This window comes from Triticum urartu, chromosome 7, assembly GCF_003073215.2.
Source record: "Triticum urartu cultivar G1812 chromosome 7, Tu2.1, whole genome shotgun sequence".
Classification (NCBI taxonomy): domain Eukaryota; kingdom Viridiplantae; phylum Streptophyta; class Magnoliopsida; order Poales; family Poaceae; genus Triticum; species Triticum urartu.
Genome location: NC_053028.1, coordinates 143,805,989 through 143,878,077, shown reverse-complemented (window position 1 = coordinate 143,878,077; position 72,089 = coordinate 143,805,989). Strand labels below are relative to the sequence as shown.

Here is a 72,089-nt window from a genome sequence, read left to right as displayed (position 1 = left end):
CTCTAGTAGCGCTTTTCTTGTAGAGTTCTCATCCGTGGACCTTATAGGCTTTCGAACACCAAACAATGCAGTGAGCCTCATTCTGATCCTCAGGGAGCTCTCGCCTGTTGAGGTAGGCCAAGAAGGGTTCGGTCCATGGGGCAATGACTGCCATGATAAGATGGGCCGACGGTGTTATTTTGGTGGCTGAGCCTCTGATGATATCGGTATGTTTGGAACCTGGGGTTATGGTCAGATCCGGACTAACATTACCGCTCTCCCCTTGCCACACCACGGATGGCTTGAAAAGCCTTTCCAAAAAGATGTTAGGTGGGACAGGGTCGCGCTTGGCGCCGATGCGAGCAAGGACATCCACCGCTTAATTACTTTCTCGAGCCACATGTTGAAACTTGAGCCCCTCGAACCGAGCCGACATTTTGAGAACGATGTTACGGTAAGCCACTATCTTCGGATCCTTGGCATCGAAATCTCCATTTATTTGAGATATCGCGAGGTTCGAGTCCCCGCGCACTTCCAGGCGTTGTATGCCCATGGAGACAACCATCCGAAGACCATGCAATAAGGCCTCGTATTCGGCTGCATTGTTGGAGTCTGTGTATAATATTTGGAGTACGTACTGAACTGTATCTCCAGTGGGGGATGTTAAGACAACGCCCGCCCCTAAGCCCGCCAGCATTTTGGAACCATCGATGTGCATGACCCAGTTGGAATATGTGTCGTACTCTTTAGGGAGTTCGGCTTCTGTCCATTCGGCGACGAAGTCTGCCAGTACTTGGGATTTGATGGCCCGGCGCGACTTATATGTTATATTGAATGGAAGGAGCTCAATGGCCCACTTGGCAATCCGGCATGTGGCATCGCGATTGTTTATTATGTCGTTCAGTGGAACTTCGGAAGCCACTGTGATCGAGCACTCTTGGAAATAGTGTCATAGCTTTCGGGATGCCATGAAGACCGCGTATGCTATCTTTTGATAATGAGGATACTGGGATTTGGATGGAGTTAGGATAGTGGATACGTAGAATACCGACTTCTGGAGCGGGAATTTGTGTCCGTCCTCCTCTCGTTCGACGACGAGTACTGCGCTCACCACCTGGTGTGTTGTAGATATGTATAATAACATTGGTTTGCTGACGCTTGGCGCGGCTAGGATTGGGTTGCTTGCTAAAAGAGCCTTTATTTCTTACAATCCGTCCGTTGTTGCATCTGTCCACTCGAAGTGGTCGGTGCGTCGGAGAAGTCGATAAAGTGGCAATGCTTTTTCTCCTAGTCTGGAGATAAAGCGGCTTAAAGCTGCCACGCATCCAGCTAGTTTTTGGACCTGTTTAAGGTCTGTTGGTGTAGCCAATTGTAATAAAGCTCGGATTTTGGCTGGATTTACCTCGATTCCCCTACTGGAAACAATGAAGCCCAGTAGTTTTCGAGAGGGGACGCCAAAAACACATTTTTCCGGATTGAGCTTAATGTCATATGTCCGGAGATTGTCAAATTTGAGACGTAAGTCATCTATTAATGACTCGGTGCGCTTAGTCTTGATGACGATGTCGTCCACACATGCTTCAACTGTCTTGCTGATTTGTTTCTCCAGGCATGTTTGAACCATGCGTTGGTAGGTGGCGCCGGCGTTTTTGAGCCCAAAGGGCATAGTGTTGAAGCAGAAAGGCCCGTATGGGGTAATAATGGTTGTTGCGGCTTGGTCGGATTCCTTCATTTTAATTTGATGGTATCAGGAATACGCGTCGAGGAAACACAGTGAGTCGTGTCCTACAGTAGCATCAATAATTTCATCGATGCGGGGGAGGGGGAATGGATCCTTAGGTCAAGCTTTGTTGAGGTCTTTGAAATCGACGCATAAGCGCCAAGATTTATCCTTCTTTGGCACCATCACCAGGTTTGCTAGCCAGTCCAGATGTTTTATTTCTCTAATGAATCCGGCCTCAATTAGCTTGGCTAGCTCCTCCCCCATAGCTTGTCGTTTGGGTTCGGAAAAGCGCCGCAGTGTTTGCTTAACCGGCTTGTATCCCTTCAATATATTGAGGTTGTGCTCAGCCAACCTACGTGGGATTCCTGGCATATCAGAAGGGTGCTAGGCGAATATGTCCCAGTTCTCACGTAGGAACGCTCGTAGTGTGGCGTCCACCATTGGGTCTAGCTGTGCACCGATGGAGGTTGTCTTCTTTGGGTCCATCAGGTGGACTTGAAATTTGACTATTTCATCTGCTGGTTTGAAGGAGGTGGATTTGGAGCGCTTGTCAAGGATTACATCGTCCATATCCACCGTTGAGCGCAGCGCAGTTAACTCTTCGGCCACAAGGGCCTCGGATAGTGCCTCAAGGGCCAGGGAGGCTGTTTTGTTTTCGGCGCGGAGGGCTATATTCGGATCACTAGCGAGAGTGATAATACCGTTGGGCCCGGGCATCTTGAGCTTCATATACCCATAATGAGGTATGGCTTGAAAGCGTGTGAATGCATCTTGCCCCAATAGGGCGTGGTATCCACTATTGAAAGGGGCCACTTGGAAGGTTATCTCTTCGGACCAATAGTTCTCCGGCGTGCCGAATACCACGTCAAGTGTGATTTTTCCCGTGCATCGTGCCTCCCGACTGGGAATAATTCCTCGGAAGGTCGTTCTACTTTGCTCGATACGGCTCCTGCCTATTTCCATTTTACTGAGTGTATCCTCGTAGATGAGGTTTAATCCGCTGCCGCCATCCATGAGCACTTTGGTGAGTCGAAAGTCGTCCACAATTGGATTGAGGACCAAGGCAGCTGGGATCCGGAGTTTGAGAACATAAAGAGTTGTTTGATCCGGACTCCCACAGTGACCGAAGTTTGTTCGGAGTCCCGGATGAGATCACAAACATGACGACGAGTCTCGAAATGGTCGAGAGGTAAAGATTGATATATTGGACAATGATATTCAGACATCAGAATGGTTTCGGAATGGTTTTGGTATATTTCGGAGTACTAAGGGGTTACCGAAACCCCCCGGGGAAGTATTAGGCCCACATGGGCCTTAGGGGAGAGAGAGAGAGAGGGTAGCCCGCAAGGGGTGGCGCGCGCCCTCCTCCAAGGGAGTCCGAATAGGACAAGGAGGAGGGGGTGCAGCCCCCTTTCCCTCTCCCACTCCTTCTCCTTCCTTTTCCCCTCTGATGAGAAAGGAAAAAGAGGGGAGGGGCGAATCCTACTAGCAGTGGAGTCCTAGTAGGACTCCCCCCCTTGGCGCGCCCCCTTGGTGGCCGGCCTCCTCATCCCCTCCTTTATATACGGGGGCAGGGGCACCCCATTAAACACATTAAGGTATGCGGCATGGGCGCTAGCTCGCTGCATCCACGTCGGACTAGCTAGGCGACAAAAAAACAGTCGAAGGGACAAAATGAGTGGAAGGGTTCGCCCAGCTTCAGCCCTTGATTCGTCTCCCTCTCCCTTGTCTGCAGCCACCGCGACCATCCGTATCCAGCCCCCGTAGCTAGCGCCCCAATCTCTTCTCTCCTTCCTTCAGCATCTCCCCACCACCGACGAGCTCCTCCCCTCTTCCTTGCCCCAGATCGACCAGTAGGGCCGGATCCTCCCGCCATTTGCATATTGCCCTTGTCACCAGCTGCCGCTGAGGTGCGGATGGAGGCTTTGGGCCAGGGCGACGAGATGCAGAGAAGCCCTAGGTATAGGTGACAGGAGGCGATGGGTGGCGGGTCGAGCCACGATGATGGGACGACTATGTGAAGAAGAGAGATAGGTTGTCCCTCCAACTATCTGTGTGATGGGGGCTTCTACCTCTTGAGCATGCGTTCGTTTTCCCTTGAAGAGGAAAGGGTGATGCAGCAAAGTAGCGTAAGTATTTCCCTCAGTTTTTGAGAACCAAGGTATCAGTCCAGTAGGAGATTACAGGCAAGTCCCTCGTACCTGCACAAACAAACAAGAACCTCGCAACCAACGCGATAAAGGGGTTGTCAATCCCTTCACGGTCACTTACAAAAGTGAGATCTGATAGAGATAATAAGATAAATATTTTTGGTATTTTTATTGTATAGATTGGAAAATAAAGATTGCAAAATAAACAACGATAGAAATAGCAAGTGAATAGGAAAATAATATGATGGAAGATAGACCCGGGGTCATAGGTTTCACTAGTGGCTTCTCTCAAGATAGCAAATTCTACGGTGGGTGAACAAATTACTGTCGAGCAATTGATAGAAAAGCGCATAGTTATGAGAATATCTAGGCATGATCATGTATATAGGCATCACGTCCGCGACAAGTAGACCGAAACGATTCTACATCTACTACTATTACTCCACACATCGACCGCTATCCAACATGCATCTAGAGTATTAATTTCATAAGAACAGAGTAACGCATTAGGCAAGATGACATGATGTATAGGGATAAACTCAAGCAATATGATATAAACCCCATCTTTTTATACTTGATGGCAACAATACAATATGTGCCTTGCTGCCCCTGCTATCACTGGGAAAGGACACCGCAAGATTGAACCCAAAGCTAAGCACTTCTCCCATTGCAAGAAAGATCAATCTAGTAGACCAAACCAAACTGATAATTCGAAGAGACTTGCAAAGATATTAAATCATGCATAAAAGAATTCAGAGAAGAATCAAATATTGTTCATAGATAATCTTGATCAGAAACCCACAATTCATCGCATCTCGACAAACACACCGCAAAAAGAATTACATCGAATAGATCTCCAAGAGAATCGAGGAGAACTTTGTATTGAGATCCAAAGAGAGAGAAGAAGCCATCTAGCTAATAACTATGGACCCAAAGGTCTGTGGTAAACTACTCACACATCATCAGAGAGGCTATGGTGTTGATATAGAAGCCCTCCGTGATCGATTCACCCTCCGGCAGAGTGCCGGAAAAGGCCCCAAGATGGGATCTCACGGGAACATAAGGTTGAGGCGGTGGAAATAGGGTTTCGTTGTGCTCCTGGATGTTTTCAGGGTATATGGGTTTATATATAAGAGGAAGAAGTAGGTCGGTGGAGCTGTGAGGGGCCCACGAGGGTGGGGGCGCGCCTACCCCCCTGGGCGCGCCCTCCTGCCTCGTGGCCTCCTCGCTTATTTCTTGACGTCCACTCCAAGTCTCCTGGATCACGTTTGTTCCAAAAATAACACTCCCGAAGGTTTCATTCCGTTTGGATTCCGTTTGATATTCCTTTTCTGCGAAACACTGAAATAGGCAAAAAACAGCAATTTGCACTGGGCCTTTGGTTAGTAGGTTAGTCCCAAAAATAATATAGAAAGGTATATTAAAGCCCATTAAACATCCAAAACAGATAATATAATAGCTTGGAGCAATCAAAAATTATAGATACATTGGAGACGTATCAAGCATCCCCAAGCTTAATTCCTGCTCGTCCTCGAGTAGGTAAATGATGAAAACAGAATTTTTGATGTGGAATGCTACCTAGCATAATTCTCAATGTAATTTTCTTTATTGTGGCATGAATGTTCAGATCTGAAAGATTCAAGACAAAAGTTTAATATTGACATGAAAATAATAATACTTCAAGCATACTAACAAAGCAATCATATCTTCTCAAAATAACATGGCCAAAGAAAGTTATCCCTACAAAATCATATAGTCTGGCTATGCTCTATCTTCATCACACAAAGTATTTAATCATGCACAACCCCGATGACAAGCCAAGAAATTGTTTCATACTTTTGATGTTCTCAAACTTTTTCAATCTTCACGCAATACATGAGCGTGAGCCATGGATATAGCACTATAGGTGGAATAGAATGGTGGTTGTGGAGAAGACAAAAAGGAGAAGATAGTCTCACATCAACTAGGCGTATCAACGGTAGATATTAGTGTGAGTGAGTAGGGATTGCCATGCAATGGATGCACTAGAGCTATAAGTGTATGAAATCTCAACAAAGGAAACTAAGTGGGTGTGCATCCAACTTGCTTGCTCACGAAGACCTAGGGCATTTTGAGGAAGCCCATCATTGGAATATACAAGCCAAGTTCTATAATGTAAAATTCCCACTAGCATATGAAAGTGACAAATAGGATACTCTCTATCATGAAGATCATGGTGCTACTTTGAAGCACAAGTGTTCTAAAACGATAGTAACATTGTCCCTTCTCTCTTTTTCTCTCATTTTTTTATTTGGGCCTTCTCTTTTTTATGGCCACTTTTTTCTTTTCTTTTTTTTAATTTTTCGTCCGAAGTCTCATCCCAACTTGTGGGGGAATCATAGTCTCCATCATCCTTTCCTCACTTGGGACAATGCTCTAATAATGATGATCATCACACTTTTATTTACTTACAACTCGATACTAGAACAAAATATGACTCTATGTGAATGCCTCCGGCGGTGTACCGGGATATGCAATGAATCAAGAGTGACATGTATGAAAGAATTATAAAGGTGGCTTTGCCACAAATACGATGTCAACTACATGATCATGCAAAGCAATATGACAATGATGAAACATGTCATAACAAACGGAACGTGGTAAGTTGCATGGCAATATATCTCGGAATGGCTATGGAAATGCCATAATAGGTAGGTATGGTGGCTGTTTTGAGGAAGGTATATGGTGGGTGTATGGTACCGGCGAAAGGTGCGCAGTATTAGAGAGGCTAGCAATGGTGGAAGGGTGAGAGTGCGTATAATCTATGGACACAACATTAGTCATAAAGAACTCACATACTTATTGCAAAAATATATTAGTTATCAAAAAAAAGTACTATGTTCATGCTCCTAGGGGGATAGATTGGTAGGAAAAGACCATCGCTCGTCCCTGACCGCCACTCATAAGGAAGACAATCAATAAATAAATCATGCTCCGACTTCATCACATAACGGTTCACCATACGTGCATGCTACGGGAATCACAAACTTTAGAAAAAGTATTTATCAAACCCAAAACTACTCAACTAGCATGACTCTAATATCACCATCTTCATATCTCAAACCAATCATCAAGTATCAAACTTCTCATAGTATTCAATGCACTTTTTATGAAACTTTGTATTATACCCATCTTGGATGCCTATCATATTAGGACTAATTTTATAGACAAAGAAAATTACCAAGCTGTTCTAAAAGACTCTCAAAATAATATAAGTGAAGCATGAGAGATCAATAATTTCTATAAAATAAAACCACCACCGTGCTCTTAAAGATATAAGTGAAGCACTAGAGCAAAATTATCTAGCTGAAAAGATATAAGTGAAGCACATAGAGTATTCTAATAAATTCCGATTCATGCATGTCTCTCCAAAAGGTGTGTACAGCAAGGATGATTGTGGTAAACTAAAAGGCAAAGACTCAAATCATACAAGACGCTCCAAGCAAAACACATATCATATGGTGAATAAAAATATAGCCTCAAGTAAAGTTACCGATGGACGAAGACGAAAGAGGGGATGCCTTCCGGGGCATCCCCAAGCTTGAGTATTCTATAGTCTCACCTAAATAGCTTGGCGTAATCATGGTCATAGCTGTTTCCTGTGTGAAATTGTTATCCGCTCACAATTCCACACAACATACGAGCCGGAAGCATAAAGTGTAAAGCCTGGGGTGCCTAATGCAAAACTCAACAGAAAATCTCATGAGCTCCGTTAGTATAAGAAAACAAACCACCACTTCAAGGTACTATAATGAACTCATTATTTATTTATATTTGTGTTAAACCTACTGTATTCCAACTTCTCTATGGTTCATACCCCCCGATACTAGCCATAGATTCATCAAAATAAGCAAACAACACACGAAAACAGAATCTGTCAAAAACAGAACAGTCTGTAGCAATATAGACAATTCGAAAAACAGAAGCTAGATGAATTATCTAAACAGAACAGTCTGTAGCTAGGCATAAAACCATATCTAAACAGAAGCTAGATGAATTATCTATTACTAAACAGGAACAATAAACAATAAACAAAAATAAAATTGGGTTGCCTCCCAACAAGCGCTATCGTTTAACGCCCCTAGCTAGGCATAAAAACAAGAATAGATCTAGGTATTACCATCTTTGGTATGCAATACATAAGTGGATCTCATAATAGATTCATAAGGTAATTTAATTTTCTTTCTAGGAAAGTGTTCCATGCCTTTCCTTAATGGAAATTGGAATCTAATATTTCCTTCTTTCATATCAATAATTGCACCAATCATTCTAAGGAAAGCTCTACCAAGAATAATAGGACATGTAGGATTGCAATCTATATCAAGAACAATGAAATCTATGGGCACATAATTCCTATTTGCAACAATAAGAACATCATTAATCCTTCCCATAGGTTTCTTAATGGTGGAATCCGCAAGATGCAAATTTAAAGAACAATCATCAAATTCGCGGAAACCTAACATATCACACAAAGTTTTTGGAATTGTGGAAACACTAGCACCCAAATAACATAAAGCATAGCATTCATGATCTTTAATTTTAATTATAATAGTATGTTCCCACTCATCATAAAGTTTTCTAGGGATAGAGACTTCTAATTCAAGCTTTTCTTCATAGGATTGCATTAAGGCATCAATGATATGTTTGGTAAAATCTTTATTTTGATCATAAGCATGAGGAGAATTTAGCACGGATTGCAACAAGGAAATATAATCTATCAAAGAGCAATTATCATAATTAAATTCCTTGAAATCCAAAATAGTAGGCTCATTGCTATGTAAAGATTTGACCTCTTCCACTACAAAAAAATACACTTCCGTGATGATACGTGTTTGCAACAGTAGGTCGCGTTTTCTGTCATGCATGTACATCCATGAGGACTTTATGACAGAATCAAGATAGTCATACCCTGTGCTGTCGTAGAAGTGTTCCATGACATTACCAAAATTATCATCACCGAAGTGTCCACTTCCATGACGATAAATCGCGCGTCATAGAAGTGCTTTCGTCAAGGGTGACCGACACGTGGCATCCACCGTAACGGAACGCCGTTAAGCTATCGGGTCGGGTTTTGGAACCGATGACCCGTTAACAGCCCCGACTAATGGGGATTTTCCTTGTGTAAAATCATCATTGGCTGGAGGAAACACGTGTCGGCTCATCGCTGGGACAGATGTCATCCACTCATTGGACAGAAGGCGCCTATGATATGTCGACACGTGGCACGGCCCAACAGAGGCCCATTCATGTGAAAAGGCCGGCCCCTTTGACTTGGTCAAAAGGTGGCGGGCCGGCCCATGGAAAGCCTGTTAACGGCCTATTCGCATATAGCCCATTTACAGCCCGCTAACCCAAGGCATGTTATGCCCTATTCGAATTAGGCCCAGTAGCGTCATCTGGGCCATCCAATATGATTCCAGCCTGTTTTCACTTCTGGCCCATGTATGGCCCATGACGTCTTTCGGCCCATATGAGGCCCTATGTAACTCTTGGCCTATTAATGGCCCGTGGTGAAACTGGCCCGTAATGAACAGTGTATCACTTTACACCCATTAACGGCCCGTGGTGAAACTGGCCCGTAAAGAACAGTGTATCACTTTATACCCATTAACGGCCCGTTATTCCGTTGGGCCGTTTCCAGACCATGTTATCTTTCGGCCTTCTCAGAGCCCATTTATTCTTGGGCTATTTTCCAGCATTCGTTTACTTACGGCCCATTACTGTCATTTTCTGCTTATGGGCCAAATTCAGTCCGTGGTTACAATCGGCCCATTTGTGGTCTGTTAATACATTGGGCCGTTTTCATAGCGTCATCAAATATGGCCTATTAACGATGGCCCGTTATGATCGGCCCATGAACGGATGATTCCAACTCTAGCCCGTTTACGGCCAGAATGCGGTCTGTTTGGCCCATGTTTGGCCAATCGATCATACGGCCCGTATAAGGCCCATTGACGATACGGCCCATAGAAGGCCCATTGTTTCTACGGCCCGTAGAAGACCCACTGTTTCTACGGCCCGTAGAAGGCCCACTGTTTATACGTCCCGTAGAAGGCCCACTGTTTCTACGGCCCATAGGAGGCCCAGTGTCACTACAGTAAATATTAGCCCATGGTTATTGTGGCCTAGTTTTTAAAAATAGGTTATTGCAGCCACTAGCAAACCGCAGAAAAAGAACTGCACTGACTACAAGCAAACAAATAAACAAGACAACAAGGAAATAAATAAGCAAGCAACTTACACTAGGCTATCACGGCTATTACACATATTACATCCACTAGGCATCAAAGTTCGCGACCAGTGCAAATATAGGGAACACAACAGCATATAAACGCCGCGGCAAAACAAGTCCAGAAATGAAACCACTTCAGAAGAGCTCAAGAAACAATATCCTGGGTACCCATAATGTTGGCAAGATGCTTAGCAAGCTTATTAACTTTCTCTTGTTTGGCGCTTAAGTCCTCCAGCGCTTGCTGTTGCACCAGAAAGTATGCATCTGAATTCTGCAGGGACTTCCTCAGTCCTTCGGCTTCCTGTCGCATAACATCTGATCGATGTCTTTCAACTTGAAGTTGAGACTCAAGAAGCTGAACTGATTCACGCAACGAGTTCAAAGAGCTGGTGCCAGCAGTGGTAGCCAGTAACTCAAACACTACATTAAGAAAGGACTTTGGGGTTGTCTCAGTGTATTCAATATAGTTTTTATCAGCTTTCTTGGAGAACAACAGGGATGTCTCACTATCTTGAACCTTATCTGCATTATTTCCTTTACCATTGCATAACAGGGTACTCTTCTCCAATATTTTATCCTCGTTCTAAAAGAGAAACAAACAAACAAATCTCAGGTTTACAATGTAGTATATGAAACTCATTTTGGTAAACCAGTTCAGTAGTAAGGTGGACAGGATAACAGCATGAAACAAACATATATCTATGTAGTATGGTCACTGTATGGTCTATATCATTCTAGTTTATGTTGCCAAATCAAGATAGATACAATTCGAATCATATCTATTTAAGACAAAGCAGCATAGACAGAATATAAGTGTGGGAAACTACACAGCAATAACAACACTTGTAATGTGCATGGCATGAGAACATAACTGTTTATTCAATTGAAACTGAAATCAACATAGAGCAAGTTACAACAGCAAACAGCCAAACACGTTGAAGAAACAGGTTTAAAACATACCTGTTGCGCCATTGGAGTTTCAATTGCATCCTTCAAATTTGAAATTAGTTGGTATCAGTAAATACAGTGATGCAAGAGCAAAGTAGTATAAACCATAGCTACGGAACCTGACCTAAGAACAATTCTTCTTCTGCTTTAAGCGTTGACTTTGTGTTCGGAGTGGTGGTCCTCGTGATTTGGGCACTGCAGTTGCCTTACTAACTGCTCATGTTTGGGTGCTCTGTGGTGGAGACGGTGTTTTGTCAACGGGAACTGGGTGTCTATCTGCTAGGGTTGGGGTTAGAAGGGGTATAGCTGGTTCTCTGTCCAACTAGGTAGGGGTACAATCTGCATGAGTGTGGGTTATGTGTGGTGGGGCTAGTTCTTGGGCAAGTACAACCGTGGTTCTATCTGCATCGACAGGTAGCAAGATCTTTTCTGAAGACCATATTTTTACTCCCACAGATACTGCCATCACTCCCTCCAATTGAAATGGCTGATAAACAAGAAAAGTAATTGAATGTGCAGACATTGTAAGATGGACAGGTGCAATGGATAGTAGGGAAGAAAACATGGCATGAAATAATTCACATTTATGTTGTCTAAGCAAACAGAATAGCAGGACATGATTTCACATATATGATGGCTAATTAAATATGATAGCATGACACAATTTCACATGTATGATGGCTAACTAAACAGGATAGAATGACATACTTCAAAATATAATGACTATGTAAACATGATGACATGGAACTATACTATGTGTCTATTAAAGTGGTTGGCATGCCATAAATCACAAACATGTCGTCGATGGAAACATGATGGCATGATATAATTCACGGATAGAATGACATAATTTAAAATATGATGACTATGTAAACAGGATGAGATGATATAACTATATTATGTCTTTAGAAAATGGGTTGGCATGCCATAATTCAGATACATGCTGTCTATGTAAACATCATGGCATGACATAATTCAAATATATGATTTATATACTAAGGAAGTGAGCAGAGGACAATCGCATATATGATGTGTCAACTAAGGAGATGGCATTCAACATTGTGTATATGATGTAAAAACTAAGTATTGCAATACAACATATGCATTATATGAGTAATATAACCCTGCCAAGTTTGAGCATACACCTCAGGGGGATAATAGGACTGGTCATCTGCCTCTGAATCCTCCTCTGAAGAGCTATCTGTAACCAGCAAGTTATCTGCTTCAGCAGGTAGCATTGTCTACTCTGAAGACCTTATTTTCACTCCAGATTTCTCCATCACCAATTCAAATGGCTAATGCACAGGAAGAGCAGTTGAATATACAAACATTGTCGACAAAAGCAATGAGAAATACAAAAAAAGGATGGCATGATATAATTCACATATATGATGCTTGCCTAAACAGCATGGCATTGCATAATTCACATACATAATGCCTTGCAACAAGATAACATTGCATAACTCACATATATAATGTCTTGCAACAAGATGGCATTGCATAATTCACATATATGGTAATTAGACACTAAACAGGTGGCATTCACACAAAGCATGTCTAAACTAAGAAAATGGCATAGCAATGCAAGATACCATACGCATGATATGAGCAACATAACCCTGCCAAGTTAGGGTATGCACCTCGGGGGGCGGGGGGAATATGACTGGTCATCTGTCTCTGAATCCTCCTCTCAGGAGCTATCGGTAACCAGCAAGACATGCGCTTCGTCAGATAGCATTGTCTTCTCTGAAGACCTTGTTTCCACTCTAGATTTTTCCATGACCGTGCCGAATGACGGATGCACAGGAAGAGTAATTGAATGTACTAAAATTGTTGACAAATTTAACACGTAATAAAAAAATGATGGCATGATATAATTCACATATAAGATGACTGGCTAACCAGGGTGGCATTGCAAAATTCACATATATGATGCCTGGCTAGACAAGATGGCATTGCATGATTCACATATACGATAAAGAAACTAAACAGATGACATTGACACAAAGCATGTCTAAACTAAGCAGATGACATCTTTAATGTATATAGTAAGCAATGCAAGGAACCATATGCATGATATTACCAACATCAGCATGCCAAGTTAGAGAGAAGACCTCATGGGGTAAATAGGAGTGGTCTTCTCCTTCTGAATCCCCCTCAGAACAGTTATCTTCCTCTTGATTACGATCCTAAATGGGTGGAGGGGGGCTGCCTTTGCGCCCACCATGGAACGATGTCTGCATGAAATTTTATTGCCACGCAAGGCTTGTCTCTTTTGCTCTACATGATCAGTTCCATTGTGTACAATAACTGTCATGCATAGGAATAAAACATAGTGAGATTATGTAAGGAGTGCATGCATAAATCCAGAGTGATGGTAGCAAACTGTGGATAGACCCAAAACCAATGATAGCAGACAGATAATAGCTTTAGTTAAAAAATACAGATAATGGCTCCTTTAATGTTTGTTTGCACCCAACATGAAACTCATAGTAGACATCGGAGATTAACCAGATAGTAGACAGATAGTACTGATTGCTGCCCCAATATGTACCCCACAACCATTTAAAAACTCAAGTTTCAGCATTAGTTTGGACCTAACTCAGAGTCTAATAGGTGAACACGACGATAATGTAGCATGTCAGCATATTAAGCGACGCATAACGTAAGCAGACACGGAAGAGTGAGACCTCTCTTGCGGACCCGTGTAGTCCTCAAGGTCATCTGCTCAGTTGATGATGGTAATGAAGTTGTTGTGGGTGCCGGCGGCGGGGAAGAAGATCTGAGGCGGCGAAAGACAGTCTGGAGAGCGGATCCCTGCTGTGGTGAACCGTTCCGTCGTTGGAGCAGCTGAGCTGGGGTGGAACACAGCGCCGCAGGAGCAGGACAAACCACACAAGGTTTTCTTTGACACATATCTGTAATAGAAATAATTGAGTAAGGGCTTGTTTGAATTTGAGGATTCCAACAATGCAGGGATAGGAAATAGACAGGAATAGGATAGGAATGCACGTGCAAATAGAGAATTTAAAAACACAGGATTTCTGCCAATCTGGGTGTTTGATTCACAACAATTGGAAGATCACAGGATGCAAAAAAGCATGGTGAGATTAAGTCAAACCACAAGAAAATGTACGATTATAATGCTATTATGTTACTATCTCTTAGTCTTGTGCTTGATGAATAGGAATATGAAAAGGAGGAGAAGTGGAAATTAGAATTCCTATGGTTTTTATTTCAAGGAGACACTAAAGGAACAAATCCTACAGTTTTCCTTTGCTCCATTCCTTTGCACCAAATTCATGAACAGTAGTACCATAGGAAACTTTCCAATTCCGATATTTTTCATTCACTTTTCCTTTCAAGCACTGGCGATTCTAGTAGGCAGGCTTGAGCAAGGAAAATCCTACACTAAAAAAATGTTTTTGTCCTACTTCTATTACTTTGGACCCAGGCCACTGCCATACTAGCTCAACTCCCAGGCCCATCGACAAATGCACATCTCAAACGTGCAGAGATAAATAATGATGATGTTCAAGAGAGTCCATCACGGATAGCTAAGTTGCATGGTACCTCACTGCTTTTCATATAGTAGGATAAAATAATCGTATTTCCCGTTACTACGAGTGCTCAGTGGATAATATATATAACATGTAGAGTAAAAAAGAGATGCAACAAGTGTACAACCTCTTTGCCGAAGCCATGTCGATCTCAGCGTGATTGGGTTAGCCGGTGAGGATGCTCTGGCTGACTTGGCTGTCGGAGGAGGGGAAGAAGATCTTAGGCGTATGGAGATGGAGCCCGAGGTACTGCTCCGCTGTGATGGAGGGTTTCATCGTTGGAGCAGCTCTGGTGAGTTGTACGATGCCGAGGCTGAAGCAGGACAAGAGAGACAACGAACAACGTTAACCTGAGTGGAATTCTAATAGCATCTCCAATACATGACGTAAAATACATAACCACAAAGTGCTATATGTAAAATACATTAGCCGCTCATCTCTGAACTTAACTGTCGAAACTAAACTTAATTGTCGAAACTGAATTTTGCTATCGAAACTGAATTTTGCTGTCAAAACTGAACGCACTAGCAAGGTGAGGCTACACGTTGGTCGACTGACTTTTTCATCTATGGTCATTCGATTTTGCAGCCGTTGGATACAAAATCAAGGGCCTGCGGTTCATCTTCAACCTCCACCTCCCTGAGCCACCAGCCACCACCTGCCAAACAGCAGCCCCCCACCGCCCGCGGTCGGCGGTGCGCCGCCCCGCCCGCCCCAAAAACACTCCTCACCGCCGGTCCACCGCCGCCCCGGCCATCCCTCTAGGCCCCCCCGTGCCGAGCTTTTTCTCCCCACGCCACCGCCCCGCCAACGCCCCACCACCGCCGGCGACGACCGCCCCCATCCTGAACCCTAAGATAGATAGTGTGGTACCTCTCCGGCGAGCCCCCATCCCCGCTGCGGCTGGTTCTTCCTTCACCCCGGCGAGCCCCCCCCCCCCCCCCCCCCCCCCCCCCCCCCCCAAAATCGACTGACCCAAAAGTCGATTCAATCGAGTGAAGTGTAGCTAAGTCGGAGCAGCATCGCAAGCAAGAGCAAGAGCGAGAGCAGCAGCGCGAACAAGAGCAGACCAGGCAGGGGATCGAGAGCAAGAGCAGAGCAGCAGCGCGAGCGAGAGCTAAAGCAGCAGCAGCTCCTACTGATGTGGACGCCGCCGCCGAGGGAGCGACGTCGTGGAGGAAGTGGCCGGCGATGCCGCCGTGGATGGATCCGCGCCGTGTCGGCTCGGGACCGAGCGCCGGCAGCACCGTGAGATCGAATCAAGAAGAAAATGCGGCGATTAGTGTACAACCTCTTTGGTGGCGCCGATTAGGCCGAAGCTTCATCCGAGGAAACGGTGATGATGATGCTCTTCCGGTGGTGTAGGTGAAGACGGCGGTGTGGGAATGGAGGTGGCGCGAAAGACGAGGGGAACATCGGGGCAGCTCCTTGGAGGTGGAGGACGGGGTGGCTGAACCAGCGGGACGATGAGATTGACGATGGATCCTCATCCAGTACGGTGGATGAGGGACGTCGAGGTGTTGTTGTGGACGACGTCATCGGGGAAGAGGCTCCGGCTGGGTGGCGAACGGAGCAGGGTGTGGGGTTTCGTCGCGGGTTTTCGCGGCCTCGGTGTACGAATGGGTGGGCGGATAGGATGGCAGTGGGGAACCATGGCTTAGAGACGCGCTTGTCCGAAATGTGGGGTAAGTTACGAAAGTACCCCAACCGATTTGAGGCGGTTCTTTCGGTTCAGGGGTACCACGGGCATTTTGCGTGTCGGGATTTCACAAGAGGTGGGAGTTTCGCACGCATTGTAATTTCGGAATAGCAAGGCGCGGGTTGAGATGGAGGGAGTTGTCGGAGCACAACGAGACAAAGATATATCTTAAATATTTCGAGCTAACAAGGCGCGGGTTGAAGAGGCGGGAGTTCCGCAGCACGATAGACAGAGACGCTAGCTTGAATTTTCGGCATAACAAGGCACGGCTTGAAATTTCGGAAGAACAAGCTTAACGTGTACCAAAAAAGACAATTTGCACCTCAACACGCACAACACACACACAAACACCATTTAGACTAGAGTAAGGTACACGTGCATTGCACACATGAGATTTGGCAACCAAATTATGAATAAATACCACATTATAGCATGCAAGCTTTGAGTCATATATGCATGATGTAGATGTTCGTTTAATTCTTATAGTTCATTTCATTCAAAATCATCTAGTTTTTATAAGAAAGCTAATCTATTTTAAGATTCATGGAATTGTGCGTCGTAAGACATAAAGTAAAAACAAATAATGGCAAATCATGTAGAAAAACATTTGGAAAATTCTGATATGGAAGATTCTAGAACAAATAAGAAGTGCTTGTGTTTATACATGTGGCGAAATCTGGTGGAATCTAGATGATATCCAACGGCCAGTAGTGCTCAAATTTGCCATCTTTGGACCATCGGATTCGCCTCATCCAACGACCATCTTTCAAAGTTAAAGTTACTCGCACACAATATAAAAAATATAAAATATAATATATATATATAGGGGTATAGATATAGATATGTGATGCGAAAGCCGCCCATCATCTCCAATTAGAATAGTGTGTCCATGCACGGATGCGACGTGGCCAAATGATGTATGCCATCAGTATCTCAAATTCAAATCAGTCTGACCTTGTTCAATGTGTATACATTACAACATGCTCGTTTCCAAACCACACCACGCAGATCTCCGTTATATTCATGCATGCATGGGTTTCAAACATCAGGATCTCTTATTCAAATATTTGGATTCAACTTTACATTGATTATGACCTCACCTATTCTTTTACACCCACATAGTAGTCTTCTCTTTATAATTGTACCACTAACTTTCTCTCGTGCATGCATGCACACACACTACCAGTCGGCATTATCCATCGCACACATGCAATCTTTTTCTTCAGGTCGGTCTCCCATGAAGGCACACACCCACACACACCCCCCTCTCCATCATATCGGGCATTCTTTATCTCTCACGTGTGCATGTGCAACGATCGATGTTCCTCTATGTATGTGTGTATATAGCTAGGTCTTTCATAGTTTTCCACACAAACCGATCAATCGATATATCCAATGAGGTCTCACCCTCTTTCCCACGTCCACATCGATCAATCTATACCTCCCTATATAGGATTAACATATATAGCTAATACACCCACATTAATTATATATCCAACGTCCCCCTCTCATCATCCATGCCTTCCGCTTCATCTTTCAGACGCGTGCACAATGGCGAAGACAGGGGGCAGTAAGGGCCCTGCCCCCTCCCCCCTAACATCACTATATATTGAGGCTAATATGAATGTGATCATTAGACAATTGATGCTAAAAATGGTTTAAGTTCATGAATTGATCCTCCTCGTAAAGGATTAGCAATGCTTGGCCCCCTAGCTCATTTATTTTTCATGGCTCCGCCACTGCGCGCAACAGCGCACGTGTTCGCCCCCTCTCTCTAAATATCGATCTCGCACTTGTGCATTCCTTCATAGTCTCCCTCCACTCGGCCCCTCGCACCATCTTCTAGCCCCCCACCGGATTTTGCCACATGTACAATCTAGCAGACTCCATGGTTGAACTTAAGCATAATGCACAAACCTCAAAACAACAGTGGTTCTCTTTTGTTCTAGAATCTTCCGTATCATAACTGCCCAAACTTTTTTTTCTAGTTGAATTGCCATTATTTGTTTTTACTTTATGCTTTACAACACACAATTCCATGAATCATAAAATAGATTAAGGGCTTCTTTGATTCAAAGGATTCTCAAAGGAATTTTGGAGGATTCTAATCATTAGGAATTTTTCCTATCTTGGTTGTTTGATTCATAGGATTGTAAACCATAGGAATTTTTCCATATGATTCATTTGCACTAGATTTCATAGGAAACATCCCATCCACTCAAACCTCTTTAAAAGAATTCTGTGTTTTTTCTATGCACAATCAAACACTCATACAATCCTATAGGATTCAAGACAACATTCCACTATAATCCCATGTTTTCCTATTCCCGCGTTCTTAGCTTTTTAATAAAAACTAATTGATTTTGAATGAGATGAACTATAAGAATTAAACGAAGGGCTACATCAGGCATATATGACTCAGAGCTTACATGCTATAGTGTGGTATTTATTCATAATTTGGTTGCAAAATCTGATGCGTGCAATGCACGTGTACCTTACTAGTACTTTGAGTATGTGCAAAACACGTAAATTAGAATACCAATGACACGCTACACAGTGTCTCTCTTATAGTTCATGAAGCCACGTGGCACATGTAGAGCCGTTGTCGCGACCTCCTTGCGTGGATTGATCACAATGACGTGCTGCTGGTTCCAAAAGAATGTACTCGTCCTCCCTGAGCCATACTGGCGGTACATGCATGAAGCGAAGATGTGCATGCATGCCACACACGCACTCATTCCCTCGCACGCACACGCGGGTACACGGGCAGACGCAATTTTGTACCAAGATCCACCCCATGTGATAATTTGACGCGTGTAAAGGCGTTCACTTCATTGATGGTCAATTAATATAGGCATGCAAATTGAGTGGACGTGAGGGCGGAAGAAAGACATTATTACTCCACTGCGCGCATGCGAGTAGTTAAATCGTGGGTTGCTAGTAGTACTTCCATTGGTCTCCTTCATATTTTGTGCCAATTTTTGATAGTAACATAATATTTACGCATTTGAGCAGTGTAGTACTTGAAATTTATGTTCCGCTAAACTCATCGGGAGCCGTTTCGGGCCTCGAAACCAAAACCATCAATTAATCTTTACCTTGTTCCCATCACATTCGAAAGCCTTCTCACACCTACTAGTACGTACCAAACCTGAACGTGTTCCCACTATGCAGGTATTAGTACTAGTGCTAGTACTTAGGTTATAAAAAGGGGAACTACCTAACCGAAAATTACTCTACCTTTCCTCCTCATAAGTGCTTCTTCGTCCGTCGTTGCCATGGCCGGTGAGTAGAGCTCTAGGTCGAGAACTACTCGTAACAAGGGAGCGGCAACCAAGGCTGCTGAAAAAAGAGAGGGCTCGCCGCCACGCAGAGACCTCGAAAGATCTCTCACGGGCAGGCGATGGCTCCCAGGAGCGCCCTAGCCACGGAGGCGAACATGCCAAGCCGGCGGAGCTGGAGTCGTTATCCCTCGACGGCATGCTCGATCAGCTCAATAAGCACCTCAATAAGCAGAAGGAGTTCATCCAAGTCTTGATGGAGTTGCTGAAGGAGAGCCTCGACGACATGCTTGCTGAGCTCAATCAGCAGGAGGAGTTGACCGCCGGCTTGGTGATGCTGCTGAAGAAGAGTGTTGCCTCGGAGAAGAAGGCGACCGAAGAAATCCTGCCACTTCAGGAGGACAAGGCGAAGCTATGCCACGAGATCGACCTGTTGAAGGAGAAGAATGCCAGCTGGAAGAAGCTGCATGAGAATAGTAGTTCCTCGATGAAGATGCTGCAGGCCCTCAGCATGGAACAGAAGGAGGAGTTGGCGAAGCTCCGCATCGAGCACCCGGCTGCTGTCAAGGTATGTAATGCGGCCGTGGAACAGATGATGAAGGCTCGCGTCAAGAAATCCCGCGTCATGGACAGAATGAAGAAGATGGCGGAGGAGACGCGCAAGGAGATGGAGGTCGTGGAGGCGATGAAGAAGCAGTTACGACTCCGTGGTGAATTAGATCATTTGGGGTGATAATCTTCCTTCTTATTTTGCTCATGTGTTTCATCTTTTGCTTCGGGTGTTTCGCCGCACGTGTCATGTTCTCTGCGAGGCATGAATAGAACAATGTTTTTTGAGGGAATGAATAGATTTTGTGAGCATAGGGATTTTAGTTTTGTGAGCATAAGAATTGAAACATAAAGCGAGCATCATGAAGAATATGACTAGCACATATAAGTCTAACCCACTTCCTATGCATAGGGATTTTGTGAGCAAACAACTTGTGGGAACAAGAATCAACTTGCATAGGAAGGTAAAACAAGCATAACTTCAAAACTTTAAGCACATAGAGAGGAAACTTGATATTATTGCAATTCCTACAAGCATATATTCCTCCCTCATAATAATTTTCAGTAGCATCATGAATGAATTCAACAATATAACCAACACCTAAAGCATTCTTTTCATGATCTACAAGCATAGAAAATTTACTACTCTCCACACAAGCAAAATACTTCTCATGAATAATAGTGGGAGCAAACTCAACAAGATAACTATCATGTGATTGAAAATTAAGATCAAGATGACAAGTTTCATTTATATCATTATTCTTTATAGCATACAAGTCATCACAATAATCATCATAGATAGGAGTCATGCTTTCATCATAGTAAATTTGCTCATCAAAGCTTGGGGGACAAAAAATATCATCTTCATCAAACATAGCTTCCCCAAGCTTGTGGCTTTGCATATCATTAGCATCATGTATATTCAAGGAATTCATACTAACAACATTGCAATCATGCTCATCATTCAAATATATAGTGCCAAACATTTTATAGATTTCTTCTTCTAGCACTTGAGCACAATTATCCTTTCCATCATACTCACGAAAGATATTAAAAAGGTGAAGCATATGAGACAAACTCAATTCCATTTTTTTATAGTTTTCTTTTATAAACTAAACTAGTGATAAAACAAAAAACTAAAAGACTCGATTGCAAGATCTAAAGATATACCTTCAAGCACTCACCTCCCCGGCAACGGCGCCAGAAAAGAGCTTAGTTGATGGGGTGTTAGTGCCGCTTTCCTCGCCTCCCCGGCAACGGCGCTAAAAAAGAGCTTGATGTCTACTACACAACCTTCTTCTTGTAGACGTTGTTGGGCCTCCAAGTGGAGAGGTTTGTAGGACAGTAGCAAATTTCCCTCAAGTGGATGACCTAAGGTTTATCAATCCGTAGGAGGCATAGGATGAAGATGGTCTCTCTCAAGCAACCCTGCAACCAAACAACTAAGAGTCTCTTGTGTCCTCAACACACCCAATACAATGGTAAATTGTATAGGTGCACTAGTTCAGCGAAGAGATGGTGATACAAGTGGTATATGGGTAGTAGATAAAGGTATTTGTAATCTGAAATTATAAAAACAGCAAGGTAGCAAGTGATAAAAGTGAGCATAAACGGTATTGCAATGATAGGAAACAAGGCCTAGGGTTCATACTTTCACTAGTGTAAGTTCCCTCAACAGTGATAACATAATTGGATCATATAACTATCCCTCAACATGCAACAAAGAGTCACTCCAAAGTCACTAATAGCGGAGAACGAACGAAGAGATTATGGTAGGGTACGAAACCACCTCAAAGTTATTCTTTCCAATCAATCCGTTGGGCTATTCCTATAAGTGTCACAAACAGCCCTAGAGTTCGTACTAGAATAACACCTTAAGAGACAAATCAACCAAAACCCTAATGTCACCTAGATACTCCAATGTCACCTCAAGTATCCGTGGGTATGATTATACGATATGCGTCACACAATCTCAGATTCATCTATTCAACCAACACATAGAACCTCAAAGAGTGCCCTAAAGTTTCTACCGGAGAATCACGACGAAAACATGTGCCAACCCCTATGCATAGGTTCATGGGCGGAACCCGCAAGTTGATCACCACAACATACATCAAGTGAATGACGTGATATCCCATTGTCACCACAGATACGCACGGCAAGACATACATCAAGTGTTCTCAAATCTTTAAAGACTCAATCCGATAAGATAACTCCAAAGGGGAAACTCAATTCATTACAAGAGAGTAGAGGGGGAGGAGAAACATAAGATCCAACTATAATAGCAAAGCTCGTGATACATCAAGATCGTGCCAAATCAAGAACATGAGAGAGAGAGAGAGATCAAACACATAGCTACTGGTACAAACCCTCAGCCCCGAGGGAGAACTACTCCCTCCTCGTCATGGAGAGCACCGAGATGATGAAGATGGACACCGGAGAAGGATTCCCCCTCCGGCAGGGTGCCGGAATGTGTCTAGATTGGCTTTCGGTGGCTACGAAGGCTTCTGGCGGCGGAACTCCCGATCTAATGTGCGTTGTGGTGTTTTTAGGGTATATGGAGATATATAGGTGGAAGAAATACGTCAGGGGGGACACGAGGGGCCCGCGAGGGTGGAGGGCGCGCCCAGGGGGTGAGCGCGCCCCCCTGCCTCATGGCCTCCTCGTAGATCCCCCGATGTGCACTCCAAGTCTTCTGGGCTTCTTTCCTTCCAAAAATGAGTTCCGTGAAGTTTCAGGTCAATTGGACTCCGTTTGATTTTCCTTTTCTTCGAAACCCTAAAACAAGGTAAAAACAAAAATTGGCACTGGGCTCTGGGTTAATAGGTTAGTCCCAAAAATGATATAAAAGTGTATAATAAAGCCCATAAACATTCAAAAGAGTAGATAATATAGCATGGAGCAATAAAAAATTATAGATACGTTGGAGACGTATCAGCATCCCCAAGCTTAATTCCTGCTCGTCCTCGAGTCGGTAAATGATAAAAACAGAATTGTTGATGCGAAGTGCTACTTGGCATAATTTCATTGTTGTTCTTCTTAATTGTGATATGAATATTCAGATCCGAAAGATTCAAGAAAAAAGTTCATATTGACATAAAAATGATAATACTTCAAGCATACTAACTAAGCAATCATGTCTTCTCAAAATAACATGGCCAAAGAAAGTTCATCCCTACAAAATCATATAGTTTAGTCATGCTCCATTTTCGTCACACAAGAAAGCTCTCATCATGCACAACCCCGATGACAAGCCAAGCAATTGTTTCATACTTTAGTAATCTCAAACCTATAAACTTTCACGCAATACATGAGCGCGAGCCATGGATATAGCACTATGGGTGGAATAGAATAATGAGGGGGTTATATGGAGAAGACAAAAAAGGAGAAAGTCTCACATCAACGAGGCTAATCAATGGGCTATGGAGATGCCCACCGATTGATGTAATGCAAGGAGTAGGGATTGCCATGCAACGGATGCACTAGAGCTATAAATGTATGAAAGCTCAACAAAAGAAACTTAAGTGGGTGTGCATCCAACTTGCTTGCTCACGAAGACCTAGGGCACTTGAGGAGGCCCATTGTTGGAATATACAAGCCAAGTTCTATAATGAAAAATTCCCACTAGTATATGAAAGTGACAACATAAGAAACTCTCTATCATGAAGATTATGGTGCTACTTTGAAGCACAAGTGTGGCAAAGGATAGTAGCACTGTCCCTTCTCTCTTTTTCTCTCATTTTTTTATTTGGACTTCTCTCTTTTTTATGGCCTTTCTCTTTTTTTTGGCCTTCTCTTTTTTTATGGCCTTTCTCTTTTTTTATTCCTCACTTGGGACAATGCTCTAATAATGATGATCATCACACTTCTATTTATTTACAACTCAATGATTACAACTCGATACTAGAACAAAGATGACTCTATATGAATGCCTCCGGCGGTGTACCGGGATATGCAATGAACCAAGAGTGACATGTATGAAAGAATTATGAACGGTGGCTTTTCCACAAATACTATGTCAACTACATGATCATGCTAAGCAATATGACAATGATGATGTGTGTCATAATAAACGGAACGGTGGAAAGTTGCATGGAAATATATCTCGGAATGGCTATGGAAATGCCATAATAGGTAGGTATGGTGGATGTTTTGAGGAAGATATAAGGAGGTTTATGTGTGAAAGAGCGTATCATATCACGGGGTTTGGATGCACCCGCGAAGTTTGCGCCAACTCTCAAGGTGAGAAAGGGCAATGCACGGTACCGAAGAGGCTAGCAAGGATGGAAGGGTGAGAGTGCGTATAATCCATGGACTCAACATTAGTCATAAAGAACTCACATACTTATTGCAAAAATCTACAAGTCATCAAAAACCTCGGCACTACGCGCATGCTCCTAGGGGGATAGATTGGTAGGAAAAGACCATCGCTCGTCCCCGACCGCCACTCATAAGGAGGACAATCAAATAACACCTCATGTTTCAAATTTGTTACATAACGTTTACCATACGTGCATGCTACGGGACTTGCAAACTTCAACACAAGCATTTCTCAATTTCACAACTACTCAACTAGCACAACTTTGATATTATTACCTCCATATCTCAAAACAATCATCAAGCATCAAACTTCTCTTAGTATTCAATACACTCATAAGAAAGTTTTATTATTAATCTTGTATACCTAGCATATTAGGATTTTAAGCAAATTACCATGCTATTTAAGACTCTCAAAATAATATAAGTGAAGCATGAGAGTTCATCTATTTCTTCAAAATAAAACTACCACCATGCTCTAAAAGATATAAGTGAAGCACTAGAGCAAATGACAAACTACTCCGAAAGATATAAGTGAAGATCAATGAGTAGTCGAATAATTATGCAACTATGTGAAGACTCTCTAACATTTAATAATTTAAGATCTTGGTATTTTATTCAAACAGCAAGAAAAGCAAAATAAATGACATTCTAAGAATGGCAAACATCATGTGAAGAAGCAAAAACTTAGGATCAACCGAAACTAACCGATAGTTGTCGAAGAAGAAAGGTGGGATGCCAACCGGGGCATCCCCAAGCTTAGATGCTTGAGACTTCTTGAAATATTATCTTGGGGTGCCTTGGGCATCCCCAATCTTGAGCTTTTGTGTTTCCTTAATTCCTCTCATATCACGGTCTCCCTAAATCTCAAAAGCTTCATCCACACAAAACTCAACAAGGACTCGTGAGATAAGTTAGTATAAACCATTGCAAAAACCTTATCATACTCTATGTAGAAAATCACTAAAATTATTATTCAAAATTGCATACTAAACTCCTATGCATATTTAATAGTCCTATCCTCAAATAGAATCATTAAAGAAGCAAACATATGCAAACAATGCAAACATAACAGCAATCTGCCTAAACAGGATAGTTTGTAAAGAATGCTGCAACATCCATACTTCCCTAGCTCGAAAAATTATGAAAGAAAATTACCACTGTAGTAAATTTATCATATCTTAATATGCAAAAGGTTTCAAAATTTTATCACATTCTGACTTTTCTAGGGAATTATTGCAACAGCGGTAAACTTTCTGTTTTCAAACAGCAACATGTATACTTGTAACATAGGCATAGTAAAGGCTATCAATGCCACTTTTATTGAAATAAAATATGCAAAACATTGTTCTAAATAACATAAATCAAATCCTAACAAAATAAATTGACGCTCCAAGCAAAACACATATCATGTGGCGAATAAAAATATAGCTCCAAGTAAAGTTACCGATGAACGAAGACGAACGAGGGGATGCCCCGGAAGGGCATCCCCAAGCTTAGGCTCTTGGTTGTCCTTGAATATTACCTTGGGGTGCCTTGGGAATCCCCAAGCTTAGGCTCTTGCCACTCCTTATTCCATAGTCCATCAAATCTTTACCCAAAACTTGAAAACTTCACAACACAAAACTCAACAGAAAACTCATAAGCTCCGTTAGCGAAAGAAAACAAAACACCACTTCAAGGTACTGTAAGGAACTCATTATTTATTTATATTGGTGTTAAACCTACTGTATTCAAACTTCTATATGGTTTATAAACTCTTTTACTAGCCATAGATTCATCAAAATAAGCAAACAACACACGAAAAACAGAATCTATCAAAAACAGAACAGTCTGTAGTAATCTGTAACTAACGCAAACTTCTAGAACCCCAAAAATTCTAAAATAAAATGCTGGACCTGAGGAATTTGTATATTAATAATATGAAAACATAATTAACTAAATAGCACTCTCCAATAAAAAATGGCAGCTAATATCGTGAGCGCTAAAGTTTCTGTTTTTTACAGCAAGATCAACAAGACTTTCCCCAAGTCTTGCCAACGGTTCTAATTGGCACAAACACTAATTAAATGCATAAAACCACTTCTAAAAAGAGGCTAGATGAATTATTTAATACTAAACAGGAACAAAAATCAAGGAAAAAAATAAAGTTGGGTTGCCTCCCAACAAGCGCTATCGTTTAACGCCCCTAGCTAGGCATGATGATTTCAACGATGCTCACATAAAGGATAAGAATTGAAACATAAAGAGAGCATCATGAAGAATATGACTAGCACATTTAAGTCCAACCCACTTCCTATGCATAGGGATTTTGTGAGCAAACAACTTGTGGGAACAAGAATCAACTTGCATAGGAAGGTAAAACAAGCATAACTTCAAAACTTTAAGCACATAGAGAGGAAACTTGATATTATTGCAATTCCTACAAGCATATATTCCTCCAACATAATAATTTTCAGTAGCATCATGAATGAATTCAACAATATAACCAGCACCTAAAGCATTCTTTTCATGATCTACAAGCATAGAAATTTACTACTCTCCACACAAGCAAAATTCTTCTCATGAATAATAGTGGGAGCAAACTCAACAAAATAACTATCATGTGATTGAAAATTAAGATCAAGATGACAAGTTTCATTTATATCATTATTCTTTATAGCATACAAGTCATCACAATAATCATCATAGATAGGAGGCATGCTTTCATCATAGTAAATTTGCTCATCAAAGCTTGGGGGACAAAAAAATATCATCTTCATCAAACATAGCTTCCCCAAGCTTGTGGCTTTGCATATCATTAGCATCATGTATATTCAAGGAATTCATACTAACAACATTGCAATCATGCTCATCATTCAAATATATAGTGCCAAACATTTTATAGATTTCTTCTTCTAGCACTTGAGCACAATTATCCTTTCCATCATACTCACAAAAGATATTAAAAAGGTGAAGCGTATGAGACAAACTCAATTCCATTTTTTTATAGTTTTCTTTTATAAACTAAACTAGTGATAAAACAAGAAACTAAAAGACTCGATTGCAAGATCTAAAGATATACCTTCAAGCACTCACCTCCCCGGCAACGGCGCCAGAAAAGAGCTTAGTTGACGGGGTGTTAGTGCCGCTTTCCTCGCCTCCCCGGCAACGGCGCCAGAAAAGAGCTTGATGTCTACTACACAACCTTCTTCTTATAGACGTTGTTGGGCCTCCAAGTGCAGAGGTTTGTAGAACAGTAGCAAATTTCCCTCAAGTGGATGACCTAAGGTTTATCAATCCGTAGGAGGCGTAGGATGAAGATGGTCTCTCTCAAGCAACCCTCCAACCAAATAACAAAGAGTCTCTTGTGTCCCCAACACACCCAATACAATGGTAAATTGTACAGGTGCACTAGTTCGGCGAAGAGATGGTGATACAAGTGGTACATGGATAGTAGATAAAGGTATTTGTAATCTGAAATTATAAAAACAGCAAGGTAGCAAGTGATAAAAGTGAGCATAAACGGTGTTGCAATGATAGGAAACAAGGCCTAGGGTTCATACTTTCACCAGTGTAAGTTCCCTCAACAATGATAACATAATTGGATCATATAACTATCCCTCAACATGCAACAAAGAGTCACTCCAAAGTAACTAATAGCGGAGAACGAACGAAGAGATTATGGTAGGGTACGAAACCACCTCAAAGTTATTCTTTCCAATCAATCCGTTGGGCTATTCCTATAAGTGTCACAAACAGCCCTAGAGTTCGTACTAGAATAACACCTTAAGACACAAATCAACCAAAACCCTAATGTCACCTAGATACTCCAATGTCACCTCAAGTATCCGTGGGTATGATTATACGATATGCGTCACACAATCTCAGATTCATCTATTCAACCAACACATAGAACCTCAAAGAGTGCCCCAAAGTTTCTACCGGAGAATCACGACGAAAACATGTGCCAACCCCTATGCATAGGTTCATGGGCGGAACCCGCAAGTTGATCACCACAACATACATCAAGTGAATGACGTGATATCCCATTGTCACCACAGATACGCACGGCAAGACATACATCAAGTGTTCTCAAATCTTTAAAGACTCAATCCGATAAGATAACTCCAAAGGGGAAACTCAATTCATTACAAGAGAGTAGAGGGGGAGGAGAAACATAAGATCCAACTATAATAGCAAAGCTCGTGATACATCAAGATCGTGCCAAATCAAGAACATGAGAGAGAGAGAGAGAGATCAAACACATAGCTACTGGTACATACCCTCAACCCCGAGGGAGAACTACTCCCTCCTCGTCATGGAGAGCACGGGGATGATGAAGATGGCCACCGGAGAAGGATTCCCCCTCTGTCAGGGTGCCAGAACGGGTCTAGATTGGCTTTCGGTGGCTACGGAGGCTTCTGGCGGCGGAACTCCCGATCTATTGTGTGTTCTGGTGTTTTTAGGGTATATGGAGATATATAGGTGGAAGAAATACGTCAGGGGGGCCACGAGGGGCCCGCGAGGGTGGAGGGCGCTCCCCCCTGCCTCGTGGCCTCCTCGTAGATCCCCCGACGTGCACTCCAAGTCTTCTGGGCTTCTTTCCTTCCAAAAATGAGTTCCATGAAGTTTCAGGTCAATTGGACTCCGTTTGATTTTTCTTTTCTTCGAAACCCTAAAACAAGGTAAAAACAGAAACTGGCACTGGGCTCTGGGTTAATAGGTTAGTCCCAAAAATGATATAAAAGTGTGTAATAAAGCCCATAAACATTCAAAACAGTAGATAATATAGCATGGAGCAATGAAAAATTATAGATACGTTGGAGACGTATCAAGTACTATTAAAAAGGCTAGTCACAATAATGGTGTCCAGCACAACCCACCCCTCAAATAAAACTAAGAGGGTGCTTGGATACATTTTAGTCCCATGAGTAAAAGTAGTGGGACTAAAACATGCTAGCCTCACCCATACTTGGATCCAAATACTAAAAAGGCTAAAATCAAGTTAATGAGCATTTATTATCCTCCAAACCCTCCAATCAAGAACTCGCCTGTGTTAAAGGAGAGGAGTTAAATGAGTAGAGAGAGGACTAATCCACATTTTAGTAGGGGTACCCCTGACTAAAAAAATTTAGTCTCAAGACTAGTTTTAGCCCCTCTTTAGTCAGGGGTGCTTGGAACTTTAGCCTCTTAAAGAGACTATTTTTAGTTAGACTAAAATAAGTCCCTTGGATCCAAGCACCCTCTAAGCATCCTGGAATTCTTTGACAAAACTAAGCACCCTGAAATTATTTGACAACTAAATTGTTGGCTATATGATGTTGGCCATATATATTGTATGTATATAATGTGAAGAAACGAGTGGTAGTACTATACCAACTAAAAGATGAAATGTAAGAAATACTAGTATGTACGTACTGAAGAGTTAAAGTAACGAGAAGAAACATAACATAGTTCTGCTGGGGGCTCAGCACAACACACCCCTCAAATTAAATTAAGCACACCTGAAATTAAACTTTGCAACTATTCCGGTAGACACTGCATTAGAACCACCATGAGCAATGACACTGCCACCTTACTCGGAGTCCTTGTCCACGTCCTCGACTTCGTCCTTGTCCCTCTTCCTCTTGGCCGATACTTCTTTGCTTGAACCGCACACTTGGCTGTTGCTCTTCATCCAACCCTTGTAGATATTGAAGCAAAGGTAGCCATCCATTGCAGCATAGTGGATGTGGTCTATATCTAGTACATTCTGCTGCCATGCATGACGATGAATCATGTATGGAGGTTTCTCTAGTTTACCGTACAAAGGATGAACCATGGCTCCTGCCAGGGTCAGCATTGAAGGCTGACGAGAGGACACCAGCCGATTCTTCTGGAGGTCGAAGGTGTTGCCTACAACGAGGCCTATCCGACGCAGGACTTCTTTGTCGTTACCAAAGTCTACATTAACGAATTTCACTAGGTTTCTCTCGGGGAAGTCCTTAAAATCCTGGCGCTCAACGTCGGCATGGCATATGTGGTAGACCAAGCATAAGTCATGCACGCAAACCTGGATCACGGCGGGCTTCTTCCTCTCTTTGTCCTTTAGATCCTTCTCTCATCCCAGGACTATGGTGTACTCAACATCTAGCCCAACGACCCACTCATCATCTGAGTCTTCGAACATGCGTCTGAAGCGAGAAAGGCATCCTTTCACCGTCGCGGAAGAACGGGTGTAGATGACGCCGAACTCATCGTCGGTGATGGTTCTAATCTTGTACTCATCGCCGATCGTGGAGATTTGGGACGCCATGGATTTGGGAGATGGGTTAGGATTAGTGGAACTACCGTAATGTGAATGGATGGGACGATTAGTAGCGAACCGCCATAGTATTGAAGGACGTGCGGGGACGAGTAGGAGCGAACTGCCGGTGTGCGAATGGCAGGGTAGTGGCTTTCCATTCTCCCATGATACGGGCTTCCGAGAGCCCTTGGATCTGAGATCGAACGGTTGCATGGCGTGATTCTAGACCTATGGGTGAATATCCTATCCTGGAGGGTTATTCTGCAAATTTTCAGCAACTTAGCATGCGACCGTTTGATTTTAGATCCAAGGGCTGCCAGCGGCCCGTATCATGGTCGCGCCTACCACGACCGTCGTGTCGCTCGCGCGGTCGCGCCCTTGGAGATTTAACATGGTGCATTAGGCTATCTGATGTTGGCATGTCATACATAGTCATCACTTAGTCACTCATACTACAACAAGGTTGGCTATAGCTATAAGTGTTTTTTACTCCTATCTATCTCTTTCTTCGTACTCCCTCCGTCCCATAATATAAGAATGTTTTTGACACTAGTGTAGTGCCAAAAACGTTCTTATATTATGGGACACATGGAGTACTAGTATTTATTGCATTTGCCAAGGAGTGACCTCTTCCAATGAAATGGTGTTGCTAAGTTTGCTTCATTTAATTAGCTATAGACTCAAAATTGTCTTTTCACCTAGGTACACGCGTTTAGCACAGTTTCTTCCTTGGGTCACACTAGTCTCTCTCTTCTTGATTAACTTGCCACATCAGACTTTATGCCTATGTGGCAAGCTTAAGCACCTGTAGGAGCAAGTAAAAGTAAGTACAATAGTGCGCTTTAGATGGCATTTTTGCATATGTGAAGGAAAAAGAGGCAAGGAAAAAGTGGAGAAGTGGGCTCTCATGCAAGAGCCAGCCTCTACTACATGATGGAGCATTGGGAGAGGCACCTGTATGGAGGTGGTCAGGAATCAGGAGACTCACGCCGGTCATAGCGCCGTAGTTAAAATGATAATGGCAAGTCAAATCACGGGGCCCCACCTGTCTAGTAGTAACTCGCTGTCAAATCACACAACCCTACGTTTGCAGCAGCCTACTCCCTCGTCTTCTCGTGTCTCTGTCGAACCGACTAGGCGGAACTGCCCCACCGCCTACCGCACAGGAAAAGCCCCGCCCTCGACTTTTAAATAGTATACAGTATACTAATTTTGTATCCATGGATTGCGCTCGCGCCATGTAGCAAAGCATCTAGAAAACGGCGGTACACATGTACGGAGTATACAGCACGCCCGTCGCGTTCGCGTCGCACCCCAGACGGTCGGTCGGTCTGGCACGCTGCTCTCCGAATGGAACGCGTGTCATATTGCGGTTTCAGATATATTTCTAGCACTTAAAAAATGTAGTTTTATAGGAGTATAAAAGTGCAGACAATGTGATTCCCAGAGAAGAAACTGCAATTTTCAGTTTCAGATAAGAAACTGCAAGTTCAGTTTCAGATAAGAAACTGCAACTTTCAGAGGCAGAGCATTTATATTAACACGGCCTTTTCAAACAGGGTTAACATCATGTTGGAAGTGTTATTCATGGTCGAAAATGGAACTACCAGCCAGTTAACATCATGTTGATCAACATTCATGCATAGCATATCTTCATATGATGCACAGTCAAAATGCCCACACAATGTCGAGTGTGCGAAACATAGAGAAAACGAGGGACGAAGTTTTGGCAAGTGTTGGACGTGGTTTTGGGCTGCCCCGTCTAGGCTTTCATTTTTAACATGCGCAGCCCACGACCTTGGATGGGAGGTCCATAGGCCTGTTTGTATTTTCTTAGGGTCGTCATGTATCGACCGGTCTATGGACCTCCCATCCGAGGTTTTATTTTTGGCAGCCCAATTTATGTATTTTTTTGAAGAAAACGCAGAGGTGTGTTCTATTTTTCTATATAAAAATAGGAACGCCAGGTCCAACTTATGTTTCCCTTCTGACTATATTATATATATTTAAATTATTTTATATGTTATTATATATTATTTTCATTGTCATCATATATTTAACAGATACTTACATATGTAAGAAAACAATATCCCACGTCTTATTAACTTATAAAAATAATTTCTTAACAAATAAAATCCTGGATTGTTTTGGCATGAAAATCGTAGTGATTGTGTACAAAAGCTTGGTAAGATTTAAGGACGAGTGTAATAATATCACTTATTATTTAAATATATTTATAACAAAATGCTCAACCCCTTTTTTATTTTTTTGATAACATTGCTGGCCCAACCCAACATTATAATTAGAATCAGCCCAGTAAAATCGTGTATTTCGAGAAAGTGCAAATGGCCTGTAGTTTTTTAGGAAATAAAATAAATGGGCCGCATGGACGCTACATTATTTGTTCACCCAGCCCAGCTAATGGTTGTAATTCAAAAAAGATCAAATTGACTGTAAATTCTACCACGCAAAAAAAGACTATAAATTCTGAAAAAATGGGTTGAATATGTGCCACATTTTTGGAGGCTGAAATGTGGGCCAATAGGTCGAAGCCAACGCAAGTCGTTGTCAATTTACTCAACAAATGATTTTGACATGTTAGCCGTTGGATTTACATCGAACGACCGGCATCCATCTTCAATCTCTCATCTTCTTCCTCCAGTGCCGTCGGGACCACCTCCCGCCTCCTGTTGCTAGCAGCTCTGCTTAGCACGCTTCGCTATGGAGCGCTACTCCACCGTTGGCCAGGCCATCCCTTCACCCCTCATATTCTTCTCCACCGACTGCCAAACCACACCGCACTAGAACAAGTTAACCCTCGTACACCTCTCCGTCTGCGACTCTACTCCCGCGTCTTCCCATCTCCGGCTCGTTACTGTCCGGGGCCTCGCCGTCGTCCACCACCTTGGATGCGCTCGGCGCGGCATGGTCAACGTGGTCAACGAACGACACCATCAAAAGTAAACTGTGCGTGGAGAGGCTGACAACTAGGTCCACGGCCGCACACAAGGAAATGCATCCTTATTACGCGCAAAATAATGATTCCTCCACCTGATATCTGGGACCCACCGGAAGGGCCTCTGTATTTCGCGAAAATAACGTGCCCCTGCTGACATGTCGGACCCACCAGCCATCTTCGCGCGCAAGGAAGTGCCTCCTTATTACGCACAAAAAATGAATATTTACCCTGCCAGCTGGAACCCAGCATAGTGGGAGGCTGACTTGTGGGCCTACCAAGTTGACGGGGACGGAGGGCTTTGTCAACTTAGTCAATATGAACGATTCTAGCTCCTGTTACCGTACGATGTTCATCCAACGGCCGTAGTGCTTCCTCAACCTCTGGTCTTCTTGCTCCAGCCGCCCAAACCAGCGCCGGTCGTGCCGCGTGCTCCTGTCTCCTGTGGCCGGCTGTGATGCCGCGGAGGCCTCACCGCCCCTACTACTCCCACCGATGGCTAGGACATCCCTCTACTCACCCACACCCCCTGTTATTCTGCGGCGACAGTAGCCTCACACCGCAGCCGAACCAGTGAACCCTCGTACTCCTCTTCACGTGGGCATCCACTGCCGCGTCTTCCTCGGCTCCGAGTCGTCCCCTTCCTAGTCCTCGCCGTCGTCCACCACCGTGGTGCTCTCGGCGCAATGTGGTCAACGTGGTCAAGGGACGACTTCCATCGGACATGGACTGTATGTGGAGAGGCTGACAGCTGGGTCCACGGCCGCAGCAAGGAAGTGCCTCCTTATTAGGTGCAAAATAATGATTCCTCCACCTGACAGCGGGGACCCACTGGACGGGCCACCGTATTTCGCGAAAAAAACGTTTCCCCCTGACTGCTGGGACCCACCAGCTACATCTTCGCACGCAAGGAAGTGCGTCCGGGCAAAAAAAAACGATTCGCCCCCCTGACTGCTGGGACCCATCAGCTACATCTTCGCACGCAAGTGCCTGATAGTCGAGACCCACCTAGTCAAAGCGTACGTAGCGTTGTCATTCTGGTCGCGAACGTGTATGTACATATATACTGGTGGATGTAGAGGCGCGCACGTGTCGTAGTAGAGGCGCATACGTGTCGTAGTAGAGGCGCGCACGTAGCTTGTACACATACGTACAGCGGCCAGGGTGCAAGAAAGAAAATGCGGCCACGTATGTGTACATGCGGGCGGGGTCTCGAACACCTACTCGCGCATACGTACAGCCAGGGCTCGTGTACATGGCTGGGTCAGAACGGAGAAACAACTCGTCGTCGTGTTCATGAGGAGGCAACGGAATGCGTCGTGTTCATGGGGAGGCAATGGAATGCGTCGTGTTCATGGGGAGGCAACGGAATGAGTCGTGTTCATCGGGAGGCAACGGAACACGTGGGAGCCAACCGGCTGGGTCGGAACGGAATGTGTGGTCGTGTTCATCGGGAGGGCTTGGACGGAACATGCGATGGAAACGAGGCCTGGCGTACCGCAAAACGGAGGAAACAGACCTCCTACATTCGGAACGGGGTCCTGTTGATCAGGAGGGGTGTGGCGTACCGCAAAACGGAGGAAACGGACCTCCTACGGTCGAAACGGGGGTCCTGTTGATCGGGAGGGGTGTGGCGTACCGCAAAACGGACGAAACGGACCTCCTACGGTCGAAACGGGGGTCCTATTCATCGGGAGGGGTGTGGCGTACCGCAAAACGGGACTCCACGGGATACTGTTCATCTCCACCGTCGACCTCCTCCAGCCTCCACGGGCTACTGTCAACCTCCTCCAGCCTCCACGGGCTCCTGTTCATCCAGCCACCACTGCGCGCTACTCCACCAGCTACTGTTCAACCACCCCTCCACCGTCTACTGTTCATCCAGCCCTCCATACCATGAGGTCCTGTTCAACCACCCCTCCACGGGCACCCCTCCACCGTCTACTGTTCATCCGGCCCTCCACACCACGGGGTCCTGTTCATCCAACCCCCCCCCCCCGCAACGCTCACTGTTCATCCAATCGATCGGCTTCAGTTAGCAGCAATAGCGAAGGAATCGCTCGATCGGGTTCAGTTAACAGCCATCGATCGATCGCTCGGGTTCAGTAACACATAGCCTGCAGTGTAATCGCTCGGGTTTAGTTAGAGCCCAACGCCTCGCTCGGGTTCAGTAAGAGCCAACACCTCCCACACACGCGCGTACGTGTACGAGAGAAACGCGCATCGCTCGGCCCCCGACCTCCCACCGTAACCGGGAACTCCCCGAAATTTTCCTCCCCCTCGCTTCTACCATGGTTTTTTTCGTCATGGACGGCCCATAGAATGTCATGCAGCTGCGTTTCCGGCCCGCCCAGGATGAAAAGCCCATTTTTTGTCATGATTAATTATCAACACTAATTAATGACCACCCTTGTGCAACCCAAAGTCTCTGCTAACAACATATACTACCTTGCTTGAGATCCTATGAAGAAGAAGTTGCTTTGTCCATTATATTTTTGGCCATCATGTATTAACTAATTTTTTGTTGACCTACGGGTTTGCGAAGAGTGAAATTAACTAATTTTTGCAAACATATAGATTTTTGACTAATTTATTGTTAACCTACAGCTCTATGTAGAGAGAAATCAACTAATTTTTAGTTAACCTGTAGGTCTGTTAAGAGTAAAACCAAACTATGCAGATCAATATGGTATGCACTACATGATTTGATGTAAATATTGTTTCTATTTCAATTTTTTGCTATCACTTCAAAAAAATACAGTTGATAAATCTGAAATTTGCAATGTCTACAAACCCGACAAGTAGAAAATACCCTTGATTTGGCAAGGCCACAACAAATGTATGTTTTTTACTTATCAAGTGTATTTGGTTTTCGGTCTGAACATCCCGTAGTTAAAGTGTAGAAGTAAGATTTTTCAATTGAAGGAAGCCATTTGTTGGCAGTTGTGCCGAGTAGTTACATTGTGACAGAGGTGGGAACAAAATCATCATCAGATTTGGAAATGTTTTCTGGCGTTAGTAGTGCATGGGACCAGCAAAGGCTTGGTAGATGCAACCAAGATTCTGCATATTCAAGACCAACATGTGTTAGTTCATGTTTATAATTGGTTATGAGCTCAGAGCATTAGTTCATCCATGAAATTGCTAAAACCTGATTGTGTTAAATAAAAGATCCACGATGTGAAATTTTTGTTTGAATCATCTATTTGTTTCACATATCTTGTCGCCTGTATCAATGCACGTGCATTTACACGAGCATCTTGTTGATTTAGGCTATCTATTTGTGACTAACTTGTTTGTGCCATGGGGCACAAACTGTGCAAATCATGTTCGTTTTCAATAAATTTCTGGTGAAACACAAACCACTCTTTGGGTGTGCCAATTTCAGCCTTTCTTTTTCATTTGGGGTTGTGTTCACTTTTGACTGTAATTTTAACACCGATAAAATACTAAAAGAGCGTATATATGAGTTTTTTCCCCACAATCTAGATCATTAACTACCTTATAGGGATTATAAGCTATTTTACAGGAAAATGTTGACTCATCCTTTGACTCAAGAAGCAAAATTGAGGTTGTGGTGTGAATTTTTGAAAACTGATGTTTGGTGTGATTATGTACAACAAGGAAGAAGCTTTTGGCTTTGTTGAAGATAGAAGGTCTAACGTGTCTCACCCTGATGCAAATTTGAGTTTAATGGGGCATTAACAAGCTTTGAATATAAAATAATTTTGTTTTTATTGGCAGCGGCTATAGGAGGGAAGTTGCATCATGTTGTGAACATTGTATCTTCAAGACATATCTTTTTGTTGGTTAGCTAACGTTGTTTGATAAACAAATAGTCAAATGTTGTTTATGATGCATGAACTTTTTTAGAGGGTTAGATCCTGGAAACCAATGAATATTTTCTGTTTTGAGTTTCAGCACAAACAAACCTATGCTTTTCCTCCATGATATCAGATTCAGATAGAAAAAATAGATGTCCCTCCGTGCTTGGAAACCCTGCCACTGAGGAGCTTAGTTAGCATATACAAAGAAAGATGTGTGTTGTTTCTATTTTGATCGATGTGCTGTTCGTGTCGTTATTTTTGCTAGATATGTGAGTCCAAGATGCGTACTGCTGCTGCTACTATTTTTACTTGCTCTTCTATTGCTCCTCATGTATATATGTATGTCTATTATTGCAGTTTTTTATGGATAATCAGCAATATTTTGGTCATTAGCAAGGTGGTGCTGGATTGGATAATTTGAATTGGAGTGAAGCACAAGACAATCTTGTTGGACCTGAACTTTCTACCCTTCAAAGCAGGCCTTGAGAAATTGTGACTTTTGTGTTAATTGATTACTCTTTGATGCTGATGAATAAATGGCTTAGATGTGGTTGTCCGGTAAACCAAACTATTATGAAGTGAAAATTGCTATATCAGTTTTTGTAGACTACGTAAGCTCGACACCATCTTTTGTGAAGGAATTAGGCAACATTTACTTATTTAATCCGCAGAATTAAAAGATCAGGATGGTTTTCTCATGCTGTGCTGGTCGCCATGCCACTATATTCTCTCTTGCAGGTGAAGACAATTGTCCCATGGGTGTTGACGCTAACTGTCCTTTACCTTGTCCAACATGTCCTTCATCGGCATCAAGCAGGTGAGCCACCAACACCTCATGTTCCTACTTTGTAATCCTTTTTGTAGATTTAAATTGGTTATCTGATAACTTCTTGGTGTACTTTTTGTGCTAGCACTGAATTATTCAACCACTTTGATTTGTGGAAGCAACTAAGTTGCTGCTATAGGGCTGCATAATTGGATGAAGGGCGAGGAGGACGAGCTCAAGAAGATTAATAGGTTTGTATCATATATGGGTTTGTGTCATGTTACTTTCAATTAATACAGATGGTTCATCTTCAATGGAAATTTTTGTTTTGCAGAGAGATCAGGTGCAAGATAACAGAAGGCCACTTGCAATAGTTAAACCAGCTAAATACAACATCCCTGAATTTGATGGCAGTGGAACTGACTCTTGGATACAAACTATTGAGATGTATTTTGAGGCTGCTAGAACACCACTGGAGCAGAAAACAGAAATTGTAGTAACTTACCTGAAAGGCCCTGCAATTGAATGGTGGAGAGGAACTGGAATTGTTGCTAACACCCTGCCTTGGTATAAATTCTGTAGGCTCCTGGGTGACAGATTTGCAGAGACATTTGTCTGTGATAATGTGAGATCATTTCATGCACTCACTCAAACATGATTTGTCAATGAGTATATACTCAAATTTGAGCAAGCTATGAATTTGATGAGAAGAGACAATCCCGCTCTTCCTCAAGATTACTACAAAACCAGCTTTATCTCTGGCTTACACGACAACATTCAACATTATGCCCAATGTCATGAACCTCAAGATTTGCAGAAAGCTATCTGGCTAGCTAGAAGAATGGAACAAGCACAACCCCCTAGGAAACAATTTCCTCAATAAATGCAACCTCCACTCAGAAGACAAGTTCAGTTTGACCCTGGTAAACCAGCTACAAACAATACTGCTACTATTATCGAGCAAGCTAGGTTAAAGGGCATCTGTTACAAGTGCAAGGAACCCTGGTTCCCAGGACACAAAAAAGTTTGCAAGGTGGCTAATCAAGCTCAAATACAGGCTCTACAAGAGCATTGTCCAGATGATGTTGAGCTGGTTTACTACACTGCTAGTTCTGAAGAAATTGAAGAAGCTGACACTGAAGATGCAAAAAACTGTGTTGATCAGGCACCGAAATTTTTTATGCATGCTCTTGTTGGGGAACGTAGCATGCAATTTCAAAAATTTCCTACGATCACGCAAGATCTATGTAGGATATGCATATCAACGAGAAGGGGAGAGTGTGTCCACGTACCCTCATAGACTGAAAGCGGAAGCGTTAGGTTAACGCGGTTGATGTAGTCGAACGTCTTCATGATCCAACAGATCTAGCACCGAACATACGACACCTCCGAGTTCAGCACACGTTCAGCTCTGTGACGTCCCTCGAACTCTTGATCCAGCAGAGGGTCGAGGGAGAGTTTTGTCAGTATGACGGCATGGTGACAGTGATGGTGATGTGATCCGCGCAGGGCTTCGCCTAAGCACTACGTCGCTATGACCGGAGGAGTAAACTGTGGAGGGGGGCACCACACACGGCTAAGAGAACAATTGATGTGCTACTAGGGGTTGGGGCACCGCCCGGTGACGCCTTCCGAGAAGAAATTTGTGCGGTGCCAGATTGAGAAGCGACCCTTTCATCTCTTTTTCTCTAATTGCTGACGATCATGCACATATAAGTAAGGAACTTGCAATAGAATTTACAACTAATATCAAAACAAAGAACTTTTGAATAAGCAACAATTTGTAATTCTTCTTTCTTGATCCAGAATATTTCATGTTGTCACCTAATTTATAGTACAGATTGGGTCGTCAAATAATGTAGCACCTGTAGACAAGCACAGAAGATCCTGATCTCTTTTCACTTATCTCCTAAAGTATGAGTACCACCAGCTCAGACCTAACATAATCAGATGAACTATCCAGGCATGTGCGGTATTCAACAAGCGATTACCTTGAAGTAACTGTTATCTAACTTCATCCATTCGGATGTCCATATTGTCCACCAGGTGCACCATGACCATTTTTCTATCCAAGAAAATAATGAAAAAACATAGCAGGACACACTGTGTAGGCAAAAAAAATCATATTCCAGCTGACACCGTCAGATGTGAACAAAGGCTAATAAACAATGATACTCCAGCAATATACACTACTCGTATTGAACCAGATTACATAGGTATATGTGACCTTTTCAGCTAGTAAGAAAACCTCGCTTCAATATTGAATTATTTACGATCCCAAAAATCATTCCCCAAAAATGAATCCCTGCAAGGAGGAATATGTGCATCTGAATAGTAGAACCTGGTCCATGTGGGATAGTATGGAACAAAAATAATCTCACTGTATTTGTTTCAGGAACAAGGTTTTTGTTTGCAGCAAAGTGTGGATGTCTATATGGGACTTTGTTGCTGCCATCCAAGTTAAGCTCTTTGTCAGTGTTCTTCTCCACTAACATTGCAGATCCAACAGTTGGAGGAGTTTGGAGGACCATAGCTGGTGCATGGGATGGACCCTGAGGTGTTTGCTGTTGGCCACTGCCCTGTGCAACATCTTGCGGACTTGGAGGGGTTTCTCTAGGCTTTGGTAACCCAGCAATGAAGTTGTTCAATGAGCCATGTAACCTCCCCAATGTTTTTTTCAAATACTGAAAGTTGTTGGCGACATGTTCTCTGAAATCTTCAAAGTCTCATCTGTCCGTCTCTCTGTTTTGCTGCAGGGTTTTTACATGCAATTGCAAAGTTGCAGCTCCGGGTTCTCAATGGAAGAAGAACTCGTATGGTCAGTCATACTTGGATGAAGGAACATAAGGGAGGGTTTTTACAACTAGTAGGGAGCCGAGTAACCTCTCTGAGTGTGATCAGCCAGCGAAGGAAGGAATGTTACCATAGCTTGAGCTGCAACCCGGCCTTGGCCTTCGATCCTGCCATCGCTTGCACCGCCACCAACGCCGCACCATAGGAAGTACACCGGATCTGGGAGGGATTTTACCACAGAGACGGTGTGTTCCTGCAACCTCTTCCCGCACCCAAACCTGTACCGAATTTCTCACCGCCGCCGGGGATCCACCGCCGCCCAACGTCACCGGTGAGAAGTGGAGGATTTTACGGCTCCTCCAACCCCACCTCGGCACCAGATCTTGTGCCGCCAAGGATAAGAACCTTGCTCTGATTACCACTTGTCAGACCCAAGGTGGTCTAAAGAACCACTTTCAGAGAACTATGCCTGAACTTAGCGATTTCATTCACTTTCAGAGGAAAGATTTGGGAGTTCTAGCTCCTTATAGATGAACCTACCTGGCCATGAACACTGGCGATGTAGAAGGGGGAAACCCTAAAAACTGAGAGATGGTTCTCGCGTCTCCAAACTCTGGCTTTATAGCCTTACAAACCAAGAAAATAAAGAGGAAAAATGGATACAGAGCAGTTGGGGTTGATAGCCTTTTGTCGGAAAGTAAACAACGACACTTCAAGGTCGGGGGACCGTCCGATGCGCGATCCACGACGCCAGTTTCATCATAACCCAGCGAAGCGGTACGGGTGAAGAGGAGATGTTAGATCCGGGATGGACGGCTCAGCTGTCTTCGCGCGCCAGAAGTGACAATTCAAATTAACCGAACTTTGCTGTCAGGTGTTGCCAGGTTGTAGATACTCCCTCCATTCCACAATGCAGTGCTTTCTCTATCCACGTGCTTCAACTTTGACCATAAATTTAACTACCAAGACCGATTGCGGCGGGAGCAAAAATTATATTAGTGAATTCGTTTTCGAAAGAAGTTTTCAATTATATAGTTTTTTCTCCCGCCACAGTTGGTCTCATTGGTTAAATTTATAGTCAAAGTTGGACATCGGGAAGCACAGGCGCACTATATTTTGGAATGGAGAGAGTATAACCTTGGGTCCTGACAACAGGTCGCCTGACCTCCCATCACCAACAAAGCATCCACATTGCTTCCAAAATACTACTCCCTCCATTCCAAAATATAGTGCGCCCGCGCTTCTCGAGGTTCAACTTTGACCATAAATTTAACCAACGAGACCAATTGCGGCGAGAGAGAAAATTATATAATTGAAAACTTCTTTCGAATACGAATTCACTGATATAATTTTTGCTCCTGCCGCAATCGGTCTTGGTAGTTAAATTCATGGTCAAAATTAAAGCGCGTGAATAGAGGAAACACTACATTGTGGAATGGAGGGAGTACTAGCATCCAGCAACTAAACCCATCGTACTGCAGGTCTGCAGCAGCACCTAATCCACAGCTACAGTCAACAACTATAGCGGCGGCAGCACGCCAGCGATGCGAGCGCTCGTTCCAGAGCAAGCCAAGTAGCCAACCAGCCAGCAGGAGCTTCGGGTCATTGTGCCTCCTGGCGCACGGCCCAACGCACGCCAGAGACGGCTCCGGCGAGCCCTCCAGCGCCGCCAGCGAGTGGCCTGGACGCGGACGCGCGGCGCCGATAGGAGGGCTGACTTGAGCGGTGCATGATCCGGAAAGGCTCCGCGCGTCTAAGCCCGTGCTCCTTGAAGCAAATCCATGGGAACCTGGTCATCCAGGGCGTCGCTTCGCGCCCCCAGCCCCTGCGGGACTGTCAGCTACCTGAAGTTATCTGCACCTTGAGCACAAGATTCAGTCCAACAGCATACTGGTTCAGTTATAAGCAGAGGACAATCCAACGGCTGACAGCGAAGCACTCAAGATGGAGGGCCTAGATGGACTAAAGCTCTGTTTCACCGTCGCCTGTTACTTTTACATGAACTGTACTGCTCGCTGTCTCTTTCTCTTTTCACCGCGTGGGCGGACAGCCTTATAAGCGCCTGCGTGCGTCGAGGAAGGCATCAATGATTGTATCTCCAAACTACCAAACCCTAGCTTATCTAGTACTACCTTAGAAATCCCAAACTCATAGCTGGGTCTCCGTGATTGGGAGTTAAATTCAGTTCCAATTGGTGCTATTTCTTTGTTCTGTATCTCTGATCCTAGCTGGGATCTGACAATTGGTATCAGTAGCAGTAGATCCTTGGCAGCGAGGCGGCGGAGAGGATTCTGGCGGCGCTGGCGGCGGTAGACAGTTCGCGTGCAGGTGGGCAGCTGAGGTGCGGTTGCCGGTGAGATCCCTACTCCCGGTGGTAAAATCCCGTGACCCAGGCCTATTGGTGCACGAGCGGCGGCGCGGAGCTCCGGTGGCGGCAGGGCTCGAGATCCAACGAGGGTTCCAAGGCTTGTCCTTGTGGTAAAATTCCGGAAGTTGCATCTTGATCCAGATGGTGAAGTGAAGGGAGACGACAAGGCTGACACCGCGGAGGTGGCGACCCTCAAACTCGACATGGAAGAACTGGACGGCAAGGTTGACCACATCAACACAGAGGTCGAAGGCATCCACACCGAGGTCGCCGGCCTCAAGACGCAGCTGACGCGCCTGGAGGAGCTGATGACCCTGATGGACGAACAACTCAAGGGGAGGGCGGAGACGGCGACCAGCGGCGCGCCACAGCAACAACCACCGCCTCCCCAACCTCCTCTCCAACAGCAACAATCACCACCTCCCCAACCTCCTCTCCAACAGATTCCATAGCAAGGACACATCGATCCATCTACTGGCAGACGATCGCCGCTCCTTGATCGTGGCACACCAGTCTGGAGGCGCCATGGGCAGGGAAGTATGCCAGCCCAACCCATTCAGCCAGATTACCAAGAAGACTCGATGCATACTTACAATCAGCAGGTCCAGATTGACCAACACACATATACAGACATGGGAGGCCCTTCCCAATACCAAGGTTATCCAGACCCACATACATTCTGGAGCTACCAACAACAGCAACCCAATTACTATCAACCCAGACCACAACCCCAACCCCCACAATACAACTACCAATGCCAACCTGAGCAAGCACATCAAGAGTATTATCATCATCACCCTCCAGAATATCAAGCCATACAGTATCAACAAGGAGTCCAACAAAGGCCGGTCCTTCCCACTGCAGCAGTTACTGGACAACATTTTCCCACTACACTAGCTGCTGGGCAACAATTACAGCAGCAGGGATATGGCACTCCAAGACAAGCTCCTGCATTTGAGTATGGCAGAGGCCAAGATAGAGATGCCCAATTCTACAGATACATTGCCCGAGCCCCCAAATTTGACTTCCCCAAGTTTGATGGGACCAATCCAATGGAATGGATCAGGACTACCAAGAAGTTCTTCTCCATGGTCCATGTGCCTGAAGAAGCTAAATGTGACTATGCCCAAATGCACCTAACAGGGAAAGCAGATACTTGGCTCAGAAACTCAGGGGTACTCGAGGAAAATTTGGACTGGGACAATTTCTGTTCTGCTCTGCTGAAAAGATTTTCGGAGGACAGCTCATATGAGGTTCTAGAGAACTTCCATTCACTAAAGCATGGTCAGAGTTCAGTAGCTGAATATATCGACAGATTTGAGGAAAAGATGGTATCTTACAAGAGAGAAAACCCTGGAGTAGCTGATAGCTACTATGTGAAGTGCTTCATTAATGGACTCCAACCTGAGATCAAACACTTCCTAAAACCATTCAAACCAACCTCACTATATACTGCTGTAGAGACAGCTAGAGATATGGAGCTAGGCGCACAAGCTCAACAAGCACAGAAGAAAAACTACGCATCTGGTAGCTATTCCAAGAACCACTCCGCATCTCAGCCACCAACCAAACCAAAGTGGAATGATAACAACTCTACCAGAAAAGAAGGAGACACTAAAGGCACTGTCAAAACTGACAGACCTTACAGAGAACCTGGTACTTGCAGGTACTGTGGAGGGAAGTGGGTTTTTGGCCACAAGTGTGCCCAATATAAGACACTGAACATGATGGCTGCAGAAGGAACCACTGACCAAGAACAAGTGACTGAAGATCCACTCCAAGAGCAAACACAAACTGAAGGAAATGCATCACCTGCTACTACTCCCACGGAAGAGGAGCAGTGCATGCAAATTTCCCTCCAAGCCGTAGGAAAGAAACCCCCTGCTAAAACATTCACTCTGCAAATTAGCATAGGGGGCAAGTGTGGTATAGCATTGGTCGACTCTGGCAGCTCACACACATTCATAGACATGCAGTTCATTGCCAAAACCACATGTACTACTGTCAGCAACCCTATGGAAACGGTCCTAGTAGCAGGAGGGGGCACCCTTCAGTCTGGATCACACACAATGGACACACCATATACAATCCAGTGCCACAAATTCAGCAACTCATTTAAAGTACTTCCACTCAAGGGTTTTGACATCATCCTAGGGTGTGACTGATTGGAAAAACACAGCCCAATAACCATGGATTTCATCACCAGGAAGATGCAAGTAAAGTTGGATGGAAAACACAGGGTGACACTCAAGGACAACAACAGAAAGGGCACTGTACCACTCATCTCTCTACACAGAATGCAGAAACTCTCTAACACTGGAGTGACTGGTTATTGCCTCTTTCCATTGTCTCCCAACAAGCAACAAACACAACAACCATGTGTGGAAATAGAGGACGTACTGACAGAGTATAAGGATGTATTTGAGGAACCCAAGGGCATGCCCCCTATGAGAGAACATGACCACGCAATACCCCTCAAGGAGGGCTCCGAACCACCTATGGCCAGACCCTACAGAGTACCTCATATGCAAAAAGCCGAGATGGAAAAGCAAATAAAAGAACTGTTGGATGCCTCCATTATCAGACCTAGTGAGAGTCCCTATGCTGCCCCTGGTATTCTGGTGAAGAAGAAAGATGGTACCTGGAGGCTATGCATTGACTATAGGAAGCTCAACACACAAACAATCAAGAACAAATTTCCCATACCTGTCATTGAGGATTTGTTTGATGAGCTTCAAGGGGCACAATATTTCACAAAACTGGACTTGAGAGCAGGATATCACCAAGTGAGAATGAAGAAGGAAGATATCCACAAGACAGCTTTCACAACCTATCTGGGCCACTATGAATTCCTTGTTATGCCCTTTGGCCTAACTAATGCCCCAGCCACCTTCCAGGCCCTAATGAATAAAGTGTTTAAAAAGTACCTCAGAAAATATATCTTGGTATTCTTCGATGACATCTTGGTCTATAGCAAGACCCTTGCTGCACACTTAGCACACCTCCAGGAAGTGCTACAAACCTTAAGGGAGGAACAACTATTTGCCAAGATGAGTAAATGCATATTTGCTGCACCTCAAGTGGAGTACCTCGGCCACATAATCACCGGCAATGGAGTCCAAAATGATCCCCATAAGATAGAGGCAGTTACTCAGTGGCATGTACCCAAGAACACCAGTCAACTCAGAAGTTTCTTAGGATTAACAAGGTACTATAGGAGGTTTGTGCAAAACTATGGACTGATCTGTAGGCCTCTTCATGATATGCTAAAAAAGAGGCTTTCCAATGGACGGAGCAGCAAACAGTAGCTTTCAACAAACTCAAGCAGAGCCTCACCACTGCCCCAGTGCTAGCCCTACCCAATTTCTCCCTCCCATTTCAAATGGAGACGGATGCAAGTGGCATAGGTCTAGGTGCAGTTCTAATGCAGCAAGGCAGACCCCTAGCATTCTTCAGTAAGACACTTGGGCCCAGATCTGCTGCATTGTCAACATACGAAAAAGAAGCTTTGGCAATTCTGGAGGCACTTAAAAAGTGGAGGCATTATCTTATTGGAAATGAACTGCATATAAAAACGGACCAAAAAAGTTTGAAATTCATGACTGATCAAAAGGTCTCTGAAGGAATCCAACAAAAACTACTATTGAAACTTCTGGACTTCAATTACAAGATCGATTACAAGAAAGGGGCTGATAACAAAGTGGCAGATGCTCTGAGTAGACAAGAGCATATGGTAATGGCCACCAGCATAGTGACTCCCACCTGGATTGAGTCTGTAGAACAAAGCTACCAGCAAGATCCTCACTGCCAGGAGCTACTTCAGAAACTTCTCATTACCCCAACCTCTGAAAAAGATTATACTCTAGCCGCCGGAGTCTTAAGATACAAGGGAAGAATACATATTGGCAATGATCCAGATCTCAAGCAGCAACTCATTGAATCCCTGCACTCATCTGCTATAGGGGGACACTCGGGCATGGTAGCCAATTACCAGAGAATTAAACGATTGTTCCATTGGCCTGGTCTCAAGAAAGATGTACAAAAATTCATCTCTGAATGCCCTGTGTGCCAGAGAGCCAAGGCTGAACATTGCCATTATCCAGGCTTGCTAGATCCCCTTCCCCTTCCCGAGATGGCTTGGACACACCTTACAATGGATTTCATCGAGGGTTTGCCTAAATCCAATGGGAAGGAGGTAATTCTTGTGGTAGTGGACCGATTCACGAAGTATGCTCACTTCATTCCCCTTCCTCACCCATACACAGTACATACTGTTGCTCAGGCCTTCATGGACAATGTTTTCAAATTACACGGACCTCCAATAAGCATTGTCACAGACCGAGATCGCATCTTTACAAGCAACATGTGGCAGGGGATATTCAAGGCTATGAAAGTGAAACTCAGACTTAGCACTGCATACCATCCTCAAAGTGACGGGCAAATGGAACGTGTGAATCAATGCTTAGAATCTTATTTGAGATGCATGATCTTCCAGGAACCCAAGAAATGGTGTTCATGGCTACCATTGGCAGAATGGTGGTACAACACCACATACCACACAGCTACAAAATTCACACCCTTCCAAGCTCTGTATAGCTACCCACCACCAATGATAAGTGAGGTCGCAGTGCCTGGTCCTGAAGATGCAGATGCGAAGGACTTCCTGACAGAGAAAAAACAAATGCTCTCCACTCTGAAGGAGCACTTAGCTCAAGCACAGGCAAGAATGAAAAAGTATGCCGACAAGAAACGACTCGAAACAACCTTTGAGGTCGGAGACATGGTATATTTGCGAATGCAGCCCTATCGGATGGCAGCATTTGGTCTGAGGTAGTCCATGAAACTGACAACAAAATACTACGGACCTTACAGAATTCTACAAAAGATTGGCCATGTCGCGTACAAACTACAACTCCCAGACCACATTGGCATACACCCGGTGTTTCATGTAAGCCAGCTAAAGAAGCACTTGGGGACGCATGCTATTCCCAGCAAAGAACTGCCTCTGGTGGACAGCCACGGCAGGATCAAAACAGAGCCGCTGGCCGTGCTAGAAACCCGCTCATTACCCAGGAATGGGGTACTGGTGACCCAATGGCTTATCGACTGGGAGAACTTGAAACCTGAGGAAGCGACCTGGGAGGACGCCAACTTCATCAAACAAGTTTTCCCGGAGTTCTTTGCCAGCACGCTAAAGAGCTGGTTCCCAGAAAAATACACTTGAGGACAAGTATAGTTTCAGAAGGGGGCATTGTCAGCTACCTGAAGTTATCTGCACCTTGAGCACAAGATTCAGTCCAACAACATACTGGTTCAGTTATAAGCAGAGGACAATCCAACGGCTGATAGCGAAGCACTCAAGATGGAGGGCCTAGATGGACTAAAGCTCTGTTTCACCGTCGCCTGTTACTTTTACATGAACTGTACTGCTCGCTGTCTCTTTCTCTTTTCACCGCATGGGCGGACAGCCTTATAAGCGCCTAGAAAGGCATCAATGATTGTATCTCCAAACTACCAAACCCTAGCTTATCTAGTACTACCTTAGAAATCCCAAACTCATAGCTGGGTCTCCGTGATTGGGAGTTAAATTCAGTTCCAATTGGTGCTATTTCTTTGTTCTATATCTCTGATCCTAGCTGGGATCTGACAGGGACCTGCTGCTGGCCTGCGTCGCCTCGTTCCGCGGCACGATGGGCTACGCCCGCAAAGTGTTTGACGGAATCCCCCACCCGGACCTCTTCATGCACAACGTCATGGTCCGCGGCTACGCGCACGGCGGCGCGCCCGCCGCGGCCTTCGTTTTGTACCGACGCATCGGGGCGGCGAGCCTGAGGCCCGACGCCTTCACGTTCTGCTACCTCCTCCGGGCCAGCGCTGGCTTGCCGGGTTCCTGCGCCGGGTACCAGGTCCACGGCGTCGTCCTGAAGCTGGGCTTCTTGAGTGACGCGTTCGTGAGGAATGCGGTCATCAACATGCACGCCAAGTGCGGGGATTTGCAGGTGGCCAGCGCGCTTCTTGATGAGGCCGGCGAGGGGGATGTCGTGGCGTGGTCGGCTGTCATAGCGGGGCATGCCGCTAGAGGTGACTTGGGCATTGCACGCCAACTGTTTGATGATTGTCGGCACAAAGACTTGGTGTGTTGGAATGTGATGGTGGCAGCGTATGCTAAGCATGGGGAGATGGAGAAGGCGAGGGAGCTGATTGACCGTGCGCCAGAGACAGATGTGGTTTCGTGGAACACGATTATCACTGGGTACGCCGCGAAGGGGATGCTGAAGGAAGCACTGGATGTGCTTGATGAAATGAAGTGTGCTGGCTGGATGCCTGATGAGGCCACTATTGTTAGCTTGCTTTCCTGTTGTGCGAACTTAGGGTCGCTTGACACAGGGAGGATGATACATTCATTACACTTGGAAGGTAGACCATGTACAAGTATTGTTCTTGGAAATGCATTGGTATCAATGTATGCAAAGTGCGGAGATCTGCAGGCTGCATTGGAAGTCTTTAGCAGGACGAAGGAGAGGGATGTTTGGACATGGAACTCAATCATCGGCGGGCTGGCCTTCCATGGGCAAGCAGAACAGTCCATCCACTTCTTCAATAAAATGCTTCAAGAAGGAATGTGCCCAAATGCTATTTCTTTCCTCTGTGTTCTCGGTGCATGCAGTCATGCCGGATTAGTTGAAGATGGTCAGAGATATTTCTCTTTGATGAAAGACAGGTACAAGATCGAGCAAAATGCAAAGCACTACAGTTGCATAGTGGATATGCTTGGCCGTGCAGGCTTACTGGATGAAGCATTTGCAATTCTGAGCAGCATGAGGTGTGAACCTAGTGCAGTCATATGGAGGACTCTGCTTGGTGCCTGCAAGACCACGGGAATGCAGCCTTGGCAAACTTGCCAGGGAGAGGCTTCTAAAAATGAATGAAGATGCAAGCGGAGATTATGTGCTGCTCTCTGGCATTTACGCGTCATGTGATGAATGGTTTGGAGTGGAGACATTGCGGGGATCAATGGATGAAAGGGGGATAAGAAAGGCTGCTGGTTTTGCCCAGGTTGACCATAAAACTTCCTGTCTTTCAGCATTGTGATGTGTGGATATCCTACAGTGAAATTCGATGAACGTGTGGATTGTGTCCATGCTCAGCCTGTCATTTTATGCTCGGCCACCAGAAAGTGGAAGGAAGTAGCACCCTAATAGACAGATACCACTAGCAAGGAGGCCTAGTGAGTAAATCATATTCAAAACAGCCAAATGCTGGTGGTTTCACTTGGAGTTAGCAGCATCAGTGCAGCTAGCAGGTATGGAGCTTCCAGCTGATGACTTGCCTCCGTTTTTTCATCTAGTTATGCAGAAAATTACCAGCAACTACTATGAAAAGTATAGTACTCAATCCATGACATTTATTTCTGTAAAAACTGTATAAGAAGTACAAAGGCCGATACAAACGAAGCAACACCGTCAAGGCGGTGCACAATATAGAAGATGGTAGCAAGAGAATAGGCCCACATGAAGGAAGCAAGTACAAGAACCACCCATATCACACATATATTTTTTTTTTGCTGGGATATCACACTTATACTTCAGGGAGCAAATGATGGATAATTCGGTCTAGCGCCTGGCTAGGGCCATAGCTGAGAGTAAGATGAGCAGTATCAGCAGAACCATGGCTCCAAACGAGCCAACCAGGGAGCCAGAGGTACGCTCGCAGAAAGAATCCAACTGCTGGCATATAGCAAGCCAGTTTGCCCTGACATTACCCTTGTGTGCTAAGTAGACAATAGCTGTTGCTGCAGATGACGCTGCGGTCACCAGAGCTAGCATTGCCTTCACAAGAAAGACAAGGAAATTAATTAGTAGCTGATAAAGTTATTGGTGCATGCTTCTCTTTCTTCAGTATAATAGGTTAGTAATCATGCTTTTTTTTTGAAACGAGGGTTAGTAATCATGCATAGTTTCATGCAGGATGGCATGGTATTAATTGAACGGTTCAGCACTGGCACACTTTGAATTAGAGAAAGATATAGTCTTACCGCGTCGAAATGATCAAGACCAGCCTGCTATATTTAGCCCCGCTCCTAATTATGTGCACAATTGACAGTGGGAGCGAAAGGATGAGATAGGCGCTCACAATAGAATTTGCCACCACGAAGAACCTGTCAAGTGTCAAGATAAAATTCAAACAGTTGGAGCATCAGATCATAACCTTATTTTATCTGAAAGTAATGCTATCAGGCACTGAAACATTATTCTGCACGTACGTGAGAGCCGGGAGATCGCTGTATCGCGCTTTGAACTGGATGAACGGCGTGAACAGAGGAAGCGTCTCATTGGTAGTCCCCATGGCAATGGCGCTCGCAAGGGTGCCGATGACCGCAATGACGCGAAGTATGAGGTCCAGCATGGACACTCCTTTACTGACCCCCCTGCTGAGGGGGGCCTTGGAGGTCTCACCCTGCTCGCCGGAGTCCATTCTGGTATTTTTCTTAAGCTGCTCAACTGATCAAAGACTCAAAACTGTTTCCCAGGTCTGAAGAAAACAGTCCATGCTCCCTGCTTATATATATACACACATGGGCGGACTGCCTGTGGATCAGGTCAATTTGATGTTACAGCAGCTGACGGTGCAAGGCGCCGCATGCTGGTGCGTGCTCCCAGGCGCATTTCGGCTGGTACCTGCTCGACATAGCTCCATGGAGACTGGCTGCATCGTTCCATTCAGGTTCTGTTGCTGGGCCTCCAACAACATGGGGATCGGCTTGTGTCACTTGCTCTGTGTCTTGTTTCTGCAGGGGAGGCTTCAGCTGGACGTTCATTAGCTAGCTCATGCCAGCCTCCGAAGCAACGGGACGCCCTGCTTTTTCATAAGAGGAAGGGGTGGTACGCCATTTACGCGGAAGCGAGTTGATTTGTATTTTTTCGTGGTTCTTCCAACTGAAAGGCTACGCGTAGGAGGAGGCAGGGCTACCTGTTCTGAGTTGACTCGCTGCATGATTTCTGCTTCTCTGACTTGTGGATGAAGTCCATCCACAGTTCCACACTAGCAAACGATTCCTTGAAACATCTCCCTGGTAATTTATGTTTGGACTGTTTTCTGTTGTCCTTGCTGATCTCGCCTTCTGGTTTTCTGCGAAGGCAAAGAAGATCTTGATTCCATTGCACTTGTTTACCAGCATTGGTGGAAGTGCCTATCCGTAACATATAATCTCTGGACTGTGATAATGTCCAAACCGTTCGGATTTTAGCAATAGGCAAGAACGATCATTACTTCATTCTAATTATATACATGCATACATTAGAATGATTATTTTTTCTTTCACGTGCATTCCTCACTCTAATTACATGCATATATGCACTGAATGACGAAAAACTGATATCATTGTAGATTCTCAAACCGTCGCTCCGATTGAAAAACCGTCTTCACAAAAGAATCGTCTCGACGAGATCTTCGAAACTAGATCTCATGTTGATATGTTCTGATGACTTTTTTTAGACCAAAAGTTACTACATATGGGTTACGTAAGTTATCACGTCTGTCATACATAAATTACCGTGTCATTTACACAGAAACTTTGGGAGTATGTTTTCAATAAACTTTTATCCCAGGGTCAAAAAGTGATTATTATGTTTGCAGTGAGTTATCAACTTTGTTGTGTATATTATCATGTTGCACAAAAGTTATCGGGGTATGCTTCTCAACAATTTTCATTCCCTTGGTCAAAAAATTACCCCGATATTTGTATGAGTTATGAGCTCTCATGTGCGTGTATTATCATGTTGTTTACACATGAGTTATTGAGAGGTATTTTTTAACAACATTTTTCCCTGGTCAAAAAGTTACCACGTCTGGATTAAGCAAGTTATCAGCTCTGTTATATGTATATTACCATGTTATTTACACACAGTTATGAGGGTATGTTTTCAACAAACTTTTATTACGGGGTCAAAAGTTACCGTGGGGTTTGTAGTGAGTTATCAACTTTATTGTGTGTATAAGACCGTGTTATTTACACACGAAGTACCAGGAAGTATGTTTTTCAACAAATCCACCTCCCTGCGGTTCACCTAAGTATCAAGTATGCAGTGCTTCTATTACCATGATATTCACGGAAACATCAAGGTTATATTTTTCAATAATTTTTCCTCGGGGCCAAGTTATTATGGTGTTTGTACCTAAGTTATCATGTATATGATGTGTTATTACCATGATGTTTATACAAAAGTTACCGAGGTACATTTTTGACAACTTTTTTCCTTCAGGTCAAAGTTGTCGTGGTGTTTGTGCCTAAGTTATCAAGGTTGTCATGCAAAAATTACCGTGTTGTTTACACATAAATTACCAGGGAGATGTTTCAATAATTTTTTTCACCCCCGGTCGAAGTTACCATGACATTTATAAGTTATCGGGTCCCGATGCACAAATTATCATGCCATTTGCACAGAAGTTACCGGGGTATGTTTCAACCCAAACAATCCCTCATGCGAAGTTGTCATGCATGATATTTACAACGAGGCTACATGGGCAAGGTATACAACCCGTTGGTATATGAGAGACTACAAGACATCTTGAGAAATTCAAAAAAAACACAAGAAGAAAAATATTTTTTTGGCTCATATGAAAGTGAAAAAAAATTAACTATCATATTTCTACTTATTGGACAACAATCAAGGTAGGATGAGTTGGTTAGTACACTGTTGCTACATTGTAGGGTTTGTGGGTCCGAGTCCCATTTTAGACCATTATACTTTTTATCAACGCGTGAAAAATAAATCCCGATCAGGACGTGGGCTGGGCTGACGTACGGGGTTGTACGATCGTTCGGATCTATTGAAAAAATATAAACGTTCCAAAGTTACAAATTCTCAAAAATAAAAAAGTTATCACCCTACTATTTACACATGAGTACTGGGTTGTTTTTCAACAATTCTTTTTCTCGGGTCAAAAAAGTTATCACACCTAGGCTAAGTAAGTTATCAGCTCTTATCACGCCTAGGCTAAGTAAGTTATCAGCTTGTTGTGTATATAGTATCATGATATTTATGCATGAGTATCAGAGAATGTTTTTTAAACAACTTTTTTTCTTGGATCAAACAGTTACCACACTTATTGTGTGTATATTACCATGCAATTTATGTTGGGGAACGCAATATTTCAAAAAAAAATCCTACGATCACGCAAGAACTATCTAGGAGATGCATAGCATGAGAGGGGAGAGTGTGTCTACGTACCCTCGTAGACCGAAAGCGGAAGCGTTGAGTAACGCGGTTGATGTAGTCGAACGTCTTCGCGATCCAACCGATCAAGTACCGAACACACGACACCTCCGCGATTTGCACACGTTCAGCTCGGTGACGTCCCTCGAACTCTATATCCAGCTGAGGCCGAGGGAAAGTTTCGTCAGCACGACGGCGTGTTGACGGTGATGATGAAGTTACCGACGCAGGGCTTCGCCTAAGCAGTACGACAATATGACCGAGGTGAAAATCTGTGGAGGGGGGCACCGCACACGGCTAAGAAATCAACTTATGTGTCTATGGGGTGCCCCCGTCCCCCGTATATAAAGGAGTGGAGGGGGCGGCCGGCAACATAGGGCGCGCCCCAGGGGGGGAGAATGCTACTCCTACTAGGAGTAGGTTCCTCCCTTTCCTGGTCCAACTAGGAGGGGCAGGAAAGGGAAGAGGGGAAGAAGGAAAGGGGGCCGGCCCCCTTCTCACTTATGATTAACCCCTATTGCAAGCATCCGCAACTACAACAGAAGTATTAAGGTAAACATAACTGAGGGAGTCCTGGATTAGGGGGTCTCCGGACAGCCGGACTATATCCTTTGGCCGGACTGTTGGACTATGAAGACACAAGATTGAAGACTCCGTCCCGTGTCCGGATGGGACTCTACTTGGCGTGGAAGGCAAGCTAGGCAATGCGGATATGTATATCTCCTCCTTTATAACCGACCTTGTGTAACCCTAGCCCCTTCCAGTGTCTATGTAAACCGAAGAGTTTTAGTCCGTAGGACAACATAAAATCATACCATAGGCTAGCTTCTAGGGTTTAGCCTCTTCGATCTCGTGGTAGATCAACTCTTGTACTACTCATATTATCAAGAATAATCAAGCAGGACGTAGGGTTTTACCTCCATCAAGAGGGCCCGAATCTGGGTAAAACATCGTGTCCCCTGCCTCCTGTTACCATCCGCCTTAGACGCACAGTTCGGGACCCCCGGGACCCCCTACCCGAGATCCGCCGGTTTTAACACCGACACTAACCATAGCATGAAGCATATGGATCCAAATCAGCCCCTTACGAAGCAACACATAAACTAGGGTTTAAGCTTCTGTCACTCTAGCAACCCATCATCTACTTATTACTCCCTAATGCCTCCCTCTAGGCCCAAACAATGGTGAAGTGTCATGTAGTCGACGTTCACATGACACCACTAGAGGGATGACAACATACATCTCATCAAAATATCAAACGAATACCAAATTCACATGACTACTTATAGCAAGACTTCTCCCATGTCCTCGGGAACAAACATAACTACTCACAAATAATATTCATGTTCATAATCATAGGGGTATTAATATGCGTAATGGATCTGAACATATGATCTTCCACCAAGTAAACCAACTAGCATCAACTACAAGGAGTAATCAACACTACTAGCAACCCACATGTACCAATATGAGGTTTGGATACAAAGATTGGATACAAGAGATGAACTAGAGTTTGAGATGAGATGGTGCTGGTGAAGATGTTGATGGAGATTGACCCCCTCCCGATGAGAGGATCGTTGGTGAGGACGATGGTGATGATTTCCCCCTCCCGGAGGGAAGTTTCCCCGGCAGAACAGCTCCGCCGGAGCCCTAGATTGGTTCCGCCAAGGTTCCGCCTCGTGGCGGCGGAGTTTCGTCCCGTGAGCTTGCTTATGATTTTTTCCTCGACGAAATACTACATATAGCCAAAGATGGGCATCTGAGGGTCACCAGGGGGCCCACGAGGCAGGGGGGCGCGCCCCCACCCTCGTGGACGGTGGGTGGCCCCCCTCTGGTACTTCTTTCGCCCAATATTATTTATATATTCTGAAAATAATTCACGTGGAGTTTCAGGACTTTTGGAGATGTGCACAATAGGTCTCTAATATTTGCTCCTTTTCCAGCCTAGAATTCCAGCTGCCGGCATTCCCCCTCTTCATGTAAACCTTGTAAAATAAGAGAGAATAGGCATATGTATCGTGACATATGTGTAATAACAGCCCATAATGCAATAAATATCGATATAAAAGCATGATGCAAAATGGACGTATCAACTCCCCCAAGTTTAGACCTCGCTTGTCCTCAAGCGAAAGCCGATATAGAAAAATATGTCCACATGTTTAGAGATAGAGGTGTCGACAAAATAAAATACGGACATGAGGGCATCATGATCATTCTTAGAACAACAACAACAACAACAACAATATATATATATATATATATTGTCATATGATCTCCCATGCTAAAGTAACAATTCATTCACATACTCAAGTATGAATCAAAACTTCATTGAAAACTAATAAACTATAATCTCAGTCATTGAAGCAATTGCAATTTATCATAACATAGGAAAGAGTCAATGTAAGAGCTTCTCAGCAAGACAAAAATAAAAGATAGGCCCTTTGCAGAGGGAAACAGAGGTTGTCATGTGCTTTTATGGTTGGATGCATGAAATCTTAATGCAAAAGAACGTCACTTTATATTGCCACTTGTGATATGGATCTTTATTATGTAGTCCATCGCTTTTATTTCTTCCACATCACAAGATCGTATAAAGCTTATTTTCTCCGCACTAATAAGTCATACATATTTAGAGAGCAATTCTTATTGCTTGCAACGATGACAACTTACTTGAGGGATCTTACTCAACCCATAGGTAGATATGGTGGACTCTCATGGCAAAACTGGATTTAGGGATATTTGGAAGCACAAGTAGTATTTCTACTTGGTGCAAAGAAATTGGCTAGCAAGAGAGGGAAAGGCAAGCTCAACATGTTGGATGATCCATGACAATATAATTTATCTCAAATGTAAGAAAACATAACCCATTACGTTGTCTTCCTTGTCCAACGTTAACTCTTTAGCATATCATACTTTAATGAGTGCTCACAATTATAAAAGATGTCAAAGATAGTATGTTTATATGTGAAACCTCTCTTTCTTTATTACTTCCTATTAATTGCAACGATGACCAAAACTATGTTTGTCAACTCTCAACAACTTTTATTCATCATACTCTTTATATGTGAAGTCATTACTCTCCATCAGATCCATATGATCTCTTTATTTCTTCTCTTTTATTCTATTCCCTCAAGATCATAGAAAAATAATCAAGCCCTTGACTCAACACTAAACTTTATTGTATATAGCTCACGGACTCGATTACATAAAAGGATCATAAAGCAAAACTCACAACTAGATCATACTAAAACTTTATTCTACTAGATCAAGATATTACCAAAAGGATCAAACTAAGAAAAACGGTAAAGATAAAAGTGATGGTGATACGATACCGGGGCACTCCCCCAAGCTTGGCAGTTGCCAAGGGGAGTGCCCATACCCATGTGTTTATGTCTCCTTCTTCAGGGGTGGTGATGTGATATTTTTGGCGATGATGCCCCTCAGGATATGATTCTCTTCTTCGAGCTTATTGACTTGCTGCTTAAGGTCCATTATTTCCTTACGGAGCTTGCCCGTGACGGCTAAAGCTCCCTTCACCCAAGGATGTTGCATAGCTGCGGGAGAACAAGTAACACTCTTTTTCATATTTTCATAAGAAAGAAATCTAACATTGGAAGGGATGACCGAGTTTGGAATAGCCGAGCTCTGTAGTTCCCCCATAGTGAATCCCGCTCGGAAACGAGAAGTAAGTTCTTCATCCTCCTCCATGGCATTTATCCTTTTCAAATCGGCCTCCATCTCTTCCTCAGTTGATGGCTGATGACCCACAGGTATAGGGGATCTATCATAGTCCTTTCGATAAGTAAGAGTGTCGAACCCAATGAGGAGCAGAAGGAAATGATAAGCGGTTTTTAGCAAGGTATTCTCTGCAAGCACTGAAATTATAGGTGACAGATAGTTTTGTGATAAGATAATTTGTAACGAGCAACAAGTAACAAAAGTAAATAAAGTACAACAAGGTGGCCCAATCCTTTTTGCAGCAAAGGACAAGTCTGGACAAATTCTTATATAGAGAAAAGCGCTCCCGAGGACACATGGGAATTATCGTCAAGCTAGTTTTCATCACGTTCATATGATTCACGCTCGGTACTTTGATAATTTGGTATGTGGGTGGACCGGTGCTTGGGTACTGCCCTTACTTGGACAAGCATCCGACTTATGATTAACCTCTATTGCAAGCATCCGCAACTACAACAAAAGTATTAAGGTAAACCTAACCATAGCATGAAACATATGGATCCAAATCAGCCCCTTACGAAGCAACGCATAAACTAGGGTTTAAGCTTCTGTCACTCTAGCAACCCATCATCTACTTATTACTTCCCAATGCCTTCCTCTAGGCCCAAATAATGGTGAAGTGTCATGTAGTCGACGTTCACATAACACCACTAGAGGAGAGACAACATACATCTCATCAAAATATCGAACGAATACCAAATTCACATGACTACTAATAGCAAGACTTCTCCCATGTCCTCAGGAACAAACGTAACTACTCACAAAGCATATTCATCTTCATAATCAGAGGGGTATTAATGTGCATATAGGATCTGAACATATGATCTTCCACCAAATAAACCAACTAGCATCAACTACAAGGAGTAATCAACACTACTAGCAACCCACAGGTACCAATCCCAGACTTGGAGACAAGAATTGGATACAAGAGATGAACTAGGGTTTGAGAGGAGATGGTGCTGGTGAAGATGTTGATGGACATTGACCCCCTCCCAATGAGAGGATCGTTGGTGATGACGATGGCGATGATTTCCCCCTCCTGGAGGGAAGTTTCCCTGGCAGAACAGCTCTGCCAGAGCCCTAGATTGGTTCTGCCAAGGTTCCGCCTCGTGGCGGCGGAGTCTCGTCCCGAAAGCTGGCTTATAATTTTTTCCTCATCGAAAGACTCCATATAGCAGAAGATGGGCATCGGAGGGCCACCAGGGGGCCACGAGGCAGGGGGCGCGCCCAGGGGGGGTAGGGCGCGCCCCCAAGCCTCATGGGCAGGGTGTGGCCCCCCTCCGGAACTTCTTGCGCTCAGTATTTTTTATATATTCTGAAAATGACTTCCGTGAAGTTTCAGGACTTTTGGAGCTGTGCAGAATAAGTCTCTAATATTTGCTCCTTTTCTAGCCCAGAATCCCAGTTGCCGGCATTCTCCCTCTTTATGTAAACCTTGTAAAATAAGAGAGAATAGGCATAAGTATTGTGACATAATGTGTAATAACAACCCATAATGCAATAAATATCGATATAAAATCATGATGCAAAATGGATGTATCAACTCCCCCAAGCTTAGACCTCGCTTGTCCTCAAGCGAAAGCCGAAATCGAAAAATATGTGCACATGTTTAGAGATAGAGGTGTCGATAAAAATAAAATACGGACATGAGGGCATCATGATCATTCTTAGAACAGCAACTTATATGATTCTTGTCATATGATCTCTTATGCTAGAGTAACAATTCAATCACAATTTCAAGTATGAATCATAAACTTCATTGAAAACTAACAACCTATAATCTCAGTCATTGAAGCAATTGCAATTTATCATAACATAGGAAAGAGTTAATGTAAGAGCTTCTCAGCAAGACAAAAATAAAAGATAGGCCCTTCGCAGAGGGAAGCAGAGGTTGTCATGTGCTTTTATGGTTGGATGCATGAAATCTTAATGCAAAAGAACGTCACTTTATATTGCCACTTGTGATATGCAATTTATCATAACATAGGAAAGAGTCAATATAAGATCTTTTCAGCAAGTCCACATACTCAACTATCATATAGTCTTTCACAATTGCTGACACTCACGCAATACTTATGGGTATGGAGTTTTAATCGGACACAGAGAAAGATAGGGGCTTATAGTTTTTCCTCCCAACGTTTTACCTCAAGGGTAATGTCAAAAATAATAGTTCATGAAAACTCACATCCAATTAGCCATATATACCAGGATCTTTCCAACATGTTGTGCTTTCCAAAAGACAAAATGTAAAAAGGAAAGGTGAAGATCACCATGACTCTTATGTAAGGTAGGAGATAAAAGTAAAAGATAGGCCCTTCGCAGAGGGAAGCAGAGGTTGTCATGCGCTTTTATGGTTGGATGCACAAAATCTTAATGCGAAAGAACGTCACTTTATATTGCCACTTGTGATATGGACCTTTATTATGCGGTCCGTCGCGTTTATTTCTTCCATATCACACGATCATATAAAGCTTATTTTCTCCCACACTAATAAGTCATACATATTTAGAGAGCAATTTTTATTGCTTGCACCGATGATAACTTACTTTAAGGATCTTACTCAATCCATAGGTAGATATGGTGGACTCTCATGGCAAAACTGGGTTTAGGGATATTTGGAAGCACAAGTAGTATCTCTACTTGGTGCAAAGAATTGGCTAGCATGAGAGGGAAAGACAAGCTCAGCATGTTGGATGATCCATGACAATATAATTTATCTCAGATGTAAGAAAACATAACCCATTACGTTGTCTTCCTTGTCCAACGTCAACTCTTTGGCATGTCATATTTTAATGAGTGCTCACAATCATAAAAGATGTCCAAGATAGTATATTTATATGTGATTATGTGAAGACCTCTCTTTCTTTATTACTTCCTATTAATTGCAACGATGACCAAAACTATGTTTTTCAACTCTCAACAACTTTTATTCATCATACTCTTTCTATGTGAGCTCATTACTCTCCATAAGATCCATATGATCTATTTTATTTCTTTTTATTCTTTCTCTTTTATTTTATTCCCTCAAGATCATGGCAAAATAATCAAGCCCTCGACTCAACACTAATCTTTATTATATATAGCTCACGGACTCGATTACATAGAAGGATCATAAAGCAAAACTCACAACTAGATCATACTAAAACTTTTATTCTACTAGATCAAGATATTACCAAAAGGACCGAACTAAGAAAAACGGTAAAGATAAAAGTGATGGTGATACGATACCGGGGCACTCCCCCAAGCTTGGCAGTTGCCAAGGGGAGTGACCATACCCATGTGATTATGTCTCCTTTGTTGGTGAAGAAGATGGTGGTGATGAAGGGTAGTCGCACATCGAGCGTAGGAGGTCTTCCAACTTGCGGATAATGCCCTTGAGTGCGATGATATGCTCCTTCAACAAAATATTTTCATGTGTGAGATACTTGTTTTGTATACGAGCTAGCTCAATCATCTTGAAAGCTTCGATCTCAGTTGGGGTAAGAAGATTGTGATCAAGTTGAAGGATGTCTTCTGTTGCCGGAATTTGGTCCTCCGTGGCCTTCTTGATCCCTTCATCCTTGTTGATCTCCATGGGTTCTTCTCTCGCCAGCTCTATCTTCATTAACCAAGCATTGTTGCCCTCATTGTTGGAGGAGGAGGGAGACGACATGATGCTTGGCTTTGACAACCCTGGCAGAAAACAGCTCGAAACAAGAACATGAGATTTTTGCGTGATAGGGTGGTCAAAACCTTCAAGAGGTTATATAATGAATTTTTACCGACCAAAATATGTAACGTGTAAGAAAACGGAGTCCGGAGAGCACACGAGGTGCCCACGAGGTAGGGGGCGCGCCCAGGGGGGTAGGGCGCGCCCTCCACCCTTGTGGAGCCCTCGTGTCCTTCCCGGACTGCTTCTTACTTTTTCTATTTTTTAAATATTCCAAAACGGAAGAAAATTGCCATTAGAACTATTTTGGAGTCGGTTTACTTACCGTACCACATACCTATTCCTTTTCGGAGTCTAAAACGTTCCGGAAAGTGTCCCTTATGTATTCCTCCGGGGTTACGGTTTCAATAACATTGGTTTCAACATTTATAGGATTACTTGAGATATAATGTTTAATTCTTTGACCGTTCACCACCTTCGGATTTGTGCCATCGAAGTTGTTGATTTTTATGGCATTGGAACGATAGACCTCCTCGATAATGTAAGGACCTTCGCATTTAGAGAGATGTTTTCCTGCAAAAAATCTTAAATGAGAGTTGTATAGCAATACATCTACATTAAACTCACGCTTTTGTATCCTTTTGTCATGCCATCTTTTAACTTTTTCTTTAAATAATTTGGCATTCTCATAGGCTTGGGTTCTCCATTCATCAAGTGAGCTAATGTCAAATAACCTTTTCTCACCAGCAAGTTTGAAATCATAATTGAGCTCCTTAATAGCCCAATAAGCCTTATGTTCTAGTTCGAGAGGTAAGTGACATGCTTTTCCATAAACCATTTTATACGGAGACATACCCATAGGATTTTTATATGCAGTTCTATAGGCCCATAATGCATCATCAAGTTTCTTGGACCAATTCTTTCTAGATCTATTGTCAGTCTTTTGCAAAATTAATTTGAGTTCTCTATTGCTCAATTCTACTTGACCACTAGACTGCGGGTGATAAGGAGATGCAATTCTATGATTAACATCATATTTAGCAAGCATTTTACGGAAAGCAGCATGAATAAAATGTGAACCACCATCAGTCATTAAATATCTAGGGACTCCAAACCTTGGAAAAATAACTTCTTTAAGCATCTTAATAGAGGTGTTATGATCAGCACTACTAGTTGGAATAGCTTCTACCCACTTAGTAACGTAATCAACAGCAACTAAAATATGTGTATATCCATTGGAGACAGGAAAAGGTCCCATATAATCAAAGCCCCAAACATCAAATGGTTCAATAACAAGTGAATAATTCATAGGCATTTCTTGATGTCTACTAATATTACCAATTCTTTGACATTCATCACAAGATACAACAAACTTACAGGCATCCTTGAAGAGAGTAGGCCAATAAAAACCGGATTGCAATACCTTATGTGCAGTTCTATCTCTAGCGTGGTGTCCTCCATAAGCTTCGGAATAACACTTGCGTAGGATCTGTTCCTGTTCATGCTCAGGTACACAATGTCTAATAACACCATCTACTCCTTGTTTATAAAGATGTGGGTCATCCCAAAAGTAATGTCTCAAATCATAGAAGAACTTTTTCTTTTGCTGGTATGTGAAACTAGGTGGTATAAACTTAGCAACAATGTAATTAGCATAATCAGCATACCATGGGGCAGTATGAGAAGCATTTATGACATTTAATTGTTCATCAGGAAAGCTATCATCAATAGGCAGTGGGTCATCAAGAACATTTTCTAACCTAGACAAGTTATCTGCAACGGGGTTCTCAGCTCCCTTTCTATCAATAATATGCAGATCAAATTCTTGTAGGAGGAGAACCCATCTAATAAGTCTAGGTTTAGCATCTTTCTTTTCCATAAGATATTTAATAGCAACATGATCCATGTGAATAGTTACTTTAGAATCAACAATATAAGGTCTGAACTTATCACAAGCAAATACAACTGCTAAAAATTCTTTTTCAGTAGTAGCATAATTTCTCTGAGCATTGTCTAAAGTTTTACTAGCATATTGAATAACATTTAATTTCTTATCAACTCTTTGCCCTAGAACAGCACCTACAACATAATCACTAGCATCACACATAATTTCAAAGGGTAAATTCCAATCAGGTGGCTGAACAATAGGTGTAGAGATCAATGCTTTCTTAAGTATTTCGAATGCTTCTACGCAATCATCATCAAAAACAAATGATATATCTTTTTGTAATAAATTAGTCAGAGGCCGAGAGATTTTTGAGAAGTCCTTAATGAACCTCCTATAAAAACCGGCGTGACCAAGGAAACTTCTTATACCTTTGATGTCCTTGGGACATGGCATCTTTTCAATAGCATCAACCTTAGCTTTATCAACTTTGATACCTTTTTCAGAAACTTTATGCCCCAAGACAATACCTTCATTAACCATAAAGTGGCACTTCTCCCAATTCAAGACAAGGTTAGTTTCTTCACATCTCTGCAAAACTCAATCAAGGTTGCTTAATCAATCATCAAAATAGGATCCATAGACGGAGAAATCGTCCATGAAAACCTCACAAATCTTTTCACAGAAGTCAGAGAATATAGCCATCATGCATCTTTGGAAGGTAGCAGGTGCATTACATAAACCAAAAGGCATACGTCTATAAGCAAAAGTACCGAAAGGGCAAGTAAAAGTAGTCTTAGATTGATCATCAGCTGACACATGTATTTGAGAGAAACTAGAATAACCATCTAGAAAGCAAAAATGTGTATGTTTGGATAATCTTTCTAGCATTTTATCAATAAAAGGTAAGGGGTAATGATCTTTTTTAGTAGCCTTATTTAATTTGTGGAAATCAATTACCATCCTATAACCTGTAATAATTCTTTGTGGAATCAATTCATCTTTATCATTAGGAACGATAGTAATACCTCCCATTTTAGGGACACAATGGACAGGACTCACCCACTGACTGTCAGCAACGGGATAAATTATACCTGCCTCAAGGAGCTTTAGTATTTCCTTTCTTACCACTTCTTTCATCTTAGGATTCAGCTGTCATTGGTGATCACGAACTGGTTTGGCATCTTTCTCCAAATTTATTTTGTGTTGACATAGTGTGGGACTAATGCCCTTAAGATCATCGGGAGTATATCCAATAGAAGCACGGTGCTTCTTCAGAGTTTTCAATAATCTCTCTTCTTCATGCTCTTAAAGGTTAGCACTAATAATAACAGGACATATCTTTTTCTCATCAAGATAAGCATATTAAGAGTATCAGGTAAAGGTTTGAGCTCAAACACGGGATCACCCTTGGGTGGAGGAGGATCCCCTAGGATTTCAACACGCAAATTGTGTTTCAGGATGGGTTCCTGCTTAAATAATACTTCATCTATTTCCCTTCTTTCATTCATAAACATATCGTTTTCATGGTCTAGCAAATACTGTTCTAAGGGATCACTAGGAGGCACAACAATAGAAGCAAGACCAATAATTTCATCTTTACTAGGAAATTCCTCTTCATGGTGTTGTCTACGAAATTTAGAGAAATTAAATTCATGAGACATATCACCTAAACCAATAGTAGCAACATCATTTTTGCAATCTATCTTAGCATTAACTGTGTTCAAGAAGGGTCTACCAAATATAATGGGACAAAATCTATCTTGCGGGGAACCAAGAACAAGAAAATCAGCAGGATATTTAGTTTTCCCACACAAGACTTCAACATCTCTAACAATTCCCATTGGTGAAATAGTGTCTCTATTAGCAAGTTTAATTGTGACATCAATATCTTCTAACTCAGCAGGTGCAATATCATGCATAATTTCTTTGTATAAGTCAATATGTATTGCACTAGCACTAGCACCCATATCACACAAGCCATGATAACAATGATCTCCTATTTTAACAGAAATAACAGGCATGCCTACTACAGGTCTAGGTTTATCTTTAGCATAAGGTTTAGCAATTCTAGCAGTTTCATCACAAAAATAAATAACATGCCCATCAATATTATCAGACAAGATATCTTTAACAATAGCAATATTAGGTTCAACTTTAACTTGCTCAGGAGGTGTACAAGTTCTAATATTGCTTTTACGAACCACAGTTGAAGCTTTAGCATGATCTTTTATCCTAACAGGAAAAGGTGGTTTCTCAACATAAGCAGTAGAACAATAGGATCATTATAAGTGACAGTCTTTTCTTCAACTTTAATAGGTGCAACTACTTTTACTTCTATGGGAGGATGATATTTAAACCACTTCTCCCTACGGAGATCAACATGAGTAGCAAAAGATTCACAGAAAGAAGCTACTATTTCAGAGTCATGTCCATATTTAGTGCTAAATTTACGGAAAACATCGGTATCCCTAAAAGATCTAACACAATCAAACTTAGGTGTCATACCTGACTTCTTACCTTCATCGAGGTCCCAATCTTCAGAGTTGCGTTTAATTCTTTCCAATAAATCCCATTTGAATTCAATATTCTTCATCATAAAAGAGCCAGCACAAGAATTATAGAGCATGGTGCAATTGTTATCAGAAAGCCGAGCATATAAATTTTGAATAATTATTTCTCTTGGAAGCTCATGATTGGGGCATGAATATAACATTGAGTTAAGCCTCCCCCAAGCTTGAGCGATGCTTTCTCCTTCATGAGGCCAAAAATTATATATATAATTGCGATCACGATGAACAAGATGCATAGGATAAAACTTCTGATGAAATTCCAATTTCAATCGTTTGTAGTTCCATGATCCCAAATCATCACATAGCCTATACCATGTCAATTCATCTCCCTTCAAATATAAAGGGAAAACCTTCTTCTTAATAAGATCATCGGGCACACCTGCAAGCTTAAATAATCCACAAACTTCATCCACATATATTAGGTATTCATCAAGATGCATTGTTCCGTCTCCTGCAAAAGGATTAGCTAGCAGTTTTTCTATCATACCCGAAGGAATCTCAAAGTAAACATTTTCATTTTCAGTAGGTTCAATAGGTTGAGGAGCAACTCTTTGATCTACTGGTCGGGGTGAAGATACCCCGAACAAGCCCCTCAGAGGATTACTTTCCATAGTAACAAGTGACAGTAAATTTCAGCACACTATATAAATTTTTCCGTACCAAATTCCACCTACCAAAGGCGCTTCACTCCCCGGCAACGACGCCAGAAAAGAGTCTTGATGACCCACAAGTATAGGGGATCTATCGTAGTACTTTCTATAAGTAAGAGTGTCGAACCCAACGAGGAGTAGAAGGAAATGATAAGCGGTTTTCAACAAGGTATTCTCTGCAAGCACTAAAATTATAGGTGACAGATAGTTTTGTGATAAGATAATTTGTAATGAGCAACAAGTAACAAAAGTAAATAAAGTGCAGCAAGGTAGACCAATCCTTTTTGTAGCAAAGGACAAGCCTGGACAAATTCTTATATAGAGAAAAGCGCTCCCGAGGACACATGGGAATTATCGTCAAGCTAGTTTTCATCACGTTCATATGATTCGCGTTCGGTACTTTGATAATTTGGTATGTGGGTGGACCGGTGCTTGGGTACCGCCCTTACTTGGATAAGCATACGACTTATGATTAACCTCTATTGCAAGCATCTGCAACTACAACAAAAGTATTAAGGTAAACCTAACCATAGCATGAAACACATGGATCCAAATCAGCCCCTTACGAAGCAATGCATAAACTAGGGTTTAAGCTTCTGTCACTCTAGCAACCCATCATCTACTTATTACTTCCCAATGCCTTCCTCTAGGCCCAAATAATGGTAAAGTGTCATGTAGTCTACGTTCACATAACACCACTAGAGGAGAGACAACATACATCTCATCAAAATATCAAACGAATACCAAATTCACATGACTACTAATAGCAAGACTTCTCCCATGTCCTCAGGAACAAACGTAACTACTCACAAAGCATATTCATGTTCATTTAGAGGGGTATTAATGTGCATTGCTACCTCTAGAGCACTGCGCTGGTTTTCCCCGAAGAGGAAGGGATGAGGCAGCAAAGTAGCATAAGTATTTCCCTTAGTTTTTGAGAACCAAGGTATCAATCCAGTAGGAGGCTACGCGCCAGTCCCTCGTACTTGCACAAAACAAATAAATCCTCACAACCAACGCGATAAGGGGTTGTCAATCCCTACACGGCCACTTATGAGAGTGAGATCTGATAGATATGATAAGATAATATTTTTGGTATTTTTATGATAAAGATGCAAGGTAAAATAAAAGCAAAGTAGAAAGCAAAGGAAATAACTAAGTATTGGAAGATTAATATGATGAAGATAGACCCCGGGGCCATAGGTTTCACTAGTGGCTTCGCTCAAGAGCATAAGTATTCTATGGTGGGAGAACGAATTAGTGTTGACGAATTGACAGAATTGAGCATAGTTATGAGAATATCTAGGTATGATCATGTACATAGGCATCACGTCCGAGACAAGTAGACCGACTCCTGCCTGCATCTACTACTATTACTCCACTCATCGACCGCTATCCAGCATGCATCTAGAGTATTAAGTTAATGAAAACAGAGTACCACCTTAAGCAAGATGACATGATGTTGAGGGATAAACTCATGCAATATGATGAAAACCCCATCTTGTTATCCTCGATGGCAATAGTACAATACGTGCCTTGCTGCTCCTACTGTCACTGGGAAAGGACACCGCAAGATTGAACCCAAAGCTAAGCACTTCTCCCATTGCAAGAAAATCAATCTAGTAGGCCAAACCAAACTGATAATTCGGAGAGACTTGCAAAGATAACCAATCATACATAAAAGAATTCAGAGAAGATTCAAATATTATTCATAGATAGACTTGATCATAAACCCACAATTCATCGGTCTCAACAAACTCACCGCAAAAAGAAGATTACATCGAATAGTTCTCCACAAGAGAGGGGGAGAACATTGTATTGAGAACCAAAAAGAGAGAAGAAGCCATCTAGCTAATAACTATGGACCCGTAGGTCTGAGGTAAACTACTCACACTTCATCGGAGGGGCTATGGTGATGATGTAGAAGCTCTCTGTGATCGATGCCCCCTCCGGCGGAGCTCCGAAACAGGCCCTAAGATGGGATCTCGTGGATACATAAAGTTGCGGTGGTGGAATTAGGGTTTTGGCTCCGTATCTGATCGTTTGGGGGTATGTAGGTATATATAGGAGGAAGGAGTACGTCGGTGGAGCAACAGGGGGCCCACGAGGGTGGAGGGCGCGCCTGGGAGGGGGGGGGGGTAGGCGCGCCCCCTACCTCGTGGCCTCCTCTTTTGTGTCTTGACGTAGGGTCCAAGTCTCCTGGGTCTTATTCGTTGAGAAAATCACGTTCCCGAAGGTTTCATTCCGTTTGGACTTCGTTTGATATTCCTTTTCTTCGAAACCCTAAAACAGGCAAAAACAGCAATTCTGGGCTGGGCCTCCGGTTAATAGGTTAGTCCCAAAAATAATATAAAAGTGGATAATAAAGCCCAGTAATGTCCAAAACAGTAGATAATATAGCATGGAGCAATAAAAAATTATAGATACGTTGGAGACGTATCAAGCATCCCCAAGCTTAATTCCTGCTCGTCCTCGAGTAGGTAAATGATAAAAACAGAATTTTTGATGCGGAGTGCTACTTGGCATAATTTTAATGTAATTCTTCTTAATTGTTGTATGAATATTTAGATCCGAAAGATTCAAGATAAAAGTTTAATATTGACATAAAAATAATAATACTTCAAGCATACTAACAAAGCAATCATGTCTTCTCAAAATAACATGGCCAAAGAAAGTTATCCCTACAAAATCATATAGTCTGGCTATGCTCTATCTTCGGCACACAAAATATTTAAATCATGCACAAACCCGATGACAAGCCAAGCAATTGTTTCGTACTTTTGGTGTTCTCAAACTTTTTCAATCTTCACGCAATACATGAGCGTGAGCCATGGATATAGCACTATAAGTGGAATAGAATGGTGGTTGTGGGGAAGACAAAAAGGGAGAAGATAGTCTCACATCAACTAGGTGTATTAATGGGCTATGGAGATGCCCATCAATAGATATCAATGTGAGTGAGTAGGGATTGCCATGCAACGGATGCACTAGAGCTATAAGTATATGAAAGCTCAACAAAAGAAACTAAGTGGGTGTGCATCCAACTTGCTTGCTCATGAAGACCTAGGGCATTTTGAGGAAGCCCATCATTGGAATATACAAGCCAAGTTCTATAATGAAAAATTCCCACTAGTATATGAAAGTGATAACATAGGAGACTCTCTATCATGAATATCATGGTGCTACTTTGAAGCACAAGTGTGGTAAAAGGATAGTAACATTGTCCCTTCTCTCTTTTTCTCTCATTTTTTGGGGCCTTTTCTCTTTTTTATGACCTCTTTTCTTTCTTTTTTTTTAATTTTTCGTCCGGAGTCTCATCCCGACTTGTGGGGGAACCATAGTCTCCATCATCCTTTCCTCACTGGGACAATGCTCTAATAATGATGATCATCACACTTTTATTTTTCTTACAACTCAACAATTACAACTCGATACTTAGAACAAAATATGACTCTATATGAATGCCTCCTGCGGTGTACCGGGATATGCAATGAATCAAGAGTGACACGTATGAAAGAATTATGAATGGTGGCTTTGCCACAAATATGATGTCAACTACATGATCATGCTAAGCAATATGACAATGATGGAGTGTGTCATAATAAACAGAACGGTGGAAAGTTGCATGGCAATATATCTCGGAATGGCTATGGAAATGCCATAATAGGTAGGTATGGTGGCTGTTTTGAGGAAGGTATATGGTGGGTGTATGATACCGGCGAAAGGTGCACAGTATTAGAGAGGCTAGCAAAGGTGGAAGGGTGAGAAAAGTGTGTATAATCCATGAACTCAACATTAGTCATAAAGAACTCATATACTTATTGCAAAAATCTACAAGTTATCAAAGCGAAGTATTACGCGCATGCTCCTAGGGGATAGATTGGTAGGAAAAGACCATCGCTCGTCCCCGACCGCCACTCATAAGGAAGATAATCAAAAAATAAATCATGCTCCGACTTCATCACATAACGGTTCACCATACGTGCATGCTATGGGAATCACAAACCTTAACACAAGTATTTCTCAAATCCACAACTACTCAACTAGCATAACTTTAATATCACCATCTTCATATCTCAAAACAATTATCAAGTATCAAACTTCTCATAGCATTCAACACACTCATAAGGAAGTTCTTTTATTATTCTTGAATACCAAGCATATTGGGATTATTTAAGTAAATTACCATGCTATTTAAGACTCTCAAAATAATCTAAGTGAAGCATGAGAGATCAATAGTTTCTATAAAACAAATCCACCACCGTGCTCTAAAAAGATATAAGTGAAGTACTAGAGCAAAACTATATAACTCAAATGATATAAGCGAAGCACATAGAGTATTCTAACAAATTCCAAATCATATATGGATCTCTCAAGAGGTTTGTAGAGCAAGGATGATTGTGGTAAACTAAAAAAAAATAAAGACTCAAATCATACAAGACGCTCCAAGCAAAACACATATCATGTGGTGAATAAAAATATAGCTCCAAGTAAAGTTACCGATGGAAGTAGACGAAAGAGGGCATGCCTTCCGGGGCATCCCCAAGCTTTGGCTTTTAGGTGTCCTTAGATTATCTTGGGGGTTCCATGGGCATGCCCAAGCTTAGGCTCTTGCCACTCCTTGTTCCATAATCCATCAAATCTTTACCCAAAACTTGAAAACTTCACAACACAAAACTTAAAGTAGAAAATCTCGTGAGCTCCGTCAGCGAAAGAAAATAAAAGACCACTTCAAGGTACTGTAATGAACTCATTATTTATTTATATTGGTGTTAAACCTACTATATTCCAACTTCTCTATGGTTAATTAACTATTTTACTAGCCATAGATTCATCAAAATAAGCAAACAACACACGAAAAACAGAATCTGTCAAAAACAGAACAGTATGTAGTAATCTGTAACTAGCGTAAGATCTGGAACC

The 72,089-nt window shown here is 43.0% G+C and overlaps 2 protein-coding genes across 2 annotated transcripts; one reads left to right on the top strand and one right to left on the bottom strand.

Annotated features, from left to right (window-relative positions):
- The first annotated feature begins 48,976 nt into the window (after window positions 1–48,976).
- LOC125525174 (pentatricopeptide repeat-containing protein At5g15300-like) lies at window positions 48,977–51,674 on the top strand. Its single transcript, XM_048690190.1, has 2 exons — window positions 48,977–50,758; window positions 51,045–51,674. The coding sequence occupies exon 1, from the start codon at window positions 49,146–49,148 to the stop codon at window positions 50,382–50,384; it is 1,239 nt and encodes a 412-aa protein (XP_048546147.1). The 5' UTR covers window positions 48,977–49,145; the 3' UTR covers window positions 50,385–50,758; window positions 51,045–51,674.
- Window positions 51,069–51,930, bottom strand: LOC125518572 (casparian strip membrane protein 2). The gene is made up of 3 exons (XM_048683389.1): window positions 51,719–51,930; window positions 51,511–51,613; window positions 51,069–51,317 (listed from the first exon to the last, which is right to left on the bottom strand). The coding sequence occupies exons 1-3, from the start codon at window positions 51,928–51,930 to the stop codon at window positions 51,069–51,071; spliced, it is 564 nt and encodes a 187-aa protein (XP_048539346.1).
- Window positions 51,931–72,089: the final 20,159 nt, after the last annotated feature.

Coding starts and splice junctions, on each gene's coding strand:
- LOC125518572 (XM_048683389.1), bottom strand. CDS start 51,930: ATGGACTCCGGCGAGCAGGGTGAGACCTCCAAGGCCCCCCTCAGCAGG. Junction 51,614..51,718: donor AGCGATCTCCCGGCTCTCAC/GTACGTGCAGAA, acceptor GACACTTGACAG/GTTCTTCGTGGTGGCAAATT. Junction 51,318..51,510: donor GGGCTAAATATAGCAGGCTG/GTCTTGATCATT, acceptor TAACTTTATCAG/CTACTAATTAATTTCCTTGT.
- LOC125525174 (XM_048690190.1), top strand. CDS start 49,146: ATGGGCTACGCCCGCAAAGTGTTTGACGGAATCCCCCACCCGGACCTC.